Here is a 52668-nt window from a genome sequence, read left to right as displayed (position 1 = left end):
GAAATCAATTAAATTCTACAGCATTTATATGTTAATCACTTTTTATCGCATTTCGTTGTATTATTACTGCCTTACACAGTCTTTTCTTCTTGAGGTTTGCTCGACAGTCTTAAAGAGTTCGGAAATATATTCGATATCGTAATGTACTGACAACTTCCCTACGTCTTGCCAAAAAAATGTATTTTTCTGACCAATTTAACAAGTACAAGAACGATATTTCGAGTACGTGGAGAGTGATAAACAAGGTCCTACGATCAAACAAAAAGTCCGAACCAACAAAAGAAATCTCACACAACGGGAAAATTATCGAAGATCCTACTGAAATAGCCGAGTTGTATAACGATTACTTTGTTCAAATTGGTACTAACCTCTCAATGAATATCCCTGAACCTGATAGAGAATTTACATCTTTTAAAAAAAATCCTAATCCGCAATCTATTTTCCTTACCCCTATACTCGAATACGAAGTTAAAGATATTGTAAATAATTTACAATGTAATAAGAGTCCTGGTAGTGATGGTATAACAAATTTCCTTTTGAAAAAGGTAATTAATGAAATACTCTCACCATTGACATATATTTTTAATCTATCATTAATAAATGGCGTTGTGCCTTGTAATATGAAAGTAGCAAAAGTTATACCCGTTTTTAAAAAAGATGATAAACGAGAAGTTTGCAACTATCGTCCAATTTCACTTCTCACTTCCCTATCAAAGTTACTAGAAAAGATAATGTACTCATGCTTAATCAAATTTTTAACCCGACAGTCAAATATTATGTGATTCTCAGTTTGGTTTCAGGAAAAAACATTCAACTGTTCATGCTTTACTTTCTTTTATTGATAAGGTGGAATGTGCCGTCGATAAGTCATTGCACACTGTTGGTATATTCCTGGACCTTTCCAAGGCCTTCGACACGATCAATCATGATATATTGTTATATAAATTATCACATTATGGTATTCGTGGGAAGGCCTTGGATTGGTTCAGGAGCTACCTCAGTTCTCGTAAACAATTTGTTTCTTATACAGGTACAAATTCTAGTTTGAAATCAATATCTTGCGGAGTACCCCAAGGATCACTCCTTGGTCCCTTACTTTTCATTCTTTACATTAATGATTTTAAAAATCTTCCAATATTTTGTCATTTATTTTGTTTGCTGATGATTCTAATCTTTTTCTGTCTCACCGTGACCCACATACACTACTTAATATTTTAAATACAGAACTTCAATCAGTTCAGTCTTGGATAAGAGCTAACAAGTTGTCACTTAATGCTAAGAAAACCAATTTTATGATTTATATTTATAATTCTCTTAAAAGTTTACCTGGTCAAGTAGTCATGGATAATGTAAATTTATTACAGGTTGAATCCACCAAATTTCTTGGGCTCTATATCGATCATGATTTGTCTTGGAAGTGTCACATTAATTACTTGTGTAAATTGACTTCTAGAAGTATCGGTATTTTAAGCAAGCTAAAATTCTTTTTTCCTGATTATATACTATTAAACTTATATATGACTCTCATTTCATCACGACTAAATTATGGTATATTAGCTTGGGGTAATACAAACAAGACGGTATTAGAAATGTTATTTAAATTAAAAAAGCGGGCTATTAGGTTGATAAACCAATCTGATTTTTATGCACACACAAATCCATTATTTATAAAAAATAAAATCCTGAAAATTCATGATCTTTACGAATTTCATTTGGGTACATTCATGTTTCAACTCTCAAAAGATGATCTACCGGAAATTTTCTCTTCCTTGTTTCAAAGAAACGACCTCATCCATTCTTATCCAACCCGCCAAAGGGACTCATTTCACCTTCCACGTACTCGAACGTTATTTGCTCAAAGAACAATTGTATTTGAAGGACCAAGGTTTTGGAATCATCTTCCAAACGAAATATCTAGCTGTTTATCCTTGAGTATGTTTAAATGTAAACTGAAATCATTTCTTTTGTCCAGTTATGGACCCCGTTAAGACGCACTGGCTGAATATATATAATGTATTTGATTTGTACCTTTTTAAAGGTATACTGCCTAATTTAAATTTTTTCATTCTTCGCTCATCCCCCCCCCCCTTCTATTTCACATTTGTCCACTTTCCCTCTCATTCTTTACCCCGCGATTTTCCGCTAATCTGTGGCTTTTCCTTTGTAGTCTGATTTTTTTTTTTTGTCCGATCTCCTTGATTACTAATTTCATAATTACTTTAAGGAACCTGCAGACATTACAAGCTCTGCTTTTTATGCAGGTTCCTTCATATTTCACTTTATTTACTGCCATTATACATGTTATATTTTGTATTTTGTATGTAATCAAATGTATTTCTCAATTGTATTATGTTATTATTTTGCTATCTTGTGAAGTATGAAAATAAAATAAATTCAATTAAAAAAAAAATTCAATCAATGTCCTTTAGAACAAGTGCACACCATTCACCACATCCTTGAATGAATTCTCCCTCTTCCTCTCGCCCAAACCACTTCCAGATCCTGAGCCCTTTCCAAATGCTCATCAAATCAAAATATTTCCCCAAAAGGAAATGAAATGAACGATCAAACCACTCACCTTCATCTCGCCCTCTTGGTGTATCAGATCCCATGTACTCTCAATTTTTGAAAACGCGTACTTTATGTTCTCTTCCACCTTCTCATTGCACTGAAAAATAAATCAATAGTTGAAATGGCATAATTTACTAAGCTGTCACAAAAACATTTTCCTTCCACTTCAAGAGAATGTGCACAAATGGCATGTGACCAGAAGTCAAAACAAGTGGTAGATAATTGTAGAATCTGCACAACAAGGTTGGGTAACGGGATGAGTTACGACACTGAGTTTACTTGAACAGTGTATATCTGGGTTTATATACAGTAGGGCCCGTATTCTGAAGTCAGGTTTAACTTAAACTCAGGTTTAAAATTGTGGTTTAAGTATGGCGAGCCAATTGTTACATAAATTACTAACAGTTAGAGATATCATACTTCAGCTCATTTGGCTCTTTAATCATTCATAATTGTTTAGGAAGTATCAAAAGATTATTGGCTTCACCATCAATGAATCAGGAAAGAGCACAGTAAACATAAGAAACATACAACTTGATAAAAATTTTGATACTTTTGGCTACTTTTGGCTTCCCATACTTAAAACACAACTTTAAACCTGAGTTTAAGTTAAACCCGACTTCAGAATACGGGCCTAGGTGTCTATCAGTCACATGACTGTGTCTGAGAATTATCTTCTTACAATCAATATCTGAAAAACTATTCGAATGATAATTTCAGATTTGTCAAATGCCCTGAAAGCATGTTACAGGGGACAAGTAACATGTATGTTGCAAGGCTTTGATGAATCTAATCCCATACAGACCATGACCATCAGGAGCTATTTTGATTCGCCTCAATATTCCACACGTTTGTCTTGAAAATGTTCCCATTTGACCTATGATAAAGGTATGTGCCCTCTACAAAAGTGGCCTCGTCTCAAAAGAAAAACAAAGACTTTATTGTCAGTTGCATTAGCCTTCATTGGTCTTGTAAACACGTTCTTGAAATCTACAACGGTCCAAGAACAAAAAAAAGTTGAAAAACAAAGAAATACTTAAGAAATTTAGAAAACAATAAAATACATAAGAAAATTATTATGATATCGAATTTTTAAAAAATACATTTGATCAGAATACTATAAAGAATCTATGAACAAAAAATAAGCATTTTAGAGGCCTTATCCTAGTTAATTAGAGCAAACTTTTATTTTACTCATAAATCAGAAATTAGAAATGAGATTTTTCAAAGAATTCCATCGTACAAATTTGTAAGATTGTGCCATGGGCAACGCGCGAGCCAATTTTCTTCGCGAACACGCGATCAACGACCAAGATCTACCCCCCCCCCCCAGTCTTCTTAGGTGTTGAAACAGCCCAGTCTTTTTAGGGTAAAACATCAAAAGAATATTTGTCTGTGAACTAGTTTTACTGTGTTTAGATTCACATCTATAGTCCTTTCAACTTTCATCAAATGCTGGTAATTAAATCTGGTTTTGGCCTTATTCAATTTCATAAACACTCAATTTTCTATTAACACTTTGTGATCTTTTTGCCACTCTTGCCTAATGATCATTTTGTCTAAACACCTACTTGGTTTTACATCACATAGTCTATTTGATTATATGAAATGAAGTTCATCAAATAAACAACAGATGAAGTAATGAATACCAATTTACAAATTGGCCATTAGCTCAATAGAGAAAATTACCATTAGTTTCAGTGGGCATTAGATCAAGAGATAATTGGACCAAATGTCAATTCAGACTAAATGATAGCAGACAAACTTGGTTTAGATATCTGGGAATTCTTCTCAGAATGAATCATTATATCAAACCTAGGGCTATTTTTAAGTATATTTGTAAATTACCCACAAGTTTTTCCATAACTGCAAAATGCTATTTATCTATTTATTCATTTATTCATTTTCATCTTGGGGGTTTGCTTACCCCGGGTATGCTCATCGGTGAATAAAACATGGGTTTACTACTAGGGGGCCCTTCACAAGAAAATGTTTTTGATGCCAAGTCTGATTTTCATTGTCAATGTCTCATTGTCATTTTTATTGACGTTAGCTAAGATGAAATATGATCTCGTATATTAACTTTTGTTGTTTTTAGCAAGCATATTGATGCGAAGTTTATCATTTACATCTCTTGGTTTAAAGGTTGTTGTAAATTCACCAGGCAAAATGTAGCAAAAGAACATTTAAGAGTCAATTGTTGAGTCATTTCACTGATTTTTCACTCTGAAAGGTAACTGTATATTGAAATGAATTCAAATTCTGAATTTTCTTTTGAATGTCAATTCACAAGGTCTATTCAGACATGAAATTGCTCACAACAAACCCTTGTATCTCTCTCTTTTTTTTTTTTTTTTTTTTTGGGGGGGGGAGGAGGGGTTCAGACATCCCACTTTTATAAACCCATCACATCTCAGATAAACAATTATTTCATTGAAGAGGTTCATCTGTCTTGGTGAATATTACGATGAAATTTCTTTGCACAATAAACAAGAAAAGATGATTGCCTCTAGAGACTTGTGCCTACTATGTTGCTGTAAGCTTCTTCAGACAGCGACTGATTAGCCACAGGTGAGGTTGCAGCACTAGCAAATTGACAGCCCTAGAAATCACTAATCATGATGCCTGAAAAAAACCAAACCATTACTATTATTTGTTTTGGCGTCACCTGTGCCTGGGAGGCGAAAAGCGAACTGAATCACTATAACCGGCAAGTCTCTCCTCCCGATATAATTGATTGGGGGAGTGCAGGTGGACCACTACACCGGGGTTTCCCCCTACTCTTATACGAATAGTGCAGTGGGTTCTTAACGTGCAAAGGTGGTGACTCTCCTCTACACGGGGCCTCCATTTAACGTCCTATCTGAGGGACGGAGTGTTTTCCATTGTAAAATAGCCTGCATCTATGAGACATGGGAGAGACGTTTACACACAACGCACTGGCTTCAGTCATCCGCAAAGGGGTGGACTCGAACCCACGATCTTTGGTTCGACGCACTACCGACTGAGCCAACGCTTTCTCATTGTAGTAAAGAGTAGGATTGGTGTGAGGAACAAAAAAAATTCACTCATTGGATCAGAGTCAATACACATCAAAAGTAGTCAGGAAATTCTATGAATCACCTGTCAATCTACTAGTGGCGCAACCTCATACCTGACCAATAACATCAGTCGTTGTCTGGTAAAGCCAACAGCAACATGGTTGTCAAACTTCTCATGAAGTAGTAACCTAATTTTCTTGATTGTGTAAGGAAGAAATTTTAAACATTAAATGATATCACTCTTCACAATTGTGCAGAGAAAAGTTATGGCATCTAATTTTGTGCTACTTTTAACAGAATAGGAACGATGAATAGCTTTTCGCAGCCAGGTAGCAAAAAATGTCTCCCATTTTGTCTTATTTTTTTGGGCCACCTAATACCCACAGATTTTGTGCACAATCAGATTACACAGATTTGTTAAGGTTATGGGATGTGGAATGTCTGAGGAAGTCTTTTGGAGTAGGTTCCATCCAGGATGGTGGTTCTTGGAGTTGGTCTTTGATCCAAGGGAATGGTCATTCTGCAACCAAGTGTACCTACCTGCTGTGATAGTTTGTGTTCTGCTGGAGGCCTGTCTGCACATATCGTCCTGGCATACAACGTATCTGGATTATCTCTCACCTAAGAATCAAAAGCAGAAAGTTCATTAAGGATCACCTACTGGTGAAATATTATTATTAAATGAAAAGCACTCGACTTTCTTTTTTTTCAGATATTTTATCAGATACAATCCCTACCCTATCCGTACTATTGTCTAAGAGTTCATTCTTTTATTGCAAATGTTCATGCGAATCCCCTTAAAGTTGTGCAACAGATCCTCTCAGTTCAATTTGAAAAGAGGAAACAAAATGACCTATTTTATCATGACTTTGGTTGACTTTCTCCCATGTTTAATCTTAAATATATTTATATATTTGTGGTAGTGGACATTTATACTACAATTATTTTTCTAGATAACATGAAGAGTATTTGAAAGCTCACAATGATTGTTTTCACATTCTCACAACATCCAAAGTGACATCTAAACCCACACCTATTAACCCAAATCAAGATCCTATTCCTAATTCAGGAGCCCCAAGGTGTAAAACCAACAGCCTAAATTACCCATCATTCATTATGATTTTATGGCAGCTATTTTGGGGGTCAGGAATCCACAGCACTTAGCTTTGCACAGCTAAACATGAATATGGGAACATTAGTTAAGTTATACTACTAATGAATGATTATTTCTGCAGTTAACTCATCTTACTAGGATGAGAGTACGGGGCAGACTTACAAATGTACCTGTTGCTCCTTATGGGTGATATCTAAAGAAAATCAAAGCCTAACACACAAGACATTCAAATCCTAGCGAGATTACATATCACATGGTTCATGCTTTTAGCTCATGCCTGCACAAAGAGCAAGAGCAGTGGTAATATTCCATCCATGTTTTTTTTTTTTCATTTGATCTATCCAATTTGGTGATAATCAGGTGATGATACTGATCGTATTGCACCAATTTGGCATAGCACAGCGCAAATTCTACTCAGGAGCATGTTGTGCTAAACCCTACAGGTTCATGTACATGACAGGTATCCTAAAGACGTCATTATCAAGATGTGTCAATGTTTTCACATACTTCTTCTGCAACTTTTTAAAAGGAGACTTACATTCTGGGAAAGGAAACAACTAATTCTGAGCTTTTAAATTCTCGTCAAACAACCAAACAGGAATAATATTACAGCAAAAAGGTCCGCTCCCAGGATAGCTCTCTAATATTTAAACACCACCAGAAAAACAACTGGAATATTAATGTTTGCTCTGAACTATGTGTAATCCCATACATGCATTTTGGTGTGCAGCGCAAATGACTCAAAAATGAAATAATTTTTTCTGATAATTTTGGCAATTTTAAATTCTAAGACCAGGTGGGTGTTTCATAAAGCTGTTCGTAAGATACGAATGACTGTATGCACGACTGGTGATCCTTTCTTGTGCTAAATGATATCCCTGTGTAATTGATTTATGACCTAAGAATATGTTCAAGTCGTGCGTAAGTTGTGCGTAACTTTATGAACAGCTTTATAAAACATCCACCAGATGCATTTTAATCAGCAATGCCAATCTACTTGAGAAAGTTTCTACCAAAATTTGATCTCACTGCAACAACTTAGCATCTTAACCTTGAACACACAACTCACTGTATTTCTCTCTGAGTCCTGTTCATCATGGATGTCTAAGGCAGCTTCTATGGCATCAAAGAACTCCTCTTCTTTCATGATACTGTGAGGCCCTTCCTGTAAATGCAGATGAGAAGAGGGGGTAAAAAAAACCTTTAACGCAAATCAATGTAACAAAGAAGCTTAGAATATGACTCCATTGAAAGGGATTAAGCATGATGACTGGAATCAGAGCTGCCAACATTGGGATGATAGAATCCAGTAGATTTCGCGGAGGTATGATTTTGTGAGGGAGCGGCGGAACGTTGTCCCACGGATGGGAGTTTTGGGTAGCAAAACACATTAAGAAAGAACATTTGATAGTAACCGACAGCTGTCCAAACCATCAAAAAAAATTCTGATAGATGAAATGCACATTAGAGAGAATTCATGAATTGTCATTGACTAAATATACACTTCAGGCAATACAGTAGATTTTTTAAATAATTCATAAAAGAATGCATTCAACATGAAAATACCTTTAATTGGCCAGTGGGGGAAGGGGCAGCCAGTAGTGGTAAACATGGTAAATGAACTTTATATGTGGACTGTTTAAAGTCTCTGAGGGATTCCTGTGAAAACTGTCACACAGTCCCATTCTGCTTGAAAAGTATCTTTATACTTCGACAAGTATTTTGTCGTCTTGGTCTTGGATGACTCCATCTCCATGATCTCCATGGTCACTGGCGATGCGATTGTAGTGTGGATAAATCGGGACGGGCCGTGCTTCGCACAGCTCAGCCAGCCACTGAGCCAGCGCCAGGCTAGCTCACTCACGAAAGAGAAAATGTTCGAATCCGATCAACCCAAGCATTGCCAAGTGAAAGTAGGCGAAAAAATCTCCACTTTGCTTCTAATTCTTCAGGATTGTCAATAAAATTATTCCTGAAACTGAAAGTCGAGGTGTAAAAGTAATCCATTTGTTAATCCCATCGTTGATCCACAGTTTCAGCTCGAATAAGGCGCAATCAAGCTTACGAAAAATGCCTCGCAGTGCTCGTGAACTTTCCTCCTCGGAGCTTCCTGGCGCGGCGCACCGCGGCCGGCCGGACGGCTGGAGCCCCGCTGGGGCGCATCGGGGGCAATGTGCATAGAGTACCGCTGAAGAGTTTTCATTACACATTGCAGAACTCGGAAATAAAATGGCTTGTTAGACTACTTCACCAGTCGTTCAGTAAAATTATCTTCATTTACATGGGAAATCAATGTACGATTATACAAAAACTGGTAGAAGTTACTGGGTAAAATGAAAATGTGATAAGGAGGTTCCACGTGGGTGTTAGGGAGTTGAACATGCTAGACTCGTTAAACAGTCGTTTGTATGAATTTTACAATTTAACAGCTAAAAATCCTGATTATCCGGGAGATTTTGGCATGGGGTCGGGAGAACGGGAGATTGGATCGCAATCCAGTATTCTCCCGCAGGATCCGGGAGACTTGGAAGCTCTGTGGAATACATGAGTAATTAATACAGCCAGTATGACTGACAGATGAAGCAGAACTTGATGAATAGCTTCTTGACTACCAGCGTCTGGTGATTCCTGTATCAAGTCAATGGGAATCAAGAGATTTTGGTGGAGGAAGGGTTAAGATTGGCTATTGAATCACCAGGAATATACTGGGAATTATTGAGAGTAAATAATGATAATGATAGATGGTGTTTAGGTTCTGAAGGCACATTGCGAGAACTTTGCGATCAATTGTACGTCAATTTTAGGTCCCAAGTGATACAATTATTTCAAATTCGTGATTGCAGATTTCTTCTTGAACAAGAATAATGATTTGTTTTTTGTAGCTGAAATTGATTCATCCAATGAACTTTGTACTTAAGAGTTAAAATAAATCGTTTTTTTTTTCTTTTGCAAACAAGTTTCTTGCAGATTCCCTGTCATTATTACTGGTAAGATACAAAGGACCCAATGCTTAACTTGCGGACGACTGGAACTTGGATATCTTTACATCAATTTTATGGGAATAGGAGATGCATTCATTAATCCTACTTCAATAAAGTATCTGGTGAAAATCCCCTTTTTATATCAATTATGAGTTTATTTAGCTTTGGAGGTTAGGTTTTAGGTTTGGCTTTAACGTGCAGATTTTTAAGCGGAGCAAATGTCATGGAACCAATTGTAGTTCCATTCCACTATACCAAGTTGTGGGAATAAACCATAATACTACCTCATAGATCATGTATCTTACCTCATAATCAGGGCCTCCTATCCTGGCTTGGTGTTTGCGTTCTGCAAGGACCTGCTTGTATGCCTCTACAGCTCTCTTTCTCCTGTCTTGCTCCTGAGTTCAGATTTAAAACAAGTTGAAGCATTATTATACATTCTAATTGTACTTTAAGCTGAATTCAAATAGTTGCAGTGAGCATTAACTTTGACATAAAGTCTATTGACACATGTATCACATCATGAAGATCCATGTTAAAAGCTACTGAAAAGTTACAGGGAAAACTAGCTAGAATAGAGAATGTTGAAAAGGCCCGAAATACACAAGCACACATGGAAGCATGTACTGCTTAGAAAATAACCCCCACCCCCTCCCCCCATCTATAGACAGGATGGCATACATGAATTTATTGTGTTACTGTACAAGTTACTCATTTTTTATCAGAATCATATTCATACATACTAACACTTGGATGGTCACTTTAATGGTTTTTATTTTAGTTCATTTTCTATTACAGAGAGTTGGTTGATGAATGAGCTATTAGCAATATTGAAGGCTAAAAAAAATAGGTAAGTATGTTTCAGTTAAAGGGCAATCCAGCCTTGATCATAAAATGTTGTGTTGGAAAGGAAAAATTAAAATAAAACAGAATGGTGAAAGCTTGAAAGAAATCGGACAAGCAATACGGAGTTATAGCTGCTTTAAAATTGAGATCCCTAAGACTATGAAAATGTCAAATTAGCAACTGGGTAAGTAAATTTTAGGCCATGTACTTAATTATCAGGGATTTGTGGTTTTCTCCTAAGTTTTTATTCCCCTAAAGCAGTATGTTTTTATATCCTAATGAAAGAAAAATATAATATGACGTAAAACTTTTGAAAAAAATGACATTTTAACCAGTTTATGTATTGGAGTACATGGAAGAGTAGTCCTTGCCTTACATCACTATGATATCACATATACAGTCAATTGAGTCTCCATCGGTATATAGTGATTAGCAACTATTACAACTTTCAAAAATTCATAACTTTCTTATTGTTTGTCTGATATTGTTCAAACTTTCACCTATCAACTTGTCTGATTATTCTTTTTCCTCTAAAAACAAGTTTACAGTTGGGTTGGATTCCCCTTCAAAGGATGGACTGCTAGTGCCTCTTTATCATCAAGGTACATTGTAGCTTAACAATAGTCATGCTAATTGACTCTGCCCAGTGTTGATGCACCCTGGATGAAATATTGGCTTTCCCGATCTCTTATCGTCTATTGGAAGGCAACAAAAAAAGATACTGAGACTCTGGCTTACATCTTTATTAAGGTACGTGAAAAAAATGAAAATCTATATTTTATTGTATGATATAGAAATCTGAAATAGAAATACTCAGAAAATTTGTTTTCCCAAATTGATCGTGGGCCCGGCAGCCACTGGGCAGTACCAAATCGATGTTGCTCTTTCCCTTAAACCATTGAACGCCAAATAGGGTAGCAGTAACTCCCATGTTTTAACGTCTTTTTGGTCTGATGCGGCTGGGGCTTGTATTCCCGATTGTGACACATACGCTCTACCGAATAGAGCCAACACTATGATTGAGTTGCTCTATTTATAAAACTGTACTTGGTACCAGCCAATGACAAGCCACAATTTCAGAACTTTTGAAATAATCATACATTTTTTTGTTTGTGACTTGTTTTTGCATATTTTGTGTAACTCTATTCTGTCAACATAGACCGGTAAGCATGTAATCAAAAGTACCTTCTAGATGTATCCTCAACTGAAGCATTCTTGAAATAACCAGGGTGGTCTGTTATGGGAGAGTGACCTCAGCAGACATTGCTTCTGATGGGTCAATCATATCATAAACCCTCAAGCAGTTTCTTCCATTAAGAGGGAATTTTTAAAGATCCAAATGATTGTTGTTCGAGTGCTCATTAGGTAATTTGTAAACTGCTGTAAAATACAAGTAGCGCACAAATACTTTACGTGTGACATCATCCTCTCTATGATTGCACCTTGAGTGACACCAACCTTTTCTAATCGTTTCTGCCATTGCTCCTCCCTCTGCTTCATAAGGTCAATACAGTGAGAGAGAGTCGTCAAGACACCTTGCGTCGTCGCCTTGAATGTGACCGCCTCTCCTCTGAAGTCTACGCCCATGTACTGTGGGACAAAGGAAGCCTTGTCTCCTGTAGATACAGGGAAATACAGAAAACAAAATTATGTTCAATGCACGTACAATGTATTGTTTCAAGTAAGGGTTATTGTTAAAAACAGGAAATTCTTTCAGAAAACCTGATAATATGGTTTATTCAGTAGGGATGAGTCAATGACTCGTGTCATGAATATCAACTACTGTAGATCATATCGATGACTCAATCCTGTTAGAATTTGTAATGGGACTCCAGTGTCTTCACTTGACTTGAATCTCAAAACGGACTTGACTCTTAAGTCTAAACCAAATAATCTTGTAATGTGTTTCAATCGAGAGAAGCCGGGAATCATGCTTTGGAGCTATTTTTGGCCAAGTAACTTTGATTCAAATTGGCACCAACTCATTCAATGAATTTCTGCTGGGTTGAGGATAGCAAAAGGAGATTAATATCTTGCCAAATAAAAAAGAAGAAAATGTGACGAGATATTGATAATGCGTGAAATGTACAACAAAAGTCATGGATGAGCAAAAAGCAAACAGGATTTTCAGGTTTTGTCTTGAAAGTTTTTGAAGGAATTAATTCAATTTATGCACAATAAATGAGAGGGATAAGAGTTGGGGTCCTCAAATACCCCTTTCATAAACCCATTCTCCAATTAGCCGCCTAAGAGTAATGCGGATAATTCAATAGAAATTGCGTTCACAAACTCCGAAAATTATCCGCACTATTTTTACGAGCGCCCGTCCTGAAAAAGGCGGATAATCATCATGGCAACCGCACACACCCCCTCCGATGCGGTTGTGTTGGAAAAGGGTGACCTTGTGACCGCACCATGGCAATTATCCGCATTAATTTTGAAATACGTTCATAAAGTAAAAATCTGGTCCCGATGCCGCTATTTTGCGGATAATTGCAGCATCAAAATAATGCGGATAACTCTGGTCCTCCTCCGATTTTACGAACAAATTATGCTGCTATTAGCCGCATAATTGGGTTTATGAAAGGGGTATTAGTGTGAGAGTGAGGTCAATGCATTGGGGTCAGTCCGTTCAGTGAAAGGATGCAATTATGAAGTCATAAAGCTTTATCTGTCATAGATTGTCACTCTTTATTGTTACATAACCTCTCAAATTGAATGGTGATGTTCTTTCCTGGGGATCAAGTAATAAGGTATTATGAACTACTGTATTAAATCTGAATTACACATGTTTTACGTGTAAGGCAAAGCTTTGGCAAGTTTACAGTTGTCAGGAATATCCTTTATTAGAACTCTGAATGCTATTTGCAGCAAATTTAGATATTCTACATACATGTATTGTAAAATCTGAATAGTAACTAACAAGCACATAATTCTGCATTTAAAAACATGCAACCTATGAGTTTCTCCACCTACCTCCCCCCCCCCCCCCTCTCTCTCATATGCTTTTCGCACTGCATTTCCTTTATAACTCCATACTATCCTTAACCCTGGACTATCCTTATAAATCACACACTATCTTTTTTTGTTTTCACACTGTCTTTCTTAACCCCATACTATTTGCTTAGCCAGGGTTAACGCCTTAACCCCAGATTGTACAACGCCTACTTAGCTTGTTGTACGCGAGCAAATAGGAGGCTGAATGTCAAACATTCGTACCGTTGCACAAAAGACGTATACCATCCAAAATGTACCGTCCAAAATGTACCGTTGCACGGCTTTAGGAGGTGACGTCACAATACGATTCAATTCATTGCGCTCAGTAAAAATGCAGGTGCAATACGCGTATAGCCTGCTGGCTAAATGCGCAATGCTGCCCGAGGTGTTCGCTTGTGGGATTTTGCTTTTCGCTTTCCATATTTTTGCTCCCTTTTCATAGATTACTGCAGGAAAAACTCTTTGTTTTTTCATAAATTCGCTAAACTCCGAGGCGTTGTACAACACAAATAGCGAATATTCTTATTCGTGCAATGGTGCGAGATTTCGCATTCGGTGAAAGAAAGAAACACTCTATTCAACTCGGCTAACGCCTCGTTGAATAGAGCATCTTTCTTTCACCTCATGCGAAATCTCGCACCATCGCACTCATGCCTATTCGCTATTTGTATACTATTACACAGCTCATGAATATTGATGATTTTGCCACACAAAGCATAATAAACGTGCTATTTCGACTTCTGCGATGGGCTAATGCTTAGTCCCACTTTTCCTTAGCCCGATTTCGTTTCACACCGCATCACAGTTGAGGTGCTAGCACTGCAATAAAGCCCGCTAACCTGCTTTTTTGCAGGGCCAGATAGTACCGTCACTATTTACCATGCAAGCCCACTTGTTAAAACGTAGTGTGAAACTGAAGTGGGCTAAGTTTAACCCCAGGAAATTGATGGGGCTATGACCCCCGCCCCCCCCCCCCCCTTAGCCCCACCAATTTCCTGAGGTTAAAGAAAATATGTGCAGTGTGAAAAGCATATCAAACTCCCTCCTGAGTCCCATCCTTTCTTCCTTCCCCTTTTCTCTCTCACCTTAACTTTCTTCTCCCTCCCTCCCTTCCCCTCTTCCTCCCTCCCTCCCACTCCTCCCATCCTACATCTCTCCCCCCCCCCCCTCCCGCCCTTTACTCCTTGGCAGATCCCAAACTTGGCTACTTGTCTTGTAAAAGTTTGAGGCATGAAATTATCTTGCATTCAAAGCTTCACCTCTTCCCCAGCATGTGTTACTTCTCTATTCTTCCACATGCAGTATACATTTACTCTGTACCAAATCCCTTTGGAATTGAATCTGATAACTCATTTCTACATTGATGCCAAGAATTTGAATAAATGAGAAAGTTGAAATTAAATACATTATATTGGAGCTTTGATTTCTAAAAGGGCCATTTTGTACACGAACAAAGGTGATGTAGCAAAATTATTAATTTCAAGTTTCTCTGATGAGTTTATCACTGAATAAAGAAAAAAATGATTACAATCTCAGTGACTTCATCTCATACACTGGCGTAAATCCGGGGGGGATGGGGGGATATATCCCCCACTTTTTATGAAAGAAATGAAAAAAAATCACAAGAGATAATTGTTTTATTGGTGAAAATTCTTCCTAAAATACCGCTTAACAAATAAAACAATATTATTTAATCATAAAATGCAAATAAAGAGCCTGTTCACCATTTCCAAACGAAATACTTATGTCCTTATTTTAACATTGAAGAGAACCCCCGTTTCTTCCAATTCATCAATGTTGGGGTCTTTGGGAAGGGATTATTAAAGATGGAATGTCAAAAAATGTAGTTTACGGGCGTATTCGCATTCCGATCATGCGTGGTGTATGTTCAGTTTTACCGCGCGAGGCTGTTGTAATGAGTTTGATGTAATGCATGTATGTTAGTTTGACTTCATTAAACTTGACAACTCGTAATATAGTTTTGGCGTCATGTCCCAGTCCGGTTCAAAACGACGTAAATTGAGCAAAATAACGTCTTTCTTCAGAAGAGATGAAGAGGATCCAGATGTGGCAGAAAATGTCTCAAATGAGTCTACAACTGCCAGTAAAGAAGAAGCCTCAACCTCCGAACCTAGCAGCGACCAACATGACCAGCAAGACCAACAAAGTGTCAACAAACCTGTGATTGTGAATGTCTTGCATCTTATAATTGTTATTATTTATAGCATTATTATTACTCTCTATCACTATTATTCTTTTAACTATCATAATTATTATTTTTGTTATTATTATCATAGGCCCTACTTATTATTATTATCATCATTATTATTATTATATTATTATTATTATCATTATTATCATTATTATTATTATTATTATTATTGTTATGAATAGGGAATAGTATTATCCCCTTGTTTTGTTTATTGTCCTTTTGTTCTTTCACTGTTGTTATTTTACTATTATTACACTTTATCGATGAGATTATCCAGCAGTATTATCATGGTGATTATCATGACGTGGTTTGTTTTTTGCCAAACAATGTACAGATAGACCTATTATTAAAGCACCGCTGTCTGAAAGTAGGAAGTTATATATTGTTTTATATATCGTGTTCGTGACTCTCCTTTGATTAATAGTGTAGAATGATGCATCATTTGAATAAACTTAGTGATTTGTAAATGTTGATGACATGTGTATATGCGCGTGAGAGAGAGAGAGAGGGAGGGAGAGAGTGTGTGTGTGTGTGAGAGATTTATATGCTTTTCACACTGCACTTTTTTCCCTTAACCCCAGAAAATTGGTGGGGCTAAGGGGGGGGGGGGTCTTAGCCCCACCAATTTCCCGGGGTTAAGCTTAGCCCACTTCGTTTTCACACTACGTTTTAGCAAAGTGGGCTAGCATGGTAAATAGTATGGTACTATCTGGCCCTGCAAAAAAGCAGGGTTTGCCGGCTTATTGTGGTGCTAGCACCACAATTGCGGTGCTAAGAGATGCAGTGTGAAACGAAACAGGGCTAAGCAATAGTGGGGCTAAGCATTAGCCAATCACAGAAGTCGAAATTGCACGTTAATCGCGCTCTGTATGGTAAAATCATCAATATTTATGAGCTGTGTGATTGCCCAGGGTTAAGGCGTTAACCCCGGCTAAGCAAATAGTATGGGGTTAAGAAAGACAGTGTGAATCGAAAAAAAGATAGTATGGGGTTAAGGATAGTCCGGGGTTAAGGATAGTATGGGGTTAAGGAAATGCAGTGTGAAAAGCATATTAGAGAGTGTGTGTGAGAGAGAGAGAGAAATATGTGTGATGGGTGTGTGGATGTCCATTAGCTTGAAGTGGATGATTTATTCATGAATTCATTTTTAATGTAATCTCTAATAAAACCATTAAACCATCATGGGGTAAAAAAGATAATATTGGAGGGGTATTTGTCATATGGACATATCAATGACAATTCCTTGCATATCTAAAAACATGATTGCAAAAAAATGCCAAAATATTTCAATCATCCCCCCATCCATCAACAGGGATTTACGCCAGTGATCTCATACATTGATGTCTTGATTGTAGATTGTGGTCAAAAGGAAGCAAAGGAAAGGAAATCCCATGAAATGCACCAATTTGTTGTGGTTTATGTTTACGGATATTTGAAACTACCTAGTAGCTACTAAGGTTTTCAGGCAAGAGTGAAGTTAGTTTTCAACTTCAGACTCTGTATTATGCACTATGCGAAAACCAAGGGTATGTGCCCGCTGACTAAAAGAGGGCCGAGTATAGGAATAGGAGTTGTATATTGCAGGGTAACGTACTGTGGCACCATGAATGAAATAAGCAGTCATACCCAATGGCATACACTATCTAGGGACATCACCCTCAAGGGGCACATACAGGGGCAAAGTAGACCATCCCCCTCCCTCTTCCTCTGAAAAAGGAAGAAGATAAGAAAAAGATTATCACAATATAGTGGGGGTGTGCACCCCTTGTGCTCCCGCCTGAATCCCCCACTGCCCATGTGTGTGTCTTATACCATGGTCACATTTGCCCTACGACGACCGTACGGCGAGTCGAAAACAGCCTTTTTATTCATTTTTACTAAAACCACCTATATGTAGCTGGTACAAACAATGTTAAAACGGCTGTTTTCGACTCGCCGTACGGCCGCCACAGAGCAAATGTGACCAAGGTATAACTCCTTCAGATGTCTGAACTTCCCTAATAACCCCCATCCATGTACATGTATTTTAAGGTTTATCGCTAATCAGAACCGCAATGCGTTATGGGATCGAAAAGGGGGCAATCAAGCTAACGGCCCCCTTTTCAATCTCATAACGTATTGCGGTTCTGATTAGCGATAAACGTTATAGTCAGCCTCTATAATATTTGAAAACACAACAATTGGTTGACATCATGCATACTTTAATTGGTTTTTCATAATAAAGGTTATTAAAGTAAAAAAATTATCTATACAATCGTTACCGGGTATTTCAAAAATGTTAATCTATATATAGCCTAAAGGTAATCACAATTTTTTTGAGAATACAATGAGGCTTGTCATGCTCCAGTTTTTAATTTTGTAAATTGTGATGCAACAAAGAGCTGAATACATGTAGCTATTCAGGGCTCATGTAAAAGCAAAAGCATACATGCACACATCCAAATATGACAAAGTAAAACCTACATGTAAATTGTTCTTGATTTTTGTAATACAACAATATGTGATTGCAATTTATTTGACCGACATGTACGTGAATAGATTTCAAGGCAAAGCCGAAAGGTAAAATGTAATTTTTGCTGGTAGTACACGTACATGTACATGGAGTCGTGTACAATAAAATTTGGTGTCAAACAGAATCAAGGATTCCAGGGGTAGAAAAAAGCATGATTGTATACAAACTACAGTACAAATGATGATAAAAACAACCTTCGTCAAGACAATAATCATTATCTGCTGTAATTTTGCCTCTTCAAACTTTGTGGAGTATATGTACAGTATGTATAATATTGGATTCTTTCAAAATCATTTGATTATACATCCAGTTGCATTTTTTTTTTTGGGGGGGGAATTCTGGCAAAATTAATATTCCTATGATAAAGTGATTTATTTTATACCTATAACTATATATTTTTTTTAACTCACTCAACCAGCAATGCACAGTAGGAAATAATTTGTTTTTTAGGGGCTATTTCTTTATGTTCAAGGGCTACTATTTTTGCTCAAAAAGCAAATCTCATTACTTTGCTGTATGTAGAATATTGATTTTTAAATGCTCTTGATTGTTTTTGGCAGATTGGAGCCATATTAGAAATTTAAGGGGTAGTTTGGTCTGTCACGAGGATGAAGTCACCCATTGTCCTCATGAAAGTACTGTACATGCATTTCATACACTGCATTCAGTCCATGCTAGCTGTAAGAAAGGTTATCATCTAGCCCAGTCTTTATTGAGGATGTCAAAACATTCACTCAAGAATCTTAAAATCAATATTGACGATGTGTCACACACAAACACAAATGGTTTGTTGATGTTTTTGCATTCAAATTCTTCAGGCTTTACAAGCTTGGCATGAACACCCTTCTAAACAACTCCATATTTCACATACAAAAATCACGCTATTTTTTATATTGAGGTGATTGACAATACATGTACGGTACATGTAGTATAAATTTGAGGAGTCAACATGAATAAAAAAAAGCTACAAATTGCATCTTCATAAGACGTACTGTAAAATCTTTAGATATTCTGATTTGGATCTAAGTTTGCCAGAGAGTGTTTCACGAAGAGTCAAGTGTTACTTAAGATTCAGATTTAAACACTGTACATGTACATTTATTTTAAATGGCAGTTGTGGCAACAACAATCTGACAATCAGTTCGAACAGAATCCTGTAAAAAGAACCCAAAGTATTAAAAGATCTTAACCAATTGATTCTGGTAGAGAATGTGTAATTGTGGTGAAAATTGAAAAAAAAACAAGCCAAGATGTCGGGTCAAGCAATACACTGTCCCACGTGTGCTTTGTGTTGAAGTGATCATTTTTCAGCTTAGATTTCATGATTTCAAAGAGTGTACATTTAAATGTTTTAACCAGATCAAGATCTATCATGATTGTCAACATAATAACCATGATTACGGTGACAAAAAACCTTGATACTAACAACTTTCTCAAGGAATCATAGTTCGCTGCAAGCCTGCAACTACATTCCATGTGGTTTTCAACTGACAGCAATGTGCGAACGGTATCTACAGGTACATGTACAGTGTAGCTTATATACCTCATTGATGACTATGAGGCTGTTCTCACTACGTTCCTAAAACTAGTTTAGTGGAAACTAGTTTAACGCGTAGTGAGAACGGTCAAAGCGGTCTTGGAAGCGATCTTCCAAACCAGTTTGGAAAACCACCTCGCGATGTAGTTTGCAAAATCGCTTTGCCTCGTTAAACTGGTTTTAGCGTAAGTGAGGACACAACCGTTCTTCGGGAAGCGATCTTCGCACATTTTGAGCGCGCTCCTCCACACGACAGGTGTAGAATGCCTATGCTGCGGTTTCGAATTTTGCGCGAAACGTGTCACCCCACTGAGAGCGTTTCCATAGCAACAAGAGCGCTTTACGTGAAGTGATTTTGAAAACCACTTTCGTTTGATCAAGTGGGAACGCTAGCAAAGCGATCTTCCAAAGTGGTTTCCTGAATCGGTCTCCAGTAAACTAGTTTTAGAAAGCGTAATGAGAACGGCCTCTGTGTAGAAGTGCATGTCCTCTGAGCAAGGTCTCACCAATGCAAAGATGTGTTATATACCATACATAACCTCACGCAACTCCGAATTTAACTGTGATTTCGGTCATATTTGAATCATTGTGAAACAACACAATTTTCAGGAAAAAATGGGTAAACTTGGGCTGTTACCAGGCCCTTGAACCATGGAGATGTTCAAACAATCTCTACTCTACAGTATGTTTCTGGTGCTCATCATGCTGACGTCACATCCCTCCTATCTACCTGCCCTTTTAAAGTTTAGTTGATTATTAACCTGATTGTTGATGCCCCTGCCAAGTTGGATAATTGCAAGACTTTTCAAGATTCATTCATGTACATGAAGCAGACGGCAAATTAGGTTAGACTCGTTGCAGGAAACAACTCCACAACAAATACTTTGGCCAATATCTCACACGTACAAGTACATTCATACGATGTGTATATTTTGATAACTGCTTATCATCTACTTAATTTTGATAAAGGGCATTTTTCTTTATCTTGAAGTTCATGCATAAATAACTGTACAAGATACAATGTATTAAGTGATAATGATAATTAGTACAATGTAGGTCAGCTTCAAATTCCACATCAAGTTTTGGTGAGACTAATTTATAGATGTGCATACGTACAATGGGCTATTTTAAGTTTGATGTTGACCTTTTGGTGTTTGTGTTTGGTCAATTTTCATGATAAAACAACATCAAAATGCCAATAATTTTTGTAAAATCAGATTACATATAGGGGTTGGAGCTATGGTAGGTAATGAAATTGTGTTAACTAACAGTAACACCAACACCAGCACTAAAATCACCCAATGTCTCAACTCTCAAGCTACATGTACATGTTGCCTGGCAGGAGCTAGAGACAAAAATAAAACTATAATGCAGTGAAGTTCTTTCTGCATCTAAAACGATTTAGACATCGTCTATCACAACCTTCTTCTCATCAACATGTGTGTGTGGATTTCTTGCAAGCTCTACCCTACTCGCAATTGTTTTATTATGTTGAATTGTACAACTCCCATTACACTGTAGCTTGATGTACGCGAGCAAATGGGAGGGTGAATGCTTGTTCTTGTACCTGATCAAGATTGAGAAATAAAAATGGAAAAGCTTGGAGCATGTGTGTACCATACTTGTACATCTTTTCATGGAAATAGGAACATGCTTTAAACCATACATGTAACATTGTTCCCAGTCAAAAAGGGGGGGGGGGGTGAACTACAACTTGAACGGAACCAAAGTCACATGATAGGGAACATTTTTTTTATAACCTCATGATCTAACTTGGCATCAACAAACTCATCACGACCCACAACATCCTGAAATATAATCACATATGATGTGTAAGCCAATATTTCCTCATACAATTATTTTCACTTTTTTTCTCACTTTTCAAGCATGTATTTTCTGGTCCTGGTTTTACTTGTGGTTGAAATTGTCATGACGGTGAACTAAAGAAATTTGCAGTTTTCACTTATACACTAAAAACAGTTTTAGCAATCACTTGTACAGAAGGATAACACGTTAATAACCCAGCGCCCCGTGGGGGCGTGGTGGTCTAGACACTCGTCTTTCAATCTGAGGGATGTGGGCTTTGATTCCCAGCCATAGCGTGTTTTCCTTCAGCAAGAAATTTACCCACATTGTGCTTCACTCAACCTAGGTGAAGTAATTGGGCACCAACAGGAAGTAATTCCTCAGAAAGCTGTGAGCACCGGAATTGGTAGACTGGCTTAGCCGGGGTAATATGCATTGTAGGAGCGCCTTGAGCACCTAACAAGGTGGATACATGCACTATACAAATCCTTTATTTATTTATTTATTTATTCATTCATTTCCCTGTTACCAGGTACTTTACAATACCTTTGTCCTTTGGATTTGTTGGTCCATTCTCTGTGTGAGCATGATGATGATGATGGTGATTCGCTCTGGGGGTCAGAATGTCATTGTCATCATCATCACCAGAATAATCACCATCTGTGAAAATGGCAAAGGGGGGCACGAAACAAAGAAGAGAAAGGGAAAACAAACACAATTATATTAGAGACTAAAAAGTTTACTCTGATCATGACTAACCATACATACTCGGCAAAAAAAGTTCTTGGACACTTAGGAAACTTAAAATATTTCATATACATGTAGATATTTGATTAAAGGCAAATTATTGTATGTCAACATGACCAGAGGAATATTGTCTGGTCATGTTGACATACAATAATTTGCCTTAAATAATCCAATATCTATATGAAATATTTTAAGTTTTCTAAGTGTCCAAGAACTTTTTTTGCCGAGTGTAGAAAACAAAGGCATCTCAAAAGCTAAAGGAGAGTGCATTTTCAATGAGACTCACCCCTGGTATCAGATGTTGGAAAGGGCACAATAGTGCTTGCCAAATTTTTGGTGCTAACTTCATTTTGTTGTATCTTAAAGCGACCTTTAATTGACAAATCATGGGGAAATCAAGGCTAATCTCGGAACAGAGAATGGATTCAAGTCTTTCACTTGGGGGTGTTATGTAATACACGCCGGCATGTCTGGGAGGTCTATAGGAGAGCAATTAGTTAGTAGACTAACCAACCAGGTGGGTGTTTCATAAAGCTGTTCGTAAGATACGAATGACTTTAAGCACGACTGGTGATCCTTTCTTGTGGTATGTGATATCCCTATGCAATTGAGTTATGACCTAAGAACATGTTCCAGTCGTGCGTAACTTTACGAACAGCTTTATGAAACACCCACCTGAAGTAAACTGCGTGTTTTCACTTTTGAAACATGTAACTTCATTATTTTGGTTTAGCAATCAAGAGACATGCTATGAGTCTACTGGAACTGCGATGATCCGAAGTAAATAACCATCAAGAGTTTGGTCAAATTCGTGCTGTACGAACTTTTATCGCATTAGTCCGACGGGCGCTCATGACGGACCTGTTATGCAAGTTAAATTTCGTATTGAATCAATTTCCCCATGATTTGTCAGTGGCTGGGCCCTTTGCTCTTGCCTCTATTTAGACACTAAAAACTCTTGAGTAACTCTCCTAGATGTACATGTATAATCATAGATGCATCTTGGGTATTATTTATGGAGCATTTCTCTGGTGGTCGGACACTGGTGGGGTCACTTGTCCTGTGGACTAACTGGCCCCTTCCCTGCCCTACTTGGGCCACAACATGTAACATGAAAATAACACCTACATGTATAACAAGTACCGGTATCACTGAATAAAAATAAAGCTCATCTTTTTCTATACCTTGCCTTTAAAATATAATCTATCAGTAGGAATGAAAATATCTAGGGTTACAGACTTTGAGTCAGCCCACTTTTGTATGGAAACAAGGAAGTTTTACAAACAGTATCGATTCAAGAATAATATTTATTGATATCTGTAACAAAAATTAACAGTAGTTCCTGATTTCCTAAAAACAACTTCTCTCTAGTATGTGTACACGTACATGCATACATCCAGAATGATATGGTGCCAAATTTCCTTTCTACTACATACAGTTCAAGTTCAGGTTTTATATATATATATCCAACATGCATGGACATACATGTACTTTGTACATGTATTTTCCTCCCCTCCCTTTAAAAAAAAAAAAAAAAATTAATATTCATTGTTGATCTACATTTCAAACATTTCTTGTCATCAGAAGTAGGGATAACAATTTACATATAAGCAGACAAGATACAGTAATACTCCCGACAAGGGCTCCTCAACAATGGGCCATGGCACATTGATAGACCACGAGGCTTTATTTAGTGGGTCGTGAGGTCAGACAAAATAATTCTGGAATATAAAGACTCTGAAACATCACTCAATAAAACAAGGCAAAAGCGATTTTGTGTCTCGCCCACTTTTGAAAATAACCAGAAATATCGTGATTTGCGAGGGCACACAACAGAATTGTATTGAAACTTCATTGTGAAATGACTGGGATGGAATAACATTTGTTATAATTGTCTTGCACGTAAACTTTAATGTTGACCTCAAAATGAACTTTGACCATACCATGTGACCTCCCAACATAATAGCATGCAGGTCCCCTAAGTCCATCTACCATCCAAGTTTTGTTGAAAAGTGACTTGCGGTTGCGGAGTTAGGTGTCATAAGAGAGTCTTGCGTGTAAACTTTAATGTTCACCTGTAAATGACCTTTGACCTTACCATGCGACCTCCGACTGCAGCATAACATGCAGGTCCCCCAAGTCCATCTACCATCGAATTTTGGTTGAAAAGTGACTTACGGTTGTGGAGTTATGTGTCATAAGGTTTGTGATGGACGGACGACATTTGGATCCCTAAAGGCCACCGCACACCTTACGACCCGACTGGTCTGCGACTGGCTTGTGACTGAATGAGGGGAGATGTGATATAGATGGGATATATGATAAACAATGCGCATACGCAGTAGTAAGGGCATTTTCTCAGTTGCTATGGCAAAAACCAAAAGGCGCATGCGTGAGTCGCAGACAGCATGGTAGTCGGATCGCAAGGTGTGCGGTGTCGAGGCTTATGACCACCTTGCGATTCATCTCCCCTCACTCAGTCGTGAGCCAGTCGGAGACCAGTCGGGTCGTAAGGTGTGCGGTAGTCCACCTCCTGGACTGTTGTTATTTGGTACGATACGACTACCAAACACATAACACACTACATCCCCAGAACACGCATACACACACCCCATGGGTTAGGTGAATCAATGGGTTAGGCGAATCACTGGGGGTAAGTGAATCAGTGGAGGGCGTGTGTGTGTTGGTTATGTCAAGGAGCTGGAAGCTCCTTGGTTATGTGTGCGCGCGGGGGTATCGGTACGGTGGTCCGATAGGGTTTGCCCCTTTGGATTGCCCAATCAATAAAAATCGTCCAGGACGTGGACTAGGTGTGCGGTGGCCTTAAGTCTCGCCTCCACCTCTGGTGGGCGAGACAATAAATCATCATTATCATGACACATCATATTGGCCTTAAATCATAAGTTTCCATAAAATTCAGGTCATGTGATCAATAGAAATAAAAAAATTCTACATGAAAATCAAGGTCAAGCACAGGATGGGTAACAACGTAGGCAACGTCTGAATGTTGTAGTTCTAATAATTACCACACAGGGCTGACTTGCTGAAATCAGTTCTTGTTTTGTCTTCAACCAGACATGAATCTTTATTTTACGTCAGATTTTGATGAAATTTTCAACGCTATGAATGTTAGATTTTTCATTTTGCAAATAATCCCAAGTTGACTTGGGATTGCAATCTCGAGATTAATCCAGAGAACTAGCGCGATAATTGCGTCTCCATTACAAATAATCTTGAGATTGTTCAGATCGGGATAATTTGCCAGATCAGAAATAGCGCGCTAATTTGAAAACTCGGGCTGGTGCAGATGGCCCTCGAGAGGATATTAAATCTTCTTTTCTTAGTGCTCATGTCTACATGTACATAAGATGCATTTTGAACAGGTCTCATTTTTTTTTCCTCAAAAAAACTTTACTATGGACAAATACAAAAAAAATTCAAAACAAGCTCATGTTGACCAAAAAGGTGGACTTCACTTTAATACTGTCTCTTAATAAAGGGATCAAATTACATGTAGATTAATGGCATAGTGTTAGAGACAGGTGGGATGATAGATGGACTGACCATGTAGAATCTTTGTTGTAATTAGAGTAAATGTGTAAAATGTAATCAGACATGGTGTTAAACAGGAAAGTCTCATCTTGCATTGATAAATAGCCAGAGAACTAGCGCGATAATTGCGTCTCCATTACAAATAATCTTGAGATTGTTCAGATCGGGATAATTTGCCAGATCAGAAATAGCGCGCTAATTTGAAAACTCCCCCCCCCCCCCTCAAAAAAGAAGAATACAACACTAAGAGCAAGGACACATGAAATACAAATGCATCTAAAAGTATCATCAGTATAAATACATGTAGATGTGTACATAGAAAATCAATACAAATGAAATAAAAACTCCTAGTTACTGTGACTTTCCATACATGTACAAATGAGCAAACCTAATGTATAGTGATGTTATACATTTGTAATTTAATCTTCTAAGATGGGTCTGATTTGGTGCCAAATTGACTGTTTCTTCTTGTTAAGCCTTGTACATGATATGCCATCTACATGAAGACTAAATAAAGTAATCATTACTGTTGGGGGAAAATCTACATCTACATACATATTTCCAAGGCATTTTTTAAAGCTATCATTTCAAATTAAAGCTGAGGAACTTTAATAAATTGTAGCTCACTTGGAAAGATCTACCAGTAATTCTACATTTATATTGCCAAGGAAGAGTCAAAGAGATACATATTTTGCCTTATCCACTGAACCCAAGAGGGAACAAATCTGTTATATATATATATTTCCAAATCAGAAAACAATCTTAATATAAAAAACAAAAGAAACAAACGATAACCTCCTCCCCTGACACCTACATGTAAGCTGAAATCAATTCCCCTTGGGTGTACAGTGTTCACCCCTCATGTTTGCTTTTATTAATCATGTAGGTGGGTAATTCGCGCTTGTTTTACTCATCTACTTGTAGCCTAGGTATATGTAATACTAAACATACACGTAGACTAACAATTAAAAGATAGTACAAAGTAAAAGTGCAATTCACTTTGAGTACACACAAAGCAATACGCATTCACGTCTACTCAAGATGTCGTGTTTGTTGTGGCTCTATAGATTAAAGCTGTTAATTTGAAAGATTATCAATCTACGTACCATGTACGCTTGATAACTTAGAATTTATCACTTTTAACACCAATCAGACAACTGCATCCTAAAGGTATTATGTGGCACATAAAAAGGAAGATACTCACATGCTTCTTCCAGCCACTTTTTTGGGACAGCTTCCGCACAAGTGTCAAAGAAGCTCTGCATGGTATCAATCTGACGGCAAAGGATGTCTCGGAATGTCTCCATCTCAGCAAGCTTCTCCGTTAACCCTCTCCCCTTCTACAATATAAAGAGCAGGCAATAAAAGCTTTTTTCAAAAGAGGGTACAATAATTTTATTAACATTACAAAACCAAGAAACTTACATACAGTGTAATATTTAATTTCTCATTATTATAAAAGTTCATTTTCTTATTACTCCCAAAGACACTTTTTTTTACTTCTGATTAATCTAAGCCTTTGATTGTCAATTTTCACATTCTAATGTTTACTATATGCAAGACAGTTTATAAAATACAATACACATATTAAAAGAGTTTGTACGATTGCACATTCATGTTCATGGTGCACTTTAACATACATGCACTGGACCCCAGTGTAGGCTTGAATAGGTTCATTATTACATTGCAGTTAAAAAGCCAAGTCCATCCCAACAGCAGGTTGATATAAATACTCAACCATAACAACACTGATATTTCCATCAACATCAGACCATTCAGATGTAACATATGAAAGTCATAAAATTTGTTATTTTTGCTAAAGTTCACAAAACAATAAATAAGATCTTGGCCTGTATGCAAATGAGGGGGGTGATGATGTCACACATGCACCATTTCTTTTATGAAAAATAGTAATGCCAAACTTTGTACAATGTACTTTACAAACTATATATACATAGCTTTGGTGATAAAGAAGCTACAAATATTCATTGCTTCCTCATAGAATCACACCAGGTTTTACGTTCTAGGCAGAAAAATTTAATTTGCACATTCAATGAGTATATAATCAGCTTCTTAGTTATAGAAAACTGAGCGTATCAGTGTGAAAATAAGCGAGAATTGAAAATAGCCTAACTTTCTCATTCAGCATCCAATTTTGAAATTTTCAGTGTGATGTTTGCTTGATTTGTATCATTGGGGTGGACTCAACGGTCTCAACCTTTAAAGGAGAATGAAACCTTTGGAACAAGATAGCTTGTGTAAAAATAGAAAAATCAAAGAAACAGATCAACGAAAGTGTGAAAAAAATCGGGCAAATAATGAGAAAGTTATGAGCATTTGAATATTGCGATCACTAATGCTATGGAGATCCTCACGTTGGCAAAGTGACAAAGATGTGTGATGTCACTTGTGAACAACTCTCCCCATTACTGTACAGCATATATTTCACTTAAACTTTCCTCTTTTATCACATCTATCAAGAGATCATGTATTCTTTCTATAGGAGGGCATGTAACACAGATTTTTAAAGAATACATCATGGATAAAGAGTTTGTATTGATCACCATAAGAAAAAGCAAAAAGAGACATGTTGGGGGTATTTTAGAGTCCATCAAAGGGAAAGTTGTTCACATGTGACATAACACATCATTGTCGCATTGCAAATGAGAGGATCTCCATGGCATTAGTGATTGCAATATTCAAATGCTCATATCTTTCTCATTATTTGTCAGATTTTTCTCAAATTTTCTTTGTTCTTATTCTTTGATTTTTCTGTTTCGAAACAAGCCTATTTGTTCCAAAGGTTTCATTCCCCTTTAAGGTTCGGGTAAAAGTTGCAACTCACCTTGAATGATGATGATGATGTAAGACTGGCTCCTGAGTGTAAAGAGACCATTGAGCCATGTCTCTGGAGACTCGTACTCTCTGCTTCAGCCATAGCCTTCTGGGATTCTAAGCACTCGATCCATCTATGTCTGGAGTCTCTTGACTTCACCCTCAGGTACCACACACTGTCGTTGATGCTTACATCAAACCTCAGGTGATCAAACTCATGAACCTGATTGGAAAGAAAGATGACAAGAAAATGGCTGTTATGTTGCTCTAGGGGTTGACCCACAACTATCACGGACGGAGCACCAGCAGTGTCATATCTGACAGACATGAGCGCTACATAGAACTTACGTTAACTATTATTTTGTTATCATCAAATCACTATTAAAGTAGGAATAGGAGTAGTAGTAGTAGTAAGAATAGTAGTAGTAGTAGTAGTAGCAGTAGTAGTAGTAGTAGTAGTAGTAGTAGTAGCAGTAGTAGTAGTAGTAGTAGTACAGTAGTAGTAATACATGCAGTAGTAGCAGTAGCAGTAGTAGTAGTACATGTAGCAGTAGTAGCAGCAGTAGCAGTAGTAGTAGTCATAATAGAAATACTTATAATGACCAAAGTATGGTAAAAAATATTGATTCATAATCATTCATGCATGACTGATCGTAACTTGCAACTATACATGTATATAGGAGAAAAACAAAGGCTACATTTTTCTCTTTCATTACTGATATTCATAAAATTTTATGAAAGCCAGGTTGGGAAGGTTTAGTTCCAACATCGTTCATCTTCTCCTTTTAGAGGGTATAACAAATAATTCCTGGGAGACTGAATAATCCCAACTCACAAACCAAGGCATTTGGCTATGTGTACATTCACATTCAAGATTCAAAACTTCTTTTTACTTTTCCTATTTAAGCTTAAATTAATAAGTTGATCATACATAAATAATTAGTTTAATACTAATAATTAATTATAATTACGTGATAAATTTTAACATTTGCGAAATAATTTTTTTTTTCTATAAATTATTCATCAGAACGGCATCGCTAGCCGGAAGTACGTCATACATAAGCGGTTCAAGGGTCGTTGTATTCGCCTATTGTATAGTCACGTATTGTATTACCGGACACTATTGTGATTCCGGACGCGCATATAAATGCGTTCGGAAACAATTTCGTACCGTAAGACTTCCGCAATTCATTTTCACAGATCAATACATAGAACAAGATTGCAAAAACAAGGCGAAAAAATCAAATTTCTACCTTATTTATCTCTAAAAATGACAGAAAATGCTTAAAATATCATATAACATAGATTTGCATTAACAATTGAATGAATTGATATATTTTCTAACGGAAATATGGGCCTGATTTGCCAAATTTCAATCTCGTCGGCTCCTTCGATCGAATGATGAGGTGAGCTGGGTGATCGTCGACGGCTAGTTCTCAAGGTACCGTGCGCGAGGTTTACCGTGAGTAGAGCCGTCGACGATCGGCTGCGCATCGATAGAACTAGATGAGCGTCACGATACGAACGAGCACTGGAAAGTGCCATTAAAAACATGTAGCTAACCAAAAAATAAATTAAGTTATCAAACACGAATTTATTACCAACATCTGCTCATATTCGATATAAAAAAAGCAAACAAAAAGTTAGAATTTATTCATGATATGATATAAGAAGAAAAAAAATCACAGAAATTTATTCTTACATCATTATAATCAAAGATATCTTTACCCGTCCGGCGCGCGTCCGGAATCATGATGTAATTTGTCGCGCACGAAAATAATTGTTTTTCGTGGAGGGGTATGCGGCAAGTGCGATGCAAAGAAAATGGTTGGTAAATATAAAATAATTTTATCATATTAATAATTTTCATAATATTTGGAATAGCAAGTGCGAATTTTTCTTGATTGTATTTCCTCTAGTTGTTATTTTTAAAGCACTGAAATAAAGGTGTCCGGCAATAGGATACACTGCCATACTTACATGTACGTTGTTTACATGTGGATCGAGGGGTCTACTCGGCATCAGTTAGGTAAGAAACCTTAATTTTTTCACATTTTTATATTATAATTTTTAAAACCTTCCTACGCATTAGGCGTAGGAAGGTGTAAAAATCAATGAAATTCATCAAATTCAAGTGATTTTTGCTTCAAAAGATGGATTTTCCAGGGAAATCCATCTTTGTTGTGGTCCTTCTCTTCTGCGACTATGGGAAGAGTGTCAAGACGTCAATGATGAAGAAGTATATTTCATTATTTTAAAAGTCATCATCATTGCGTCCTCAAGACTAACTCACACTGTACTTACTGTAGTATGTACAGAAGTACAGAACTTTGCAAAAATATCCCAGTTTCCAACTCAAGATGCAGTCAACTTTCCTTTTGATTTTCATTGTTTTTGCTGTAGGTGCCTTAAACGTAACTGTTGGTCTATTTTTCATAAACAAATTTTTGGCCTAAAAGTATAAAATGTAATTTTTCGTAATAGGTTCTTCGAACTCCTCAATTCCATGATATTCTTCTGTTTTATGTAAAGCGTAAACCTGGAAGCTCTTCTGACTTCTCCAACCCCCTGCCCCCCCCCCCCCCACACACACACACACACACTTGAATCTGCAAAGTTTTCATTGACTTGCCTCGATAACTGCTCTTGCCAAACTCATTGATCCTCTGCATCCGGACTGCATCTCGTGCCTCGACTTGAAATATGATAATGTTCCATTTTTCAACACAACCCATCTATCCTGCCAGCCATGAATGTAATTTGTCCATTTACTCATCGTTTCTTCGAGTTCATCTTCCCTCTCTGTCTCCACTTCATTTTCATCAAACTCATCGTCATCCTCCCCTTCCTCGTCGACCAGATCCTCACTCAACAGGCTCTCGTTGCTTGCCCCGTCCGTCAGCATCTTTTGCTGTTCGCTGGAATCACCGTGATAATATCGTTCCTTGTCGTGCATTTCTTGTGAATATCCCTCAGAAATTTTGTATCTACAGTATTATTTCCAGAAATGTCACATTGAAATTAATGTAAAATCTCAAAACAGTCGTACAGTAGCTAATTCAATCTCACAGATTTGATTTCGTCTGAATGTTTACGTTTGTTCGCCCAATTCCAATGTAGTCATGTGCAAATTACACGCCCCGCAAGTGCTATTTGTTAGTCAGAGTCCTTCTGTACACTCATCGATATGAAATCACGTCCTCGTCTCGTAGACAAATTCAGGATGATAACGATTTTGAGAGAGAACCAATGGTTTGGCTGTTCGACGGGATCAAACTTTGAGCAAAAAAAAAGGAAAAGAAAAGGAAATAAATACCCCAAGCCAAATTATAGTACTTGCCATTCTTATTTCTAATGGTTATAATCTAATGCCTATATTTTCCCGGGGGCCAGTCAAAATAATATATTGCTGTACACATGCCCCACATGCGTGACCAAATTATTTCCAAACACCCCCTGACGAGTTTTTTCTCTGTCAGGTGCAAAATAACCCCTAAACAATTTTTTTTCGCAGGCTTTATTTACACATTTTGGCCCCTAAACAAGTTATCGCCAGAATATGACCCCGGGGATAAAGCTTGGGGAAAACATACCCTAAACAAGTTTGGCTAGTCTTTAAAAAAAAAGCTTTGGAAAAAAAAACATACCCGAAATACGTTTGACCCCTGATTGATCATTGACCAGTACAGCAGTACATTTGACTGCCCCCACCCCGGAATATTTTTTTTTTTGGTGTGATTTTCTTGCATGTTTGGTTGAGTTTGGGTCGATAAATGGCTCAAAACTTGGGGTGGCAAAACAGGTGCCTAAATAGCTCACTCTGTAATGAAAAAAAATATTCATCACACTTCTATATACGATCAACGTCTCATGAACTCAAATCGAGAAAACGCCATCTAGAGTGTATCAAAATAGGAATGTCAGATTACTACATTATTCTTTTTTTTAAATCAACGATGTTGGCTCATTGGCTTTCATCCATCCAATGGGTTGATGAGTCAAACAATTTTTTTCGGGACAGAGTGGCGTATGGGATGACCGGAGGGGTGAATGACCTTCTATAAGACAAAATAATTTGTGTGTGACAGTTTAACGTATAATATTAGAAAAATCATTTCAGATTCTGTCGATTTCTATTCCCTTTCTTGTCTTTCTTTCTCAGTTCTTTATTTTTCTCGGTCGTGAAACTTCTTTGGGGACAACAGCCCTCACCCCAGTACGCCAGTGTACTGATCTTTACATGTTTGCTACATGACTCGTCGAGGTCTGGGAACACAACTTTAAGATTTTGGCAGGGGGTGCATGCATATCATATCCCGTTTTGTAGGAGCAACTAAAGCAGTCGATTTTAGGGGGTCACAGTGCCCTGTCTTGGATAAAGGGAGGGGAGTATGTTATTTTCTGACATTTTTGGTAATGTTTTAAGTGAATGATTTGTTGTGAATTAAGAATAGTCCATATTAATACACATTTTAGTAAGGGGAGCAGAAGAAAGGTTAGGCCTATACATTTTGACCTGACGAGCATTATAGAGAAAGTAAAATGTATGCGTTATCAAGGTTATAGAGCATGCAAGGCAAAAAAAAAACACTTCCATAACCCTTAGTAACTGATACATCCTCATTGCTGGAAAGTATTTGTTATTATAAGTTAAGCGAACGAAGCGAGCAATGAAAATAACTATTTCAAATAGAAAAATTTGAATAAACACTAAATGTTACATAGTTTCTATTTTGCAAGCAAGTGAAGTGAGCGCCGTGAAAAGTATAATGTTACTAGACCCTGCTAATGAAAAGCAAAATGGACCAATCAAGTTAATATTGTGGGGAGTGTTTCATCAACCATTAAGTGGTCAGATCTGATAACTGTCCTTGATTTTGATTGGATGAGGAGCATTTTTTTAATGGTAACTGTGGCAGACTTTGTCGGATTAAACGTCCTATACAAGTCCTTTCATGAAAGCGTCTTTTGTTGGCAATCTTTCATCTGCCTCCCAACCTCCCGACCACAAACGATCCAAGGAAAAATTATTTTCAAATCAGTACACCAAATCGGGCCGATATTTTTTCCATTTGTGAACGAGACAAAAACAATCGTTATAGAAACTAACCGTTCAATTTAGCAAAGAATAATGAACGAATGTCAAACAAGAATTTATCTTTCTTTGGCACATTTCTATCAGTGTGACTTTAATTAGACAGCTTATACTGACCCGAATCCATACTTTTATAAATGATACGAGCGAGTGAAGCGAGAGAGAAAACCTAATAACCAAGTGTTTTTTTTTTTTTATTCATTGTCATATTATGATGCATACTATCTGTCTCTATTTACTGCAAAAAAAGTCAGACATTCACTATACATAAAAGACCTTAAACACTTTAATGGAATTGAGTTTTGAACACAATGATTTACTTTAAAATACGAGCGAGCAAAGGGGGCAAGCTACAACTATTGGCAAATGATAACCTATTGATTTGTATATAGGTGTAAAAAAAAGTTTGAAAATAAGGTAGATACAATGTAAAAATATTTTTCAAAAAGATTATGGTGTTGAACAAATTATGTAATTCAGGCAGTATAATACCCCAAAATATGCAAATGGATTGCTGCAATTTCTTTTTAAAAATCCCGCACGGATTCGAACTCCTATCGAAGGAAGGGTATATGTGGGGTCTTCCAAACATGAGGACTTTCTTTAATTATCTCCTAACTCATTTGTCGACTATATGCATGGATCCGATTTTTAAAATATTTAGGGGAATATTGGCAAGTTTAGTTGCAATATGAGTTCAGGGTGCAAAGATTATGACCATCTTGCATAATCATAATGGCGAGACTCTCCTTTTTTATAGTTTTTAAAAATTTGTTTGGAATTTGCTTTAAAGTATCCATCTGGTGAAAATCGGAATCTCCAGGGCCCCGTTTCATTCTTATGAGGGGGTGATAGAGCCCCCCCCCCCCCGACAGAATTTTGATGACCTTTCTTAGATTTGAATATTATTATATTTTACGTTTGCTTTTCGGAAAATTTTGGATGAAAAGGCGCTTTCGAAAGTGGTAGTCATAATTTAGATCGAACCTTGCGGAAAGCTGCTTTGCCGAGTGCGGAGTTACTTCTAGGCAATATGAATTATAACACAAATATCAAATAATAATAAATAATATTCGAATTACTCAATTCAATAAAAATCGTCTTTATTGATACCGAAACATCATAACAAGACGCAAATCGTACAATGAAAACAACAGTGCTTATGCTAAAAATGCAAAAAAATCCTAAAAAACAAATAAATGCATGAACTTTCTTTAAAAAGATATATACATGGAATATTATTAAGTTGATATAAAATACATGTAACACCGATCGTCTATACTATAGATATATTATGTACATTAAAAAAAAAGGCTAAAATTGATGATAAAAGTTTGCACCCTTTGTTTATTATAAGGAACTAAAATACGGCGAAATGAGATGTTAGGGTGATATTTTTTAAAAGAAACCCTGTCTGACAGATATACACGATACGAAAATGATTTAGTGCAAGTCCACTCTCCTCAAGAGTTTAAAAACTTAAAAGGTGTATTAGTAGTTGAACTATATGTTTTGAAATAATCTTACGTACTCTTCAGGGTTTTATTTTCTCAAGATTATTTTTCTGCTGTATGTACAACGTGGGGGGTTGTGTTTTAAGGGCACCGCCGTCCATCAAAAAAATACGAGAGGACGTAATGTCGTAGGAGAAATTTTCAAAGGTGAAACTTGGCATCTTGGCATTTGGAGCACTAAATATAGACCGACAATATTTCCAAACTCATGACATGGATACTCATCATATGAAAGGGACGTTTGTAGAGGATAATTAAAATAACTTTAGCCTTCAGTCAGTAAAAATACAGCGAACGATTCAGGGCGCTTTTTATCAAACTATAGACATGATAGACAAAAATTACGACACATGGTCAAGATTTTCACGGTTTGGACCCTAAATCATACCATGGACCTACCCAACAAGGTGTTTTCACTACATTCAATCGATAAAACATGCACTTAATGACGTTCAGTGGGTGCAAAGGGAATATACAACTTATACATATCAATATAGGAAATAAATAAGTACGTAGACATTTTTAATAATTTCAGAAATATGTATACAGAAACATTTGCAAGTCAACATAACATCAAATACATAACACCGATACTACAAGAATTACACTATAGCACTGACTATAGGAAGACTGACTTCCGGGCATTGCAATGATTACAAAATATTACTCCTAATATACAAACACTTACTTACAAGGTTTTTCTTTTTTTCCCTTCTTTTTAACCCTTCCACATGGTTCCTTTATTGAAATCACTATAATACATATTTTTCGACAATACATAATTGAATAATTAAGATAGTATATGACACAAAATTAAAATATGTACAATACAATATTTCATGAAATTGTCGTAACATTTGTAGAACAAAGAAAAGTCAAAGTGCAAAGGAAAGAAAAAATCCATAAAAGATATATATTCCTTTTTAGATTGATATCTGAGAGACTTAATGTAATAAAGTAAAAGATGATCACCTTTTTATGAATTCCTTCTCTTTTAGATTTGTTTTATATATATCCTTTTCCATACCATAATAACATTTTATTTCAGACAATATGGTCGAAAACTGGAAGACAGTGTTTGCATTTTGCTGCAAGAATTTCCTTTCTAACGATTATAAAAATACAATTAAGAGCACCATTATTGTTTCCGTAAAATCGGAATAGTTTTATTCTGGTTTGAAATTTTGATATGCAAATTGTTACGAGAAAACCAAATTTCGATTTCAGACCATATTTCGTTTGTGCGGGCACAAGAACAAAAAATATGCATAAAATTTATTATTATAACAAAAAGTACATAAGTTATTTGTAACTAATTCAAATCTTAACAAAGCATCTTTCATATAAATAATTCTATTCACTATTTTAAACTGAAACCACCTCATGTTGCCATCTGCAGTTGAATAAAAAGGTATTTGATAGTAGAACCTCCATTATAGTGTTGTCAAAGTCAAACGTTTGTTTCCATTTGATGAGACTTATTGATGAGACTTTTCTTCTTCCTCATCCTATATTTGAAAAAACTAATTGAGCAGTATGTATATCCAACTGAGACCAAATAGCAAATCTCATATAGTAACTTCTAAACTCAATTCTATGACGCTTATTCTTTGAAAATTGGCCTTACATGTTAGATATTGCCAAAGCTAGTACACACTTTTATTTTTTTCACTCTTCAAAATAATGTCGAAATGGAAGCTGACTTTGGGGTGCAACGTTTTACCCTGAAAAGCTTTATTGCACCATCGGGGTAAATATTTGGAACCCTATAATAGGGAAGGTGAGATCTAATCGCCTTCTGAATACAAGAAGTCCCGGACATTTAAAGTGCAAACTTCCACGATTTGGGATGTATATCAAGTGCAATCAAAACAATGTGAGGTGCACGAGATCGTCCGAAAAGATGTTATAAATATATATATATATACATTTGTGGTATTTTAACAGGAGATCCGTAATTGAACTGTATCTTGCAAAAACGGAATGGTCCTATACACTGCGGACACAGACCCTGATTGACAGTTGTTCAAAATAGGGGGTATTGAGACAAGATTAGCAGAAGTACAACTTGCTTTAGTTCAATTTCTGAATGGGAGTGCTCTTCTGTACACCAATTTCCTCGAGCGAAGGTCTTGAACAGCCAACATGAGTAAAGGCTTAAACAGTGACATTATCTTCTTTCTCGGTGTCTCTGTTGGCGCCATCTTGGTCGCCAAAGATGGCATCTAGATCAGGACAGCCTATGGATCTCCAGTATACGGCGTCTGGATAGTGAAAACGAAAGCTCCGTAAATTACGAAATATATTGTTCTCGAATACTGCAAGGCAAAAATTCATCGCAAGCAATTTTGTCTGTACCCTGAAAATAAAGATGATAACTATGTAGAAAGATGATAAATTTTATCCGCCCCCCCCCCCCTTCCCATTAGAAAAATCATTGATTCCCATTAAACCACTCTGCTTTTCCTTCCTTTTCTACCATTTTCTTTCATTTTCCCCTTTTATCATTCTATTCTTTTTATATTTCCCCTACCCTACTTCTTAACAACTTTTATTCCACTCTTTATAAACGTACCATGTCATTCTCTTTCCACCTTCTCATTCCATGTTTTAACTGTTTATTGTTCGATGCATATTTGAATATTTTTTTCCTAAAGCAAAAGCAGAAATCAAATGAAGATAAAGGCACTGCAAAAACGCCGGTGTTAATTTAACACTAGTCTGGTATCTATATCGGTCCACACCAGAGAGGTATTGAAACAACACCGGTTTGGCGTTAGGCTAGCACCAATTTGGCATTTAAGCAACACCAATTAGTGTAAAATCAATATCGGTTTGACACCAGTTAAAAAACTGGTGTCGTTTCAACGCTTCTCTGGTGTGGACCGATATTAGATACCGGGCTCGTGTTAAATCAACACCGGTGTTTTTGCAGTGTGGGCATAAGGACACATGCCACTTTTCCTTAATTTGTGCACAATATTAGTACCGTGTGATGAGTAGTGCTCTTTCTTTGACCCCATCCCACCATGAAAAGAAGGGTGGAAAGGGTCACTATTTGGAATTAAGTCCTCCTTTGTACTCCTTAGATTTAGGGGAAAGAAACGAATGGCCGATTTTGGAGAGATAACATTTTCACTCGTTTTTTGCTTGGAAGAATCACCAATGTGCCCTTGCTGACTCAAAATCCTGAAAATGTTTAGGTTTCTTAAAATACATTCCCACCTATGAAACGAAGCCTACCTTTGGCAGTTGATTCGAGGGTAACACCGCACATATTGGATGAAAACGTCGGACCGGCTCCATCATGAAACTCCCCATATCTCACCTGTAAGTTAAATAAAATGACGATTAGATTTCGTATATAGGAACTTGACATAGAAACAGATAAGGCATTAGCCTTTCGGTATTTGTGGAATGATGCTATATAGACAGGGCAAGATAATTTTCCGCAAACATGATTTAGGAGGGTATCTTAGATCTTGATATTAAGGGACCAATATCTCTCTATTTATTTCTCAATTGTTTCACAATAATAAACACCTTTTACACAAAGCGATACTACACCTGTATGGAATAACACCATTAATTTCATTTACATTCGAATATCTATATCCCAGCTCTATAATCTGTGCTTGCGAACTTGCGATTTGGCTGAGTGGGAGAAATTGTTTCGGCCAAAGTCAATTTAATCAAGAATCCAATTGTCTAAATCGATTTGCTTTGATCTTACAAGGAAACGTTTAGTTTTATGTTTCAATTCGGTTCTTCAAAATTTTATTATTTGTTTTTTACTTTATGATGACCTACAGTATTACACTCCCAATAGGGCATATGATATAAGTTTCGATGTTTCGGGTTATGGCTATGTTCTTTTGTTCCATTGCCAAAAATTTGACAAATAAATAACTTACATAAGAATAAAAGGCTATCATCATTATCATTATTATTAACATAGGCCAGCTGTATTAACCCTAACTCAGCTCCAACATGTTCCGCTCATTCACAAAACTCCACAATGACTCACCATTTTGTCGGGTGGTACCAATGTGACATAACCGGTGTCCCTGCCGACATCTACTGCGTTGTAAACCTCCCAGTCACACGGCAGATGGGGTCCTGTAAACCTGTTAACCGATATCGACAAAAAAAACGTGATTCTTATTTTATTAAAACGTTAAAATGAATATTTTCCTCTTTACATAGGCCTGTAATTGTGATTTCTTGTGTCCCGTTTCATGAAGAAGTTGCGATTAAGAGAACTGTGGTAACATAGCTCATCATTTAATTTAAAAAATCAAGATTTTAGTGGTACTTAGCATAATGGCTATGTCATCATAATTATAAGGTCTGTATGAAAGACCACAATTCATTTGTATATTTTAGTGGGGCAAAGTTTCAATATAGTGAGTATATTTGAGAAACTTGTGAGCGGGGGCAAGATGCCATATAGCCTACAGGGCTGTGATATTTTGCTTTGTTTTGTTTTAGAGTGATAGGGAGAGTCTAGGAATGTGTACTGAACAACTACTATAATGGTTGCAATGAACATACTGGATAGTGTTTTAAAGTTAGCCGTTACACAGTAAAAAGAAAATCACGCTGTTTAAACCCGTCACTCTAACAAGTTGTCTCAACTTTTACACAATTGTTTAAACTTTTTTGAAATTCTTTAAACTTTTTCAACATCTTGTTAAAAAAATCAAGCTTTAAAGAATTGGTGTTAGAGTGATCATGGTGATGGGCTTAAACAAACTGCTTGAAAATTGTAACAGCGTTATTACAGTGCAGGTCTATCTGGAATACATAATACATATTTTAAGGACGTTCCACATATAAAATGAAGTACCATGTCCATGTCATCACCAAATTTTGCAGAGAGTTACTTTGGTATCTATGCATTATGAAAATGCAAAAATAATATAGGTTCATGTGCTTATTTCTTTTCTACGGGACTTCACAGTCGACGTATGTGAATGATATGAAATGTTGCACAATCAAGAGAATTATGCCTCTCTTAGACCTCACGAATTCACCAAATGAGTTTAAATCATCTTTACTCTGTCGACATCGCATCAAACTTCATCAAACTTTCAGGATATGTAACTAAGTAGATACCAAAGTAGGGGAATATCTTCTAATTGGGAAACTATATCTATTTGGAATCAGCAGCGCCCTCATTAAAAATGGTGCATAAACCTTAAAAAAAAAATCTTCAAAAGACGTGAATCTACTCGGAAAAAAAATTGTAGTTTATGCTGCACTTTATTCAAAATCCATGTCATTTTCACCAAATTCGGGAAAATTGTAGAGGAATGCATTGCAAAGGTGTAGGGAAGTTAAAAATATGGGGCCCATGTGCTCGTTCTTAAACTATCAGTGTCCAAAGTGTTGCGAGTTGGCTTGAAAATCGCCTAAACCGCGTCAAAAACATGCAAAAGTCTGTACCGTCCAAAATGTCTAATGTAAGAATGGTTCCGTAGTTCTGCTCCCAAACATTAAAAATCCATGTCATTTACAACATACTCTCTAGATTTGTAGAGGAATATATTTTAAAGACGTTAAAATATTAAAAATATGGGGTCCATGTGCTCGTTTTTAACTATCAGTGTCTAAAATGTTCGAGTTGGCTTGAAACAGCCCAAAATCCGCCGACTAAAACGTGCAAAAGTCTGATACCGTCTAAAATACGAATGGTTCCGTAGTTCTGCTCCGAAACATTTAAATCCATAACATTTTCATCATACTCTCTAGATTTGTAGAGGAATATATATTCTAAAGACATTAAAACATTAAAAATATGGGGTCCATGCGCTCGTTTTCAAATTATCAGTGTCCAAATTATTGCGAGTTGGCTTGAAACAGCCCAAAATGCGCCGAAAACAAGCAAAAGTCTGATAATACCGTCTAAAATGCGAATGGTTCTGTAGTCTTGCTCCCAAACATTGAAAATCCATGTCATTTTCATCATACTTCGCATATAGATACTTTAGCACCTGAATATTCCAAATAGACAAAAATTAACATGCATGGGTCCATGCGCTTTCATTTATGCTTTAGAGCTTCAAAGTTCACCCAAATGGATGTTCTTAAAGGTCAAGTCCACCACAGAAAAATGTTGAATTGAAAAGATAGAGAAAAATAAAAAAAAGCATAACGCTGAAAATTTCATCAAAATCTGATGTAAAATAAGACAGTTATGACATTTTAAAGTTTAGCTTATTTTCACAAAACAATGATATGCACAATTTAGTGACATGCAAATGAGACAGTCGATGACGTCTTTCACTCACTATTTCTTTTGTTTTTTATTGTTTGATTTGTACTATATTTCATTTTTTACAATTTGAAAATAAGGATCAACTTGACTGAACCATAAAATATTGAAACAATGGTAATTACACAATGTTCAGAGAGGAATAAAACGTTGTTTCACAAGACAATGGGGAGAAAATTAGAATATTTCATATTTCATATAATGAAATACAAAAGAAATAGTGAGTTGATGACGTCATCAGTCTCCTCATTTGCATACCAACCAGGATGTGCATATAACTGATTTGTGAAGTCAAGCAAAACTTTAAAATCTCATAACTGTTTTATTTTACATCCGATTTTGATGAAATTTTCAATATTATCCTTGTTGGAATTTTCTCTTATATTCAAATCAACTTTTCTTTGGGGGTGGACTTTCCCTTTAAGAATTGCGCATTCAAAAGAATTTGGCATTTTTAGACCTCGCGAGATCACAATATTAGTTTAAAGCTCTATTACTCAGTCAAAATCCATGAAAATTTCATCAAATTTCGCAATATAATTAATAATTGTATCCTTAAGATAGATAATATATTTATATTGCTATTAATTGTTTGCTCTTTTAAGTCTAACAGCACTCTCAGTTCTTAAAAATTGCGCGAAAGATAACAAAAACTCAACCTCAAAAATGTGACATTTCAATAAAAAACTTGAGAAGTACAATAAATGCTGCACTTTATTCAAAACCCATGTCATTTTCACCAAACTTTGCGAAGTTGTAGAGGAAGGTATACCTAAGAGGTGCAAACATAAAAAAATATGGGTTTATGTGCTTGTTTTCAAACTATCAGCACTTTTATTAGAGCGAATATGCTTTTTAAAACACCCCAAAACGCGCCAAAAGCTTTGTATCTTTGTGAGGAAAAATTCCAAACCACTCTACGAGTTATTCAAACTCGGGGTCATATTTGTCATACTTTGGAGCACTACAGAGTAAAGTATTTTGAAATTGTAGAGCTATTTTAATAAACGGTCCATGGAATAATATAGCTTCATAAAATAACACATCCGATATGCAGTTATTGGTGCAGACAAGGAGAAAAATCAGCTCATACCTACAGCTGATTAGTCACCTGTTCATCCATTGTGACGTCAGCGTGCAGAGTATAAAATATGCGCAGATCATGATGCGCACAAACATAACTGTGGAACGTCCTTTAAAGAGGAGCTAATCACCTTAACGAAAACTGTCCAGACGAGCCATATGCAGAGGACGCCATCCCAAGCACCTTCAATGCCGCCTCTTTGGTGAGTTGTAACAAGGAAAGATCAATGGTAGACAACTGGTCGTGATTCACACACGCATCAGCAAAGGCACCCATTGCTTCAAGCCCGGCGGGTTCAGTTTGGAACTTCATCTGGTACGGATGTACCCCAAGAAAAGTCAGCTTGGTCCAGACAGGCAGAGCAAGGGCTAGCGTTTGAAGCAATGTGTCATGTAACAAATGAACTCGGAAGACGAGGTGTTCAAGTGATGGGAGGCTGGCGATTGCTTCAACTACCTTTCCAACATTATCCGTGATGCCAGAGTCAATCCCAAGGACAAGAAGCCGGAGATCATTTCGTTCGCGGATTGAGTCGCTCAAGTCGCCAATGATCCCATCATTGACAGAGAATGGCACTTGACATGACACCAGGTTTGGGAAACTGTCGAAAAACTGTCGAAGTCCCCTGGCGCACTGTAGAAAGAATCCAAGTAGCTGGAGGTGACGAACGGTCGGCATTTTCGGACATCCTCCTAGATTTAGTGTCCGGAATGGAAGATTGACGAGAGAAAGTGAGGTTAGGTTCTGAAATGGTGAAAGGAAAGAGAGGGTGGTAGTTACTGAATTCTGCACGCAATTCATCATCACTAGGTGGTTTGCTGTCGTATCCGAGAATTCTGTACCTGAACAATTCACTTCTAGTTGTGTCGCTTTCATTGCAAGCACTTCGGTAGTCAGGCTCCCGGTGCTATAGCGGTAAGGCTCACAACGGATAATTTTCAATGACTTGACATTGGGAATGTACAGTAGGATTTGCCTGAGGTCTTCTTCATTCTTGCAGATATCTCTCAGAGTAGCACGTTCGACCATATGATTGATTGATGATACTGACACTTCCGCAGCCGTCTTGACAGGTCTAAATTCTAAATAAGTATCAAGTGTGAGGTCCTGCAGGAATGGCGCGTATGATGCAATCATGGTCATCAGGTTGTCGGAGGGGAGTGGATTGGACACGTACTTCAGGTCTAGGCCTAAGCATCTAAGCTGTTCCATGATCTTTCCACCACCATGTGTTTCTAGATGAATAAGTTTGTCTTCAACGCTCACTTTCAATTCCTTGAGAATTGGGCAAGTTTGAGAAATGAGGTCGAAAAATATGCTCATACGCGAATGTTCACATGTTAAGTTCTTGATGGATAGTCTCATCAATGATGCAAGGTTTATAGCATGCATTGTTGTCTTCGGCTGTATTTCCAATGATGCCCCCTCAATTTTGAGGTCTTCAACATTCGGAAATCGATCACATGCAAATGATAGATTTTCAGCCAGCGAATCCGTGGAATGATTTTGTAATGTCAAATCTTGGACGGATGAATAGATACATGAACCCGGAGCTTTGTTCAGCTTGCTGACGTGGGTTGATTCGTTTACTGACAATGACAACCTACGGAGATGGTGGAAGGATTGCAGACATGTCAATAAACGCAGATAGTCTTCCTCTTTGAGATGTGCCACATCGAGCTTGAGTCCAGTAAGAGAGGTTGCATTCTTGTAGGACATGAAGTCAAAGAAGATGTGGAGGTTTGTCTTTTTAGAGATGCTCAGGTCACAATCCTCCAATGGCAAGGACTGTCCAGAGGACAGCATATATTTGTATGCTACAGCAATGTGTGGCTCATGCTGAAACGGTGACACCCATATTTTCAGGTTACTAGACTGCAAGAACCTCTTCAGCTGGGCATTCAGTTCACCGTCACTTTTACTCTCTAAATTGCACAGCAAAGCGATATCAGGTGTGTTGTTATTGGTGTCCCAAAGGTACACCCACTTTTCTTGTAGAGCAATAAGATGATCAAGAATCAAACGAGCAGAATGGATTCCCTCTCCGCAGGTAAAGAGCAGAACATTCTTATACTCTAACAGTTGGGTACGGCTGCATATTTGTCGGATATATTGTAAGAATGCCATTTCGTCTGTTCTTGCTAAGTGCGACAAATAAACGCCCGCACAGTATTCCTGGCTTAGTTTGTGGAAGAATGATACAGCATGTGACTTTGTTACAGTTCTCTGTCTTAACTTTGTCTTGAGTTGCACTTGCCGTCGATGCTTCGAGAGGATGCCGATCTTGCAAGCCAATTCCTCTACCTCTTGATCGTATGATTTTTCGTCTTCTTGTCCTTCTGAGAGTATGAAATCCGAAGAATCAAACAATAATTTCTTCTCTGGACTGAATAGACCATCAAGACCTACTTTCCCTAGATGCAAGAGTAATCTGGTCAAAGTCTTCTCACTTTCTTCTTGAGATCTTGAAGTATTTGATTTCGTATCGTAGTGGCCCCACAGATAACTCGTGAAGTACCTGAACAGATCACTCAATGTGTCAAATTCGTCAAGGTCGTCAACAGTGGTCTGGATTTCATTGGTCAACTCGCAGAGCATAGCAGTGAATAACGGTATTCCTGACAGGAACTCAGATACAAGAGGGTGCTGTCGAATATACTTTAAGACATGCTCTGCCTTTTCATCCTGTTCCTTGAAAAAGAACTTGACATACTTGTCCGTTTCTTCTTTCTGAAACCCTTCAATTTCAATCCTCGTGTAAGTACGGAGACAGCTTTTGAAATCCACCACTCTCCAAGGTCTGGTCGTAACTAAGATCGGACTTTCACGCAGCTCCTCGTTTCGAAGAATGCAACCAATGCGACCAGATGCTTTTGCGTCGGCAATGCTGAACTTAGCCTCATCGTATCCTTCTAGGACAACCTTTGCGGCTCCAGGGTTTGATTTCATGTAGTGATCGATCTGCCTGGCTGTTATTTTACTGTCCGAAGCAAGGAGACACTTACGGACAGCATTACCAATGGACCATTCAGGATTCCACTTTCTGAACGGGATTGCAAGGAACAATGGGATGTCTTTCAGCGGCGAAGAATCAGTTTTTATTGCCCAATCATAGGCCAATTTAGCAACTAAAGTTGTTTTTCCTATACCTGCTTCACCCTCTAAAAGCAACCTCATCGGTTGCCGATCGTTGCTATTACTAGAAGAAAAGATGCCGTCATGGGAATCTTGAAGGGGTCGGAGGGTCTTCGGTCCGTTCAGAAAGGTGCTTGCATTCTGCATGACGAGGGACAACCGGACATAGAACTTTTGGAGATCAACATAAGATTCTTCATCCCAAGGGATAAACTTGATCTTGCACATGTCTGAGAGGTAGAAATTGACCAGTTCCTTTCTTAACTGCTCCAAATCCAAATCGAGTGAGTGTGACGTGACAAATCCTGTGAAAGAGAAATTAAACAGTTTTTTTTAAATATATTATTTATACAGATTACGGACATAATTATATAATTTTAAACGTCTGATACCCATCACCAAGTCCCCAACCCATGTTTTCTTTATTTCATTATACTTTAGCCACAAATAATTTGAAAATATTACCCATTACCCAAATGAGCTTTCTAGAAATAAAAGAAGAAGCGAACTGAATCAGAACGTACAGCAACCCTATTATTAATTTGGAAAGTCTTTCCAGGTGCACGGGGTCGGACGTATAATATCCCTAAGTCCCTAAGATAAACTAATTTTGGTGGAACCTATAAAGATAGTTTAGACATCCAAGATTATTGTGTAACATACTATATTTACACATAATTTTATTTATTAAAAAAAATACAATCACCAATTTGGCCAGAGGCTTGGGTTGGCACCAAAATTCTGTTAAACCCCCGGGGGGCCACTTACATTGACGAGTGGATACCATGTGCGACCAAAAAAACACGTAAAAAGGATGTCTTTTTCAAGATAAGGCACGTTACGTACATAACGTGATAAGGGTGTCAAAAACACAAAAATATTGAAAAAAGGGTATCTATTTCGCTCGGAAAAAAATACGTGTTTAGGGTCAAATATGCGGGGATGATAAAACAAAATCAAAATGTTTTATAAAGGATGTCCTTTTGGCCCCAACACTACGTGTTTAGAGTCCGATTTGCGCGAGGTGTGGAAGGTGGGGCCGTACTAAACCAAAATAATGGTGTCTGAAGGTAAAACCGACGACCGACGGACGCGTGACATAACAATAAAATATATCTGTACTTGTTTAGAGGTTCATTTCAGGGAATACTTGCTAAGAGTATCGTTTTGTTTCCAATACTTGTTAAGGGTAGGGTTTCACACGCCAATACTTGTTAAGGGGTGCATTTTCAGAATATGGAAAATACGTGTTTAGGGTGCTTTTCAAGACCCCGTGGCCCGGGGGGGGGGGCACTCAGTATATAATGTATAGTGGGTATGTGCCGCGGAGGGGACCCCCATTTTTACACTCAAATTTCCGTTCCAAGGCATAGCATTTTTGTCTTATTGAGAAAAAGAACAAAGAAAGCCGCTCCAAAGCATAGCATTTTCTTCTTATCGAGAAAAAAGAAGAAAGAAATCCGCTTCAAAGCTTCGCACATATTTCGTTACGCCGTTCCGGTCGCATTGATCTGCTACAATGAGCTGCAATTTTGGCGAAAAGCAGAGCGCTGTCCGACCATCGCCTCTGCGCGAGCGCACCCGGCGGAGGCCGCGCAAGCTGCATCATGCACGCATGCCCGTTCCATAGGGATGCATACGCACTCACCCGCTGGCGATCTGTTCCAAGGACCCCCTTTTTCACAAACATTTGTAGTTCCAAAGCCCGTTCCGAGGACCCTCCTTTTTACAATAAGCCCGCTCCAAGGCCCCCGTTTTTTGTCTCGCCCGCGGCACACCCCTGCATGGTATCCACTCGTCAATGGAAGTGCCCCCCCCCCCCCCGGGGTTAAACTCAAAAATCTGTTAAACCCAAAACACCATGCATTCTCCCGATTTTTAAATTGTGTGTGTGAGTTTTTTTGTTTTGTTTTTTAGATACAAGTAATAGTGTAATTAAGTATAAATATTCACCATCGTCTATAGTTTCTGCAATTTCCTTTAACCGTGTATCAAGTAGGGCTTGCAACAGCGCCTCTCGCAGCGTCTCCCCTGTGTGATTCCGTCGCCATTGATGCAACATGTCATATATCGCCCTCTGCGGTGGTTCATGTTTATTGTTATGACGGATGCATTCGAGTTGCACACCATCGAACCCAAGACGGAGGCCCAACTCTTCCCAGCGATGTCGGGGGACTTTTTGCGAGATCAAATTGAGTTCCAGGTCAGAGAGGGTTTCCGATGGATTGTCATCTCGCGTATCTTCGCTGCTGAAATAAAATGGAGAGGAGGAATAAATATATGCTCAAGAATACAAAAAAAAACATATGTTTATGTATTCAATAAGCCGATTTAAGAACTCCGGTTGGTTGGTTGGTTACTGATTGATTGATTGAATGGTTGGTTAATTGATTGATTGATATATAGATATATATTTGGGCACTTGCCCCTTCCAAAAAGACCGAGAATTAGAAAAGAGTGAGAAACGAAGAAAATAAAAGGGAAAGGTTAAAATATATTTTTTTTGAATTAATGTTAAAATCTGTCACAAGATTAAAATATTCATTTTAAAAATAGTCGTATAGTTTGCTCACTTCACTCACACGACTATTACGACCCCCCCTCCCCCGTATACGTCATGTTATTTTTTACTCATTTTTCCAATGATTAACCCTTTTCCAAAAACTTGAGATGGGCTTTAAAATAACTGAAATGATTCATCAATGCATAACAAAATTAATCAGCGGGTGGTAATTGAAAGATATCAATAAAAAAAGATGCTCTTCAAGGGGGGGGAGCGTGTCCATATCCCTCGAATGGAGTAGGGTCGTCTCACCCCCTCCCCCCCCCCCCAAGGGACCAAGAATCTCACGAAATCACTGCATTTCTCATTATTCTGAGTAATATCATAATCAAAGGAAATTAAATGAAACTCAAATTTTCAAGAGGTTTTATAACACTCTGATTTCCTTTTAAGAAGGATAGTGAATCATTTTGAGAGGGAAGAGACCACTCCGGACTCGTATATAATTATGAAAAAAAATGGTTTTGTTAATGCTTACCATGATGGCGCCGAGATATCAGAATTTGATTCGTCAGGATTTAAGTTAGCCATTCCTGTTGATCCAGATACTTCAGCACTTCAAAGACCTGTTTAAGATCCCCATGTCTTGCTCTGTTCTAATTGATCATAATATATTAACATTCATAATTCAAAGCAAAATATGGAATTTGTATACTAAGATGTTGGTCGTAAACCCTCCCTCCCCAAATTGTTTGAGTTGTTTATACACCAGCTCGTAGCCTAAGACCATCACACCAGCAACTTCTTAAGACTCCCAAGACACGTGTAGCATATGGTGCGCGAGCTTTCTCTGCCTCAGCACCTTCTCTCTGGAATAATTTGCCGTTATATTTAAGAATGATACCATCACTGGAGACCTTCAAATCTAAACTGAAGTCTTATCTTTTCTAACAGTATTAGTTATTGGCACTTTGACACTTATCCAAACTTTCTTTCTTTTCTTGTGCGCCTCGGAATAGAATATTTCTAGATAGATGGCGCTATATAAATGCCTATTATTATTATTATTGTTATAATCAACAATTCTTTGTAATTTTGTTCACAATTTCCGAATAAATCGTACACCAACTCCTCTCATTTAAAAAAATAAGATTCACTTATTTTTGTAAGATTATAATGCTATATAAATTATGATATTCAAATTCACACTACCGTATTTATCAACACTTTGGGCCAGAGATACGCATGCGTCAGATTTAAAGCCGCCTCCAATGCCTGCTCCGAGCTGATACCTTAATATGTTGACAAAATGGGTCAGATGCATAAAAATAGTAATTACTTTTGCTAGGCATATATGCTTGGCTAACTTACTAATATTGTACATTTTTATAAAGAAATATAAAGGAAACAAAGAAAATCTGACAGTAACCCCAGTAATTTTTATACGGCCTGTGTTTGAGCTGAAAATGAAATCAAAATTACCTTGTGATCGATGCAGTGTGTTTACATCAGTAATGTCTGCAAGGTTCTCTAATTGGAAAAATTATAGTTCTCAAGCCAACGTCAAGGATCTAAAAATGAGGAGTATTAAAAGATTGTGTTTAATTAAACAGATGCTAGCTAGTTTATATTACATAAATACATGCGTTTAGAGGAAACAGAACACAGATAAATTAAGGAATAGCCATTGGTAACATGCATAGTGTGTCTTTATAACGTGTAATTATAGGCAGGGAAGTGGGAGCCGGGAGTGGGAGTATATAGGCATACATGTATACGAATAAAGTGCGTTGACCTGTTGTATAAAATCTACCATATCTACCAATCTATACAGTAACTACCAAGAAACATTATAAAGAAGAGTAGTACAGTTAGGGGGCGGTAGCGTACACAAAATAAGAGAACATTATCATCCAAAATTTAATACCGGAGTAAAGAGAAAGTATGGAAATAATAGTATAGGGTCTACCTGTACGTTTAAGACGTGAGGGGCTAGCTGTGAGCTGGGTCGTCGTCTGTACGGCTTGTGTGCAACGAGGGGAGATGTGTGGTGATCTGATGCGTGTGTGATTGAGCGGAGGGATATTGGGTCGGGGTGAAGCTTAAAGGTCAAGTCCACCTCAGAAAAAATGTTGATTTGAATCAATAGAGAAAAATCAGGCAAGCATAATGCTGAAAATTTCATCAAAATCGGATGTAAAATAAGAAAGTTATGGCATTTTAAAGTTTCGCTCCTTTTTCACAAAATAGTTATATATGCACAATTTAGTCACATGCAAATGAGAGCATCGATGATGTCCCTCCGACTCACTATTTCTTTTGTTTTTTATTGTTTGAATTATACAATATTTCAATTTTTACAGATTTGACAATAAGGACAAACTTGACTGAACCATAAAATGTTAAACAATGGTAATTCAATATGTTCAGGGAGAAATAAAAATTTGTTTCACAGATATATGGGGAGAAAATTAAAATATATTTTCATATTTCAAAAGAAATAGTGAGTACGTGAGTGATGTAATCAGTTCCCTCATTTGCATACCGCCGAAACTTTAAAATGTCATTACATCCGATTTTGATGAAATTTTCTGCATTATGCTTGTTGGATTTTTCTCTTTTTGTTGGGGTGGACTTGTCCTTTAAGGTGATCCATTTCAATTTGTTCTGATTTAAAAAATTCTCACTTAGGTTCTTAAAAATGGGCTAAACATTAGGCTTATAGTGTAAAAATTGTCAATCGCGGGGTCAAACGTATTTAGGGTATGTTTTTCCCCAAGCTTTTCCCCGAGGTCATATTCTTGCGACAACTTGTTTAGGGGCCAAATTGTGTAAATAAAGCCCGCGAAAAACCTGTTTAGGGGGTTAGTTTGCACACAGAGAAAAAAATCGTTTAGGGGGTCTCATTTGGTCTCGCATGTGTACAGCAATACTTTTGACCCCCCCCCCCCCCGGGAGTAAATGCTCACACCGGGTACTATGATTGAAAATTGCTAGGGATACCAGATTCTCATTGCCATGAACTTTTTTTTTATTGATTTCATCAATACATTATTTTGATAGCATAAACTAAACAGTGTCAATTCTGAATGTGCTCACTTCACACGGTTTCCCGTATAGTAAGCTACGCTCCCTACCATAAATCTTTGGGAGTTTCTGGTGTTGTGTATACACCCCCCCCCCCCACACACACACACACACTTTTCAGAGAAGGGGAATGGCATGCACAATAATTGCCCCCACTTTTCAATATTTTTTTTTAATCATCAAATGGTTTATACTACAGTTAATGTGTGGATTCATCTTTAAATGCAGTCAAAGTGCTTAAATTTGCATAATTTTGCATTCTAAAAATGCAAAATTTCTCGCGCGGTCGCTCCGCTCCCGCGCTTGGCCGCGACAAACTCCAACGTTTAACTTATTGTAAAGGTTTTATCCACTGCATCATGGGAGTTTAGTTATAATAGCTTCATTTATGAATATTGATTTCATTGACTTTCAAATATGACTTGTTATAACTTTTATCATAAACGAATTAAAACATGACTTTCGTGAATATGGGAGAGGGTCATCTGGTATCTTTGTGGAAGCGGGGATTTTGTACAAAATTATTTGGCATACGTATTCTTCAAAAGTATACGATGAGTTACTGATGATATTGATCAAATCAACGCTGTTAATGAAACATTCATCTTTACCATTTTATCCATTTATAGGGGACTTTAAATCATATTAATCACGGAGCTAACACAACAATAAATATTTAATAACCGGGGGAATGCTGCATCATCTCCCAATATAATCTTAAAGACTATTCGAAATCTTTCATTTTCATATTCACCATTTTATATGTCCATGTTTTTGGAAGTTTATATTGTGGTCTGTGATGGCCTATGATCATTTCATATAGCACCCTTATTCCTGATAATCATGAACCTATTTTTTTTTTCATTCTCATCTCACCTTTGACCTGTCAGCAAATGAGTTTTCATGAACAAAAGTCGACTGTTTAAAACCCTATTTGCTCTTTTTATATATTTATTTGTTTCTTTGTTTTTAACTTGTGTCTCATTGTATATTCATTATGTCATCATGTGCCCTTGCACTTGTTTTCTTCTATATACTATGTACGTACCTTTTATATATTCGTCACGTAGGTGTTAATGTGTCTGTGTGTGTGAGGGTGTATGTGAATATGTGTAATGGTTGTCCTCAGATTTCCTTGTTTCATCTATCCTTGTTGATATTTTATATTTGTATGGTCTGTGACAGATTTGGTTTAAAAACTATTGTTGTGGTATATTGTTTA

The 52668-nt window shown here is 37.2% G+C and overlaps 2 protein-coding genes across 2 annotated transcripts; both read right to left on the bottom strand.

The window, feature by feature from the left end:
• Positions 1-1108: 1108 nt before the first annotated feature.
• On the bottom strand, positions 1109-31879 carry LOC129260403 (ceramide transfer protein-like). The gene is made up of 9 exons (XM_054898387.2): positions 31384-31879; positions 28762-28974; positions 27121-27256; positions 22164-22277; positions 12012-12169; positions 10013-10105; positions 7796-7891; positions 6153-6233; positions 1109-2668 (listed from the first exon to the last, which is right to left on the bottom strand). Exons 1-9 carry the CDS (start codon positions 31705-31707, stop codon positions 2525-2527), a joined length of 1359 nt encoding a protein of 452 aa, XP_054754362.2. The 5' UTR covers positions 31708-31879; the 3' UTR covers positions 1109-2524.
• A 3041-nt stretch (positions 31880-34920) lies between these two features.
• LOC129262291 (NLR family CARD domain-containing protein 4-like) lies at positions 34921-50389 on the bottom strand. The gene is made up of 8 exons (XM_054900387.2): positions 50329-50389; positions 49842-49930; positions 48898-49010; positions 47810-48105; positions 42852-46161; positions 39388-39487; positions 38604-38688; positions 34921-37624 (listed from the first exon to the last, which is right to left on the bottom strand). Exons 3-8 carry the CDS (start codon positions 48948-48950, stop codon positions 37518-37520), a joined length of 3951 nt encoding a protein of 1316 aa, XP_054756362.2. The 5' UTR covers positions 48951-49010; positions 49842-49930; positions 50329-50389; the 3' UTR covers positions 34921-37517.
• Between the last annotated feature and the right edge of the window lie 2279 nt (positions 50390-52668).

Source organism: Lytechinus pictus, chromosome 5 (genome assembly GCF_037042905.1).
Source record: "Lytechinus pictus isolate F3 Inbred chromosome 5, Lp3.0, whole genome shotgun sequence".
Taxonomy (NCBI): Eukaryota; Metazoa; Echinodermata; class Echinoidea; order Temnopleuroida; family Toxopneustidae; genus Lytechinus; species Lytechinus pictus.
The sequence above is the reverse complement of the archived record's forward strand: the minus strand, read 5'-3'. Positions and strand labels throughout refer to the sequence as shown.

Coding starts and splice junctions, on each gene's coding strand:
- LOC129260403 (XM_054898387.2), bottom strand. CDS start 31,707: ATGCACGACAAGGAACGATATTATCACGGTGATTCCAGCGAACAGCAA. Junction 28,975..31,383: donor TGGCAAGAGCAGTTATCGAG/GCAAGTCAATGA, acceptor CTTTCCAATCAG/GTTCATGAGTTTGATCACCT. Junction 22,278..27,120: donor AAAGTGGCTGGAAGAAGCAT/GTGAGTATCTTC, acceptor CCATTTTCACAG/ATGGTGATTATTCTGGTGAT.
- LOC129262291 (XM_054900387.2), bottom strand. CDS start 48,950: ATGGCTAACTTAAATCCTGACGAATCAAATTCTGATATCTCGGCGCCA. Junction 48,106..48,897: donor GATATCTCGGCGCCATCATG/GTAAGCATTAAC, acceptor ATTTTATTTCAG/CAGCGAAGATACGCGAGATG. Junction 37,625..38,603: donor CCTCGAATCAACTGCCAAAG/GTAGGCTTCGTT, acceptor TTCACTATCCAG/ACGCCGTATACTGGAGATCC.